We start from the raw sequence: 62,123 nt of genomic DNA on the forward strand, positions 1-62,123 counted from the left end.
ATTTTTTTTAAATGTAGATTTTTAAATAAATTTACTGCAATGTGTCACACTCTTCAGATAAGCGGTAGAAAATGAGTGAGTGAGTGAGTGAGTGAGTGTCACACACTTGATCATCTCCTATTTCACCAACAAACATGGCCGCTTTGTACTTACAGGAACAGCAACCACCTGCACTCCCTTGTTCCCAATCACCATCCTTCTGATTGTATTCACCTGTGTTTAATTAGTATGTTTTGTTATCAGTGTCTAAAGGCACTTTTGTTTCAGTTTATTATATGTTCAGTCTTCTTGTGTCCTTGGCGTTCACCTTCCTTTCTGCTCTTGTTTCCTAGTTTTGGACTAAGTGTGTTTTTACTTCACCCTGTTTTGCCTGTTTGGTACCAGTTAGTTCCCTGATTGACCTGGGCCTTTCTTGATCATGATTTTTGCCTAATATCTGTTGGATTGGTCGATTTGTGTGTTATGTTGCTAACTGTTTCATAATTTTATGAACTGTTTCATTTTAATATGCTTTGATTAAAGTGTGTGCATGTGAAACAGGCCTAATTAGGACAAAGCAGATAATACAGATAAATGAATGAATTCAATTTATTTTGGTAAATTTTCAATTTAAACATCAGTGAATTAAAAAAAAACTGAACAAATTAAAATAAATTTGATCTTAGGAATTGTATAATCGGTCTGAACAGCTATTGCTTTTAAGGATTTCTCACAAAAAGAAATACATTACTATACATATTTTATATAGTTCACATAGTTTTTATTATTACTTTCTTAAGTTCAGCTCAGATGTAGACTGGTGTAAACTAAATAAGCAGCATTTTCAGAATTTTACTCATTCGAGTGTGATTATTTATAAATGTCCGACAATGCAGAATGTATAGAAATTCATTTATCATAGCGTGCACATGGTGCAGTTAATTCTTCAAATTATGGAATTAATTTTGTGATTGTCACTTCACTTCAACTGTGTAATTAAACTGATATTTCAATTGTGTAATTAAATACAGAGAAATCTATGTTTGTGCTTATCACATACACCATAGATTTGTACAAAGGTGGCTTGAAAAATATGGAAGTAATAAATTGAATAAATCCTCATCTGGATAACCATGGATGTTTTAAAAATACTCTCCTGTTTCCTAACAGAAATCTTCCATATTTTCAATGTGAATATTACAATTTTATACATCCTATCCTATAGAATATTACAGAGCTCACCAGACATTTGGACTGCAAAATCACAAATATAAAGGATTTGTCATTTGTTACCTGTTAAACCACCAGGAATCTTGTTTTACAAACACAACCAAAGCCAAGAGAAAACTGTAATATTTCCCACTGTTTATTCAGCAATGTATTTGCTTATACTGTACATGCTTAGAAAAGGTGAACTTTTTGCTTATAATTTAAATCCTGTCTGTAATCGTATACCAATGTTAAAAGAACACTTTCTGGAGCTAGAAAGCTGTCAATTTGTATTAAGGCCTATGACTGGCATAACAGTACGGTCAGGTCCACGTCACAAAGCCTAATTAGTTCACCATCGTTCAATGCTGATGTCACTGCAAATAAGCCACTCTCCGTTTCCTGTGTATTCCTTAACATTTCAAATGGTAGAATTAAAAAAGAAGGCTGTGGCATGCTGCATGAAGACAAATTATATACCAGGATTGCCAGACTGTCAGGAATAAAAGTGCTAGTCTGTGTAACAACTTCATCCCGCAGTTTTAGCAGATTGGCCTAACAGATTGTCAGACTCTCCTAACATTTAGCCCCATGGAGTACCAGGATCACCTGAAATCTTGTATCACAATATTAGGAGATGGTGTGACCTTCTGTTGTACTTCAACAAGGTACCATTTCAGACATACTGGCATAATATGACTGGTTTAATATTTACAATTATTCATCTGTCCTTTCAGACATTTTTAACATTTCCCTGAGCCTAAGTGTAGGAAATGTGTGCTTCAAGGCAACCATCATTATCATCACCACCACCACCACCATCATCATCATCATCATCATCATCAACATCCATGTACAGTACATCATAGTTATCTGTGACCTGCCTGGATGACTACCAGAAACAAAAGACTTCCAGACTTTTCATCTGGGAGACCTCAATCCACTGCTCAGTCCACTGCTGGTTACCCTGCTGACTCAAGACTGCAGAATACAGTAGTAATCGCATCAAATTTGCTATTGATTTAACAGTTGTGGCCCCCAATGATGATCCAGCATACAGAGTAGAGATAAAACATCTTGCAGAATAATGTAGAGACAATAATCCTTCAAAGTTGATGAGACAAAAGAGATGATTGCTGACTTTGGGAGAACTCAAGAAGACCACTCACCACTACACATAGAAAGCAAAAGTCTCCAGATTTATAGATCTACTCGGGACAGATGACCTTCTGATGGACTCTTAACACTACATAGCTTGTTTTTTATGTTATAGAAATCTATCTATCTATCTATCTATATATATATATATATATAAATATATCAATATATATATATATAAATCTATATATATATATATATATATATATATATATATTATATGCTAAGTATATATGTGTATAATTACATGAAGACAGGGTTGCTAGTGGTGTGTTTAATAACTCCAAATTGGGCAAATATTGGAACAAGGTTGTGGGTATTGTGCAGATATTGTTTTTATATATTTGTTTTTTATAAAATGGTTTGTAGACATGTGTTATAAGAATCAAAGTTAGTTTTCTTAGTTTAGGTTAGTTTTATGTGTTTTTGTGAGACCAGGTAACCCTGCATACAGAAAGCATTTCAGTGTCCCACAAGCATCATATTCCCATTTCCCAGTTCCACAAATGTTGAATTAACGTTAGATTAAAAGTTTTGACATTTTTGATGTTTTTGAGACCCAAGCACATTCTATGTGTAATGTATGTAACTCATACTGCAGAACAGATTAGAGAATAAAGTGAAATATGGTACTTTTGAAATGGTCAGTCAGTGTTTTCAATGGCTGTGCCGATAGAGAAGAAAACAGAAAACAATTTTTTTAGAATCAAACAGAACTAACAATGCAACTCTAGGTATATGAATGTGTAATAAGTACACAACACCAAATTGATTACATTTTTGTCAGCATTACAGGCAGTTATTTATGCTTGTGCATCCCGGGGTAAGCTGCACGAAGGAGATAGAGCCACAAAGCATTGATGTACTAAGGCAGAGATGGAGTGCACTCTTATTGAATAAGGCCGAAGGATAATGGATGTTGCCTTGTGAATATTAAAATGCAGCCTGCTTTAGTCAGAGATGTAGAAATGAACAAATTACATTCTATTCAATAACTTATGCACACACACCAAATGATATATGATCGACTCCATTCTTGTTATAAAACCTGGCAAACAATCTGCTTGAAAACATTGCCTTACTTGGCTGGTTGGTGCATGTGTGTATGTTTGGGAGGGAGGGGGAATATTGATGGGGTTAATGATTCCTTAGCTTTATGGTTTCAAGATATTTTGATTGAAAGCATTTTCTTTAAGGAAAATTCACTGTTGTAGGGCTTATAGGGTTTTCAAATGCAAATCTAAGTCTCCACGATTAGGGCAAACCTTAGAACCCCTAAGGGCACTAGATAGAACACTTTTTTATAAGAATCTGGGCAGCTGATGTGAGAATGCAGCATAAAAAGCCCAGGCAGACTCAAACAGTATGTGGAAATTTATTGAATTTTGGCAGTAATAACTGACTTCTGAAATTTCCTCAATCCCACAAGGCCAAGAGGGATTACTGTTGAAACTGCGGTTACAATTAAGTCTAGCATCCTTAACAGGAGCTGGTACCACAAATCGTGACCTGCCAGATTTTGATTGCACTATAATATCTGCAACACATTGGGGTGATGGGGTGGCTAACATTCTTAGCCAATGGACTGTAAGAACCACAAAACCATGGTGTGTGTTTTTTTTTTTTTTTAAGATAACAGTGAGGCTGTAATGTGAGTGAGGAGGGTCAGTATGTTCTGGATGGTCTTCCCCTTGGTGGGGTCACACATAAGCCAGTCATCCATGGACAGCAGTATCCTAATGCCTCCAGTGTTCCATAGCAGAATTGATGTTTGTACCACTGTGACAGTCATTAGGATCTGCTGCTTTCATGTAGTGACTTCCTAATGAGCAAAGTTTTCTGCTTCAAAGCATCCCACTGGTAGCCCCGGTCTTTCATTGGTAGACTCTGTATAACCCTATTATCTCTGGGGCACACATTTATAAACTGTCTATACACTCAATAATGGGTCTGGAATGTGCACTTTCCAACCTTCCATGCAGAAAGTGGGATTTATAAAGAAATATTTGATGGGAAAATGGGAGTATATATAGTATGTCTTTGACGCAATATATCACAGTTTACAGACAGCAGGAATAAGTGACATCCTGTGGATACCTAGGGAATTACTCACTACAGGTGATACTCATATCATGTAGCTCCATGATAACTGCATACAGCCTACATGATCATACGAAGAATCCTAAACAATATTTTTCATGAACTGATTTTTTGGGTAGGCTGGTCTATTAGCCCGTTTCTGTGTACTGATACCGAATGTATTGTGCCACATAACTATTTGCAGCCTACAATTTGTGTGATCAACTCCCCAATTAAAACAGTAACCATTTAGCTATAACTATGTTCTGAGTTTTGATTAAACCACTGTTGTAAAAACAGTACCTGACCATTTACTGTACATGTCTTGGTAGTTTGGGGATATCCATCCAGAGTCATCCTTAAGCACCATTATGCCAGCTATATTGTTTGCTATTATTAAATAGACAGTAGTAAGTTGAACAGGCCAACATCAATCCCAAACACAGTCAGAGCTACTGACTGCACACATGTTGCTATACGGACGTCTGGTACAAATATAATGCTGATTCTGTTAATCGGAGGCAATTTCATTTTAGAAATGTACAAGAAATTTTAATTTTTATCTTCTAACCCACATATTGCACAGGAAAGATGCTACACTGATACTCGTGCTCATTCAGTTGTGGAGCACACCACTGGCCTGCTTAGAGGGCGATGATGTTGTCTGGCTGGATCAGGAGGCAGACTGTTACACCAACCAGAAAAAATCTGTCCAATGGCAGAGCAGCATGGGCTCTCTGTCCTCATCGCCCCTAAACCGAGGAAACAATTTGCGTCTTTACACCGAACAAGTAGAATCTTCACTGTGTGGGATCATCATGCACCAGTTGTCCCACTGCCAGGTTGAGAGAAGGTTGAGAGAACCGTCTACTATAATGTGCCTGGGCTCTGCATTGTGTGAATTAGCTAATATGATGATGCATACAAATTAGCTATAGAACCACAACATGATTAGCACACATCGAGAACCATAGCAAACTGAAACATTTCATAAACATTCAAAGACTTGAATTGTTGTTGCTTTTGTTTATCAATGAAACAGAAATAAAAAATGGCAGAGTAGTCAGGAGATGATTACTGATAGTGTTGTTTTTATTGATAATTCTTCCTCTATGATCAATAACAGTTATTTTTATTTACAACTATAAAACTATAAGTATAAACTATAAGTATAAATTTTACTTTCAAAAAGAAAAAAGAAAAATTAGGTTAAAATGCAGGACATATCGTCGATTGGAAAGAAAATTATTTATCAGTTTGTTCCAAGAGCGATTTTTTTACTTTGCTTTTACACGCGTGTGTTGTAGTCTTTCAAAAGTGCGTCATCAGCTGTCTGCTTTATTTAATCGGAGAAGCACAGGCACGCGCAGCGTGCACGCGCAGTCAGAGCTGGAGGCGTTTATCTATAACGTTAATCGGCGGAAAGACGTAAAGACGGCAACCAAAAGCAGTGAAAATTCACTATTCCTATTACCAAAGTTGATAGCACAAACAAAATATTAATGCAAACAATCCATTCAATACTAAATAAAAATAACAAATTTTGATTTGGTCTTTGTCTTGTGAATTTTTTTTAATTAATGACTGCATTCAAGAAGTATTTTAAGGAAAAAAAATACATTTTACAATAACAGGTTGTGCACACCCTGTTTAATAGGGAGTGGGAGTGTTTAGAATCAACTACTCACATTCAAAGTTACTAATTAGTACCTACCTGCCATCAGTTAAAGTGACTGATTAACTCCCAAATAACCTATAGCTATTCCTACTGTATATGGAAAAGGACTGGAAAAGCCATGGGCTGCTAAGAGCTTAAAAAGCAGGTTTGGGATATCATTGAAAAATATCCATTAGGAGAGGGTTACAAAAAAATCAGTGTACAAAAAAAAATTTCCAAGACACTGAATATATCATGGAACACTGTAAAGTCAATTATTAACAAGTGGAGAAAATACACTGACATTACTAAGAACAAAACATCCCCTTCAAAACTGATGAAAAAAACAGGTGAAAACTGGTAAGGGGCCTACAGCAACTTTCAAATGAATTGCAGTCATTTCTGGCAAGTACTGCAATCTCCTACATTTTTCATATGTCTGGCCTACAGGGAAAGTAGGTGAGACAAAAGCCTTTTTTAACCAAAAAACATCCAAGCCTGGCTAAAGATAAAAAAGAATAATAATAAAAGAAAAATAAATCTCCCAAAACCATTTACAATAATGTGTTATGGTCTGATGAAACCAAAAGATTGCCCAAAAATTGCACATTGCCCAAAGAATACCATCCCAATGAAGCATGGCATGAAGCATGGAGGAGTCAGTCATGCTTTGGGGCTCCTTTTCTTCAGCTGGAACTGGGGCTTTAATAAGGGTGGAGGGAATAACGGATATCTACAATTGCCAGTCAATTTTGCCACAAAACCTTAAGGCTTCTGCTAAAACACCTAAGATGAAGAGGTATGTTACCTTTCAGCATGACAACAACCCAAAGCACACCTCCAAATCAACAAGCTTCGCCAAAACAAGATCAAGGTTTTGGAATCTCCCAGCCAAATTAAAAAAACAAAAAACATACTTATCAAAAAAACAGTTAGGTGACCTTTAGAGGGATGTGCACAGTATATGCCCAGCGATTTTGACTTGAAAGTTATTGTACATTGCTTTTGCAAGGAAGTCAAGTCAAGATATGCCCTATATATAACTGAGTGACAAAGATTAAATGTGAAAAATCTAAAGGTGTTCCAAGTAAGTAAAAAAAAAAAAAAAAAGTTTTGGGTGTGCAAACTTATGCAAGCAGGTTATTGTATTTTTTTTCTTTGTGTCTCTAAAATGATTTATATTGTTTTTCAATTTAATATATTAATATATTTTTCTATTTTTCTATTAATATATATTTTCAATTTCCTGTAGATTTCCTTTCAGAGCCCTAATGTAGATGTATGTATGTATGTATGTATGTATGTATGTATGTATGTATGTACAGTATGTATGTATAGTGTATATATATGTATGTATGTATGTATGTATGTATGTATGTATGTATGTGTGTGTATATGTGTGTTTGAATTTTATTTGTCACAGGCTCCCTGTGACCCGAGAAGTCAGATAAGCTGTAGAAAATGAATGAATGAATGAATGAATGAACATGCACAAACATATACAGTACAATGTCTAGGGAAACGCTTTTCGACCCGTTTCATCCTTTCTTCCTTTAAATGCCGGGTAGCATAGTCAGAGCTGGTGAAAAGGTTTCTTTCTTTCTTTCTTTCTTTCTTTCTTTCTTTCTTTCTTTCTTTCTTTCTTTCTTTCTTTCTTTCTTTCTTTCTTTCTTTCAGCATTAGCTTGTCATTTAGTGGTTACCTTAAATGTCAATTATACAAAATATCTTTCAGGCACCACTTTTAAGATGATCGCTATGGTATAACCATGGTTTGTTTCTGCCAAAAAACCATGGCAATAGTAACAGTAATCATGTAATAGTAATTATAGTAATCATGGCAAAACCAAGGTTATGTTACACTATTAGACCATCTTGATCCCATTACCTGTGTCCAATAACCACTGGGCAGCCATAGTTACTGTGTACTAAATAATAAAAACAATTTAATCGATTTATTATGGTAAAAACATATCTAATTGATTTATTCGAACAACAGACTACAGAGTTCAGGACAGAATGTAAAACGACACTATGTTTCTCTATTATTCCTGCATATGAGACAGGACGAGAGGAAGAGTTAAGAGATAGAAGAATGAAGATAAAAATAAAAAAAAAAATGTCAGTTTTGCTGTGTACTTGAATGTGAGACTTCTTGTGCAGTTTGCTCTCTGTAATGCATGTCTGTTTTTTTTTTACCAGTCATTTTTAAGTAATTACAGAGTTGCTGTTGTGTTGAAGTGCTTGACTGATTAACTTCACAGCAAACTGCATTTAAAATATGCCACATTTTTGCCAAATCTAAACAAACTTGACACTTCTTTAACCAACTAGATACACACGGAGTAGGGGACATTTCTTTACTGTGCACAAATGATCACTGTGGCCTTCATGCACTCTGAGATGATGGGTTCCTCAAGATACGCTGTACATGTTTGAGCTGAGATCCACATGAGGATGCATCTGAATAGCAAATAACACAATATTACTTAGCCTTTCTGATAGATATAAATGAAAACGTGGTCTGAACAGTCTACTGTAGAGAGACATTTCGGAGCAGTTTTAAGATTTACTTGCTATGAAGGAACTTCTGTACATGACATGTCTCTGGGGGTGGGACACATGAATGCACTTGAATGCTGTTTATAACTCTAAAAGGACAGGATACAAAGCTCTTTTTGTTTCAATAGTCTCCTCTAAGACACAACAGTGTATTGTATTTGTTGTTTTTATTGACCTATGTTTAAAAATAAGATTACTGGATGGGAGAAGTGATTTAAACTCGATTATGAATATTCATCAACACATCCCGTTAAACATTATGAATAACTTAAGGATCAGTTAGCGGAAATTACGTCAGTCTATGACGTGAAAAAGTGCGCGCGGAATTTCTTTACTCTTAACAGCAACAGCTAGCTGAGCTTAGCGGGTATTTTAATAAACTCACTTAGCCTGTTGTTGGGTAAAATGTCTCAGTCAGTCGAAGCGGATTTACCACCGAACTTGTCATGCCTGAAAGTAAGTTTAAAGCGCGCTATTTCTCTCGCTGAACCCTTCAGTCTTTAAGGTAGCTAGGAAAGCTAAGCTGCTAGCTGCTGTGTGAAGTCAGTGTTAGCGTCTAATGTAATGTAAATAACAGCTCAAATCAACAACACCTCTGTGTCCCTTGTTGTTATAAACACTGCTATGCGGTTATGTTCACGTCTATAAAAGAGAACAGCTGAACAGTAAGTGTGTAACGGAGGACAATAAGATTCTGTGCACAGTTTTCGCCGTTCAGTGGCTTTTACGGTAAACCCCTGTTTAGCACGAGCACTAGTGTTAAGGGCAGTTTTATAAAACTCCACCTAACCACCTATATGCACTTAAATAAACACGATTGTGTTCAAAACGTTTAAAAAGGTTTAAAAGGCCTATGTCTGAACAGTCTGTGGTACATAGGACAGGGCTAAGTGACTAAAATACTTTGATATGGACTATAATACTTCTGTGGTGTGTTTGGTGCCAATAAATAAACCAAGTATTACCGTGCATGTTTATATAAAGAGTAGTGAAAGTCTGTTTCCACATCACAGACTTGTACAGTGAGTACCAGGGGAACGTTGTGGGGATAAGATGGGATGAGATGAGCCGGGATGGGATGGGATGAGATGAGATGAGATGACTTATTCACATACGAGGAGAAGAAAACATTTAGAAGCAGTTACACAAAACTCACAAGACCACAGATGTATAATAGCATCAAAATAATGTGTTTTTGTTGATGTAGGATTGAACCCAAATGCACCGGGGTTTGAAAGAATCAAGTGAGTCATGATTATAGAGATTTGCCAGAGGTTTTTGTAAAATGTTTATTAATGTAATATAAAAAGAATTAATTCGTGCTTTTATCAGACATGTTTAACTGTCTTTAGTTAAGGGCCGTATCTTTTTCTTAGCTCTATGTACTGTAGGTGAGGGTTCTTTTGGTTTGTTTTGTTTTTAGAATGAATCCATTTCACATGTCGAAAAGTGTCGTCTGTTTACAGACCCACATGATAACAAGCCTGAAATCCTTTTCCCATTGACTGTTACTGATCGACACAGAGAGAGGGATTAGAGGCTTGTCAAATACTTATATGTCTAATCTCACTGTTCTTGTTCTCGAGATGACAGGATACGTTTTGTGAATCATGGGCACGGTAGCTGATTACTAGCAACTGAAGTAAAAAAAAAAGAAAGAAAAGAAAAAAACGCAGAATCCAAATTTTTTTTAAAAAGTTAAATTAAACAGTCGCACTCTGATTTGGAAAACATCAAACGTGCCCAGTTTGATAACCACTTCTGATTCTTCCACACCTATGATTTAATGTCATCTAGAGTATGTATATCAATCTGAAAATCAAAGTCTGTTCAGAAAACTGGAATAAATCAATGTATGATAACGCTAATATAGAAGTGTGATTTATTGTTTTTCTGTAAGTGGAAAAGATTGTATGTATGGGATACTGAACATGGATTACACCATACTGCACTGTCTGTTATTGCTTTTATTTGTTCTTTACCTTTCAGAAACCTTTCAGAACAGATAGTCATTGTTGTTTACTACTTGACACCTCTTGATTTATCTTTTTTGTTGTTGTTTTTTGCATCAGGATATCGACACTTTGCTGCGATGCCCTATTTGCTTTGACTACTTGAATATATCCATGATGACGCAGTGTTCTCATAACTGTAAGTATGTACCTCAGCTGTTGGTCACATGTGTATGCTGTTTTGGGGTATTATCTTTAAATGAATCATTAAACAAATAGTATGGAGTGGAAGAAAAATTAGGATTTAACCCACATTGTTCTACTTGATGTTTGCCAGTCAATTTCCACATGGCTGTAAACCAAAACAATCTCTCAAATTTGCATATTACAAAGATAATTCATAAATTAATTAATGTAGTTAATGACTGAAAAATGTCAATGTTGTTGTGACGAAGGTATAAAATAGATTCTTTTTGACTTTTTTGTTTGTTTGTTTTCTTACAGTTTGCTCCTTGTGTATACGGAAATTTCTTTCCTACAAGCTGCTGTGTCCTGTTTGCAACACGGTGGGTATTACACATCTCTAAGCACTTATACTTTGGCTGTGAATCATTTTATAGGTTATTCTATTGTTCTATTTTTATACTATTGGATATAAGTCTTCTATCTGTTTCTCTACATTGCTGGAGCCAAATCCGTGCCCTGACTAATTAGAATATTTCGACATGATTGTCACAATATTAACTGGATGTCAACTTTATATTTCAGCCACTGACAGAACAAGAGCTGAGGAACAACAGACTGCTGGATGACCTTGTTCAGAGCTTCCAAGCTGCGAGGTAACATTTATGCTTTGATGTGATATGTAGGAAAGACAGATTTATGCCTTCTCATTACAGGTTACAAGCTGCCGTTCAGCCACAGAGAAGACAAACCTGGTTCTTATAAGGGTCATGATTTCAGAATCTATTCGTATCAGCAAAAATGTGTTCTCCATGTTGCACATGTTTATCTGGAGATTAATCACCGGTGATCTCCATTAAAACCACCACTAAAAATCAATGACACTAAAGGCTCCATGTCTTTTTAGAGATCTACATAATTACAGAGTAGACAGTTTTAGTCGCAATAAAGCTACATGTTTAACTTATTATTTCAAAAGACTTGCTTGCTTTTTTTTAACTTAGCGTTATATCTGAAGTGCAAAATTAAAAAGAGAGAGAGATTTGGCAGTGGTTATTGGGAAATGTTTAAGAAAAGGAATTTTTGTGCTTGTATCAGACAGTTATTTGGCACTTAATTACGCTTATATCTTTTTCATAGGGCCTTTTTACACCTGGTCACTTCATGTGTTTTCTCTGATCCGATAGTTATCTGATTTGTTAAAACTGTTCCATTTACATTAGGCCACATAAATGCGTCTTTGCGAATCGGATATCAATCCGATCTTTCTACTCCCGCCCAAAATGCAAATATATTTTACCTCATTTCCAGGGTAATTGAAATGGAACACGCTTTGGTGTATGCGGTTGCTACAAAAAACAGCATTTACTGTTTGCTGCATTTTCGCTGGCGGTAGCAGTGCATTTTAAGATCCAACGAGACACCTGGGTGAAAGATCGGAGCCTGCGCTGGTGGGAAAACATATTTGTTTCTGGCGCAATGCACTAATCGCGAGTCACCTGCGAGTGCCATACTTCCGTTTGAGAGGAGTATAGCGCTGACGTATGTGGCTTGAACAACCACATGCATTTACACCTGTCCAGTTTCATCTGAAATGCGTCCCAGACCACCTCCTGAAGTGGTTTGAGCCATCGGATTTATATCCATCTCGAAAATGTTTCGGAGGGCATTTACACATTGTGTTTTTACAATCTGATAGCTATCCTCCGGTCACAGAAAACGCATGAAGTTACCAGGTGTAAAAAGCCCCTTAGGTAAACATAGGTGAGGTTCTTTTTTATAGGATATACCAGAAATGAGCATCTTCTACTTCACTCGCCAAAATACAAGTGGGCTTTTTTTTCCCCCTCTGGCTTTTGGCTTTTAAGCAAAAACGCTCTGTGACCAATAAAAGTTTGGTTCAACTTCACAACATTTTGAAGCCTAAATCCAAAGGCCAGAAGTAAAACTCTACTATTGTGCTATAAATGAAAGTCACCACAGTCTCATGACATGAAACTCACTCCTGCTAAGCTTCAGGCGACTCTTTTAATCTTTATTCAAACACATGCTTCCTGATAAACATCCGCTGTGTTCATTTTGTAGAGGAATCTGGACGAATGAGAAGTCTGAGTAGTTACGTGTGTGAGTGGAAGCACAGAGATCTAGAGGTGAAAGCCTGCTAGAGTTTAGTGCAAAAGAAAAGCAGAGCAGGAGTTATAACATAGTGTCATTTCCCCTTATTACATGCTATTTATTTGTAAAACTGTTTAATGGTACAATATGACCATATTATAGCATTTTCACACACGACATGCTTCCGAATAGCTTTTAGACACGAGTGTGACTTGCATCACACAGCCACTGATTTTAACTCGTGTGTCAGTCTGCGGTGAAGCCAGCCTTCTTAAAAACAAGTTTGAGGGCCTGATTTGGCTCGTGAGTCTGGTGTTTCACGTCATCTAGTGCAATAAAACCATTTTTGGTGGTGTGGGTACATTGCTGCCCCATGGCTCCATGATCCACAGTTTGATCCTGAGCTTTGTTTACTGTCAGTGTGCATTCACCTCACATCCACATGGGTGTCCTCACCCCTGTTTTCTAACCTAAGCTTTCTTTTATTATTTTTATGTGAAGCATAATGGATTTACTTGCTTTTCCAGGTAAATCTATGCAGAATCTCCGAATCCAGCACAAGTTTTTTTTTTTTGTACTGGTCTGTGAGCTTGTGGTCAGGTCCAGGCATTATGTCAGATTTAATACTAGGGCGTGTGGCTCACTTTAGACTTGAACAGAATGTTCTCAGGCTGTGGTTGGGTCGTCTTTAGAACAAACCGTGTACGTAAGCCCAGAGCAGGGGGCTGTAGTTTAGAGATGTGGATTAGTTAATAGGAATATGTCTGATTGTGGAGTTTGGGGGATTCTTTGCCTAATCTTTGAAATGTGGTCTATCACTACTTAACTAGCCAATTGTTGCTTAGGTGCCTTGTGTATTTTATATATCTCAAATCTATATGTGCTATTTAGACATGTACACTGAAGCCATAAGTATGTGCTTTACGAATGAACGACAGACAGACAAATTCTTTTTACAACAGCTTAGTCAGCAACAAGATACAAAACATGCACACACAAGAAAAAACCTTAAATACAGACAATTTAAAAAAAAGAATGGAAACTTAACATATAGAGGACAACAATCTCCTCATCAATACAACATTTGTCAGACTGTATAATTATAATCACACCCCCAGTGTCACCCGTATGAGGATGAGGTTCCCCTTTGAGTCTGGTTCCTCACAAGGTTTCTTCCTTTACCATCTACGGGAGTTTTTCCTCCCCACAGTCACCTCAGTCACCTCAGACTTGCTCATTGGGGATAAATACAAACACATTTAAATATATCTCATATTAATCTTGAATGTTTGTATCATATTAATCTTTATATTATTCTTTATAATAACCTTTTGTTCTATGTTTATCTTCTGTAAAGCACTTTGAGACAATTGTAAACAGCGCTATACAAATAAATTTGAGTTGAATTGAATATAGCTCTGGAGCTCACAGCACCAGGAGGTTTATACTGTAGTCTATTTGTGTTATTCTTTTAAAACACTATTTCATTACAAAATACTGTAGGCTATTGCATATTAGGATATTATAACAAGTTATGGAATGAAAGTCTTGATGTTAGGCTTTAAAATAATGTACAGGGGTTGGATACCTCGGCCACTGGATAGCATTGCTAAAGGAAACAGAATACCAGTATAATTACACTGACGCCTGTGAACTCACTGAACGACCAAAAAGTATGCAAATACATCTCCATGCATATATTTACATTTAAATGTCCTGTCTGCTGGGAATGCTACGTACGAAAATTGTGTAGTTAGAATACAGTGATTGTGGTTTTTGTTTTTATCATATTAAATGAAATAAAACTGCAGGGTTTCTGAGGGTCTTTCTTGTTTTTCTTCAAATCCTGAAACACTGACAGTGTGTGATTGCTCTCCTACTCTGTGTCTACTCACCACTCACGTTTTATTTTGTTTGTTACTATCCTCTCTTTTCGTTTATGTGGTTTTGTGTGATTATTAAAAGCACATGGAGTGTGATTAGCACAGACCTGGCCACCAAACATTCAGATGTCAGTATCGCTACAGGTTTTGATGGTTTATTTAGAAAGCACTGTTTAACACTTCCTTTGAGTTTTGGTGATAGCAAGTATTGTTGTTGATGCTTTTGAAATGACATCCAGTTGCTTGTGGCAGATTTGGCAACCTGCTACTGATGAAACACAGTCATATGTGGTCAGTAGAGACACAGTCTAGAGACACAAAGTCGTCCGTTATCTGCTTCGCTGGCCACTTCTGATCGGATCAGGGCCAAAGTTTCCATCAAAAACAAGTGTGAAGACTCATGAGTGCTACAAGCAAACGTGTTTTTGTATCACTTTATACACCTTATTTTTCAAGACCTGCAAAAATATGGTGATCTCAGACATCACCTCTGTTAGACTGATGAAGAGAAATCTGTTGAGGTGATGGAGAACATGAGGCAACAGTGACTGATGAGGAATCAATATCTGTTCTTCATATAAATCGGGTTTCTAATGAAACACTGACTTCTGCAAACATTGTGCTTTGAGTCTGGAACACTAGCAAACATAAGTCTTCCCAACGCTGTCTGGTGTGTGAAGGGATAATTTACTGCATGCCGGTATAAGAGATGGCCATCAGGCTGGGGAGAGAAGTACCTTAGATATCGGTGTTGCTCTCAGTCGCTTAATTTCCTGTTGTCGCCTTTCGAAGAGAAAGGCAAAGTTCATCAAGCAATATTTATAATCCCTTACAAGCAATATGTATAATCCTCTTTTGATCTGTGTGTGTGTGGGTGGGTGTGTGTGTATTCAGACACTTGATTTAGCTGATACTGTGAAATGTTATGAAGGTTGAACTTGTATATTCACTTACCAACCACTTTATATGGAGTCTCTATTCACCTGTGCTTTCACAACGTTTTCTAGTCAGCCAGTCATATTGCAGCACCGCAGGGAACAGAATCCTGCAGATACAGGTCGAGAGCTTCAGTTAATGTTTCAGACAGCAGAATGAATTTCCAGGCTTATTTTAGACAGCCTGTGCCTGCAATAGTCCAATATTTAGCCTGTTGATGCAATGTTTTTCTGCGCACCACGCTTGTAAAAAGCGGTTATTTGAAGTAGGCTTCCTGTCTTCTCCAGCCGGTCTGATCATTCTCCTCTGATGTCACTAATCAACAAGGATCAAACTTCGTTATTAAATAGACGCAGAAGGATTCAATAATTCCCAAGTCGGATAAAATGGTCGATTTCCACAGCCGCCTTCTACTTCTCACTGTAGCTCACACGGGTATAAATTACTGTTGTTTGAAATCTTCTATGAGATCTATTTAAGCAGTATAAAATGGTAATGCCACTGTATAATCTATAACACGTGTTGGTTGTTGCAACCCGGAGCTATAGCGCTATCAGTCACTTTACAAGTGGAAATGATTACAGCTATCTCACGCCAGCTCGTGTGGGTTACACAGAATTATCATCTTTTGTCGTACTTAATCTGTGCTATCGTGACACATTCAGTTTAGCAGGCGATTATTTGGTGATCTTTTAAACAATTATTTACCAAATGTTATTTAGCCAAGGTAAATAAGCTAATCCTTTTCAGTCATTCAGCTTGTGGTTTTAGCTGTAGCTGTAATAAATTGGCACAGATGCTCGTTATAACCAGTTCTCAGTCTGACCGCTTTCTTGAATAGCTTTTTCTTTACAAAATCTCTACCAGCTCTATGAGTCTTAAAGGCTCTCTTGCATGATCAGGTCTCCTCAGCTCCTGCCACAGCATTAGGATTCAGCTCTCAGGGCTTTTTCGCCTCAACAACTTTCAAGCAGTTCTTTCTAAACTTTTATTTTTTTAGTTTTAGATTACTTGTTGAGTGTGCAAGGGATATGGTAGGCTAGTGTTCAAGGTGTTGGAGCTTAAATCCCAGGCCCACCAAGCTACCACTACTGGGCCCCTGAGCAATTGCTCAGTTGTATATTTAAAAAAAAAAAGAGAGAGATAAAATGTAAGTTGCTCTGGATAAGTGTGTACCGAGTCCCATAAAAGTAAAAATTTAAGGTTAAGGTTATGTAAAGAGCAGTATATAATAAGAACTGTATTATTACATTACTACACATGCACATTTTCTCTTTTTCTTTTATCATCAGTTTTGCATTTATTATTAGCTTGCTAAAGTGCTAAGTATTCAGGCAGCCATTGACAACATTATCGATTGAGGAAAAGAGCCACTGTAGAAAACCCAGTTCTTCCTCCATCCACTACAAACTTTCTCACAAACAGATCTGCGTTATAATGTGGAGAGTCTTTGGTTATACAAATAACAGATACTGAATAGATGAATTTAATATTCTGTGCAAATACTGTTATTGCATATGGCAGGAACACATGCAGTCTCTAGTAAATCTGTGGAAAAGGCAGTCCTCGGCGTCTTGCAGTCCTCGGCGTCTTGCAGTCCTCGGCGTCTTGCAGTCCTCGGCGTCTTGCAGTCCTCGGTGTCTAGCAGTCCTCGGTGTCTAGCAGTCCTCGGTGTCTAGCACCTTGTCAAAAGCTCCAGTCATAATCTCATACAGATTGCTTTGGACAATAAAATCTAATTAAGGTGGAGTAGATTCAGTAATTTATTTTTACTAATTTATTTTACTGACGTTGTGAAAAAATGATCTGATTTTTTTTTCCTTAAACCTATGGTGTTCTCATCAGTGTAACAAAACAAACAAAAAAAAAAACAGGATTATGTCATTTTTGTGTCCTTGAGTTTTAGTAGCTTCTGGATGATTCAAATGTAAATCTGGATTTCTTTTCGTAAAGGCGTAAATTGCAAGCAGAATGGAAAATAAATATCCCCCAAACCTATTTTGTGGCCAGGTTAACATTTCATACTGACAGACTGACATTCCTCTTAGGATTTTTAAAAAATATTTCCCCAAATTCCTCTGATAATGTCAAGTGGCTCAGGCTGGATTGAGAAATACAGTCAGATTTATATTCACTTGGTTCACAGAGCTTGACACTTAGGATAAGATTTTATCTTTCTTTACTTTCACATCTAGACTCATCCAGAACTTTTCCAGCTTTTCACACAATTTAAAATATATTTATATTTTGTATTTTGTTATATAAGGGATATAAAATGCATTTATTTCTCCAGAGGCATATAGGAAGTTTAGAGATCTCTGCATTATTTATTCTCATTGTGGCCCTAGGGGAAGAAATGTTAGGTGCAAGTCCACTTATTGGCAAAGCTGCCGGTTATTGCATTCATTTTACTATATAAACAAATAAGATATAGTCTTTATAGTCTTAAACTAAAAACCCAAATCCAAATAGTACCCTGTCATGCAGTGGATGTGCAAACATTCATTCATGCCTGTAGGTGTTGCCTATTTACATTTCTGCCCATTAGTGAGCTGAATCAGGCCCGAAGGGACACAGGAGCTGCAATTAGGTGCCTGGCCTAAGTATTGACTTTTTCTCTGATGTGCCACTGCTCTTGACCCGTCTGCTCTCTCCTCTTTCTCCCACAGCTTGTGGCTGTTCAATGAGCTCCCACACAGCAGTGTGAACAAAGTGAAAAGCTGTTTTTGGCTTAACGGTTTACTTAGTTTATTAATGACTGTTTGCAGGTAATTGTAGGGTTAATATGTACTCACTGTGACCAGTCCCTCAGACACCACTGGAACAGCAAGGCCAATTCATTTATCTGTGCTGTTGACCAAAGACTTTTAGGTTTAAGATGGATATGAGGCAAACGTTTAGTATTCAGCTTTGTTACTTACATGTAGATGTTGTTAAATAGCACACAGTGCAAGTCTCGAGGAACATAAAAGTAAATTGAAATTTATTTGGTGGATCCAGATATTTCTTGCAGTAACTGCCACAGTAGATATTTTTGGGACGTCACCGAATAGTTGGTTTCTTCTTTTGTCATGCTTGTCCGGGCTTGTTCTGGTTCAGTTGATTGTTTTGACGAGGGGAAAAAAACTCCATTGCGTTAATATCTGGTGATATAAGGTGCGAGGTCTCACTTAGCCAGTCTAAACACTTCCATGGCACTTGTGCCTTCGAACTTTGCTAAAACATGCATTTAAAGATGTCCAGTAGTTAATTTCACACGTGTTCACTAACTCTTTCTGCTCTGTTGTTTTAAATCATGTGCCTTGCCTGGCATTACAATTTTTCATGATTTATGCCTATCTTGGCAGAAACAAATCAGCCATCTCCGGAGTATAGTATCGTTTTTGCTTGAATACTTGATGCTAATAATTAAATGAATATTAGCATTGTACTAAGGTTATTATTTGCATCCGCAGCGTATAACAAAGGCAGAAGGTTAAAGCTGCATCAGCCGTTCATTTTAGAACTGAGGTTTCCTATGCTAGCTAAAGGTTTCTATACTCTAGAGACTATTGCTGATTTTTATTTATTTTTCCCCAGAAGCTCTAGAATAGGATCGATTCTGAACCGACTGAATAAATCTGTTCATTTTAATTATGTTATGGAGTCAAAAAAAACAAAAACATGCCTGCGATTAAAAATTGTAAAGCTTTAATTAAAAAACCCTTACATTATTAATTACTAAGCAGCCAAAGTAAATTATGTATGCAAGCACGACAAACACTGCTGATGAAATGTCACCAAAATAAAGTACACTTTATACATGTAACCTGGGACATCAAGAAATGACACTAGGATTGTTTGGAAACAGTAGAATCAAATGTACTCGTGTGTGCATGTCAGTATTAAGAGATTTATTAGACACACAATACAGCCTGTAGTGATAGTATTAGTTCCCACCTTCTTTTTCATTCGATTGCCATAATTTACTGCATAACATAAGATTGTCAGGCTTTAATTCTAGGCCCTTTTGTTCACTAATTAAGGACAGAGATGACGACTTTTTTTTAAGCTTCCATGCACGAGAAGGTAAAAATCAAGGTCATGGATTTCCAAAGCTGAGCTAGTTTCTAAAAGGAAAATACTACACAACTAACTAACTAAGTACACAACATTTGCTCAGTGAATGAAGCTGTTCTGGTGGGAAGCTGCTCACACGGCTTCTGGTGGTGAGCCACACTGTTATAATGTTCACTTTAATGATAGTCATCATGTGTCAGTTATAATCCGTGCTGTGCAGATGGAGCAAAATCTCAAATTCTTATGATTGCTTTTGGTTTTCATCCTTTTCGCAGTCTGGTGAAGCTGGGGAAAAAAGCAAAAAGAGTCTCATATCCTAATATGGTGGTGTCAGGATCTTTGCTCAATCACACGTTTTACATCTTAGTGATGTAAAGTGACAGGAGGCTGTCAGAATGGGGCTTTTGTGTCTATGTAATAAAATATGGACAAAATAACGTCGATCAGTGCATATCGTTCTATCGTCCTACCATATGTAGACTATATCAGAGTTTGATTTGCTAGTCTAGCCCATATCTGTGATTAGGGTTACCTGTTCTTGGCCATCTTGTGCTTGTTTTGTAAAATAATTGTCAGAAAAGTACACTGCAATATTGTCAATCAAAATGAACTTAAGTACTTAAATTCAGTATCCTCCAGAACAACACTAACACAATCCACGATGTGCTCTTCTGTCCACGTAGGAATGCAGATGCTTGCTTTCTTTCTTTTTGCAGGTGCTTAGGAATGAGCGATTATAAGAGAGTGATTCGGGGAAAGCAGAGCACTGCACCACTCAGTGTATCTACTTTTATACGACTAAAATGCTTTCACAAATAGTTTGTCTGCCTTTGCTTTCTGCACGTAAAGAGTACCGTCGCTTAGTGCTTTTGTGCTCATTAGTGTCAGTTCTTTACAATCATGTACCCATTCGACAACACAGCAAGTTTATAAATACATAGAGGTACTTTGTGTGCAGGGTTTCCTTTCATTGTTTTCTCCACATGTGAGGTGTCGTCGTGATTGTGTTTGATTTTCCCCGAATCACTAACATGCTGTGTACCTCTCTGTTGTGTTTCCAGGCAACAGCTGTGTCAGACAAATTTCGAATCACCGCCGATCTCCCCCAAGACCCCCACGATGGCCGTCGGAGGAAAAGCAGCTAGGCAGAAAGCCCTAAAGAAAGAGGGCGCTACTCTCACTCACTTTTTCCAGAAACGAGGCCCAGTCAGCTCTTCCACAGGAACACAGCCATGCTCGAATGGTTTGCTCCCAGTGAAATCAGAGCCCATGGAAGTGTGTGTGCAGGAAGCTTTCCTGCCAGAGAGTGCAGTGACCGTGACAACAGCAGTGAAAGAAAAGAAGTGGAGTGTGCACGCTTTCCCCTCCACATCGCAGGATATTAAACCTGTGCCCAAAGGTAATGCACGTGAATACGCATAATGGTTTGCATGACCTATTCCACTTAAATAAAATGTAGTCAGAATGAAACTAGAATGAAATGCAGCGTGATGAGGAAAATGATATTAAGCCACTTTTAAAATATGGTGTTTTTAACACTGTGAGAACACCAGCACTTCAACAACATGTGTTTAATGTGATCTATTACAAAGAGAATTTCATGTGAAATGTAACGGAAATATTCTCTTTCACTGTATCGTTTTAATCATTTGTATTGTTTTAGTGCCACTGCGTTTTACATTTAGCGGTTGGACCTGTCATCATCCTCAGTTGAGGATGTAATTCCCACACACACTTTGGTTATGTAGTGTATATACTAAGCAGACAGATTCTATTCCTCTCTCAGATATAAAAGACAGTTCCTTCGACAGCGTCCAGCAATTTATGAGTGGAGGCGCTGCACATATGCTAGTTCAGAATAGCCAACATATTCCCATATTCATGGCATCTTTCACCAAGCAGTTATCATGTGGATGCGCAGTGAGCACATAGCCGGCGTGGTGCTTCATCTGGAGCTGCCACCGTTAGTGTAACCAAAGCAAGTCTTCATCAATGTGGCATAAAAATCCCTGTTGTCACAGGTATCATACAGAAGAGTACATTTACATTTCCAGCATTTGGCAGAAGCCCTTATCCTCAGCAGCTTGCATTTAAAGGTGGGGTCTCTATGGTTTGAAAGCCAATGTTGACATTTGAAATCACCAAAACAAACACGCCCCTAACCCAAATGGGTACCACCCCTGTTTTGATAGCTCCACCCACACATACACCAGACAAGTATAACCCAAGTATAACCCAGACAAGTATTATGGCAGAACCTGATGGGGCAGCTGACCAAGGGTATATTTTTTATCAATAAATGAACTCAATGAGTAATACTATGGTAATACAAATGTGTTTTTGTAGTACTGTGTGTTGTACCGTGAAAGGTTTAGCTCCGTTTCACGTAGAAGACGTTCAGTTCTCTCCAGCGCTGGAAAGCTGATCCTATATTAACACGGGTCCTACTTCTTGCCTTATCGTAAGCCTTTCTTCGCTTTCTTTCTTTGTTTTTATCCTCCATGTCAATGCTAAAACCGCTTTCTGCTAATGTCACACATGCACACTGAACATCTCTGCCCATATTGACAAGACCCGCCCTTTCTGGTCATTGGCTACACGTTTTGTTTTGGTTTTGTTTGGCGGCCCAACGCAGTTTTTTGAAGCATTTCTCAAACAACGGAGACCCCACCTTTAATCTCATTTTATACAACTGAACAATTGAGGGTTAAGGGCTTTGCTCAGGGACTCAGCAGTGGCAGTTTGGTGGACCTGGGACCTTCTGATCAGTAGTCTAACACCTTAAACACTAAGCTACCACATTTCCATTTACTGATGTAGGTTGTGTCTCATTTTCTGACGCAAGCTGACAGGACAGAGCATGTGTGTATTCATTTGATAAGCGAATAGAAGAATGATGGCACTGAGCCACACAGACTGCTCTGTTAAGAGAAACATCTCCTTAATTATTTCAGAACACCACGTCTGCTGCCACATTGTTGACTTGTTTATAGACTGTTTTCTCTGCATTTGATTTCTATTTTGTAGTACTGTCAGCACCATACGTTGCTACAAAACTGTAATAGAGTAACACGTCTCCTTGGCAGAGACGACGTAAATAATGTGGTACAGAATGTCTATTTATACTTCAAATGCAAACCCTTCTGTGACTTCTAAAACTGCTTATTACTCTTTTAAAGGTTTTGGCACCACCCTGGAATATTGCTAGGTGTTTTGTGTAATTTTTATGAAAGAATCTATACTGTTGTTGTCCTTCAGAAACCTCTGCAATCCCTTTCTTTTTGTTGGCCACATGCAGCTCTAGCAGCTCATTATGCAAATGTACGCTTCTCCATTTAATTACCCTGTGCCGCGATGCTAAGCTCTAGAAAGGGAACATTTCTCCGTGGCCTTAAATGCTAGCATAGTGCTGAGTTTTGAATTTGAATGATGTCTTTACCTGATGCCACCTTTTGAAAGAAGTTTACTTCTTCATTTACATTCTGGAAAGTGCTTTTCATAGCCAGAGGACGCCAAGCGAGCAGCGGCCACTTCACCTCCGTTACAGCCGCTCAGAGACTTTTATTGAATGAAATGATTGCTCTGGGTAGACACCATCATCTTCAGACAATCTCATGTAAATTTAACAACTCACATGTACCTCAACAAAATGATGGAAATCAGAAGTGACACATATTAGACTAAAACACAGGTCATTAAGCAGCTTATTGGGCCCAGGCACAAATTTTACACTCCATCTGGTGTCTGATTTCTGAGGTATCTGTTCCACCTGTTCCTTGAATGTGTGAATTGTGCACGCTGACTCATTTCGCTTCATTAATTCTCATTTTCCACTCCTCTTATCATTTGTCCTGCATCTTTGCGTCCGCTCAGCTGTTAAACGTTTTTGCTTATGAGTTGGTCTTTGAGTCTTGGTAGTACAATAGTGTTGATTCCTGCGTCTTCTATTCCATTTTCTAATTATTTCTGGTTGCTACCAAAACACAGACTCGCACGATTTATAAGCTGTTGTAATACAAAAACGAGTTGTACAAGTATATTACTAAAACTGTGTTCCTGCTTTCATTTTGTGTTACAGTGGAATGTCCGGTGTGTAGTGTGGAAGTGTCTCAGCAACACATTAATAAACATCTGGATACATGTCTGACCAGAGGGGAGAAGAAGGATAGCCTCAGAAGGTTTGGAAATGAAGTTATTTTCTTACTGTAAACTGAACGTATAGAAATCTGCACGTGACTGCTGTAGCAGCAATGACATTTACTTACTTTATTGCACTAAAGGAGTTTGATGCCTTTTAGTCTTCCTGTACGGTGGAAGTCAGAGCGGTCTGTAAAAGTGCAGAGTTCCTGTGTTGATGGATTTATGTGTCAGTTCCTTTCTGCCTCACCCATGAAGCAGATTTGTAAAATACAGGAGTCGTATTCCATTCCTGGTTTGTAAAATCTATGACCTATTTTAAAATAAGGTTGGTGGTTGTGAATACGCTCGTAGCAGAAGACACAAACCGTTCAGTGGCAGCATCCTAAAAGTTTCTACTAGGCCTCCGTAATGCTTTTTGTAGTGTTGTGTAAGACTAGTTTACTTGTGATTTACAAAATATATTATTATCTTCCCCTCAGGTCTGACCAGCTAGGCATGTCCTGTTCTGCATGTGTAGAGCCCAAGTGAGTGTCCACAGTTGTCTTGAAGTAACACAGTCAGAAAAGGGTTGTCCAGGCTTATCTGCAAAGGCCCGGTGTGTGTCAGGTTTCGTTCCATCCAAGCAGAAGATCCATCCCAGTCTTCTGAAAGCCAACATTTGTGTGGCTCCTGCTTGATTAGAATGCAAACCTGCACGTACACCGGCCCTTTGCAGATAAGATCAGACTGCCCTGAATTAGAAGGTGCTTTTTCCACAATCTCTCTAACATCTGGCCAGGTGATGTAAAAAAGTACCGCTGCTCATTTGTATGTCTGAAGATGTGATAAGCACACAGCTGCTTTGCCATCCACTGATTATTCAGTGCTGTAATGAGCAACATAAACAGTGGACATCTTCTTCATGGAGATTTTCAACACTAGCACACAAAAGCGTTCTCATGTGATGGTGATTGTAACTCTGCCTCGATGAGAGAGATGTCATGCAACCGTGCTCAGATCATAAAGAGCGTGATTACTCTATAAAAAGGAAGGACAGCGCATTGTCTTTTTGTTCAAGACCGTTGATTATGAAAACAGATTGATTTATGAATCAAATCTATTTTTCAACTCAATGTGCTTCTGTCTTCAGTGAACACGGCAACATTTGTAGATGGCGCATCTTTATCTTTTCCATGAATTTCTTCTACCATCAGCATTGTGGCCAATTTCCAACTTTGAAACGTTTATTTATTTCTTTGCCTTACGCAGAAATTTTGCCCTCCGAATCATAAAAGATGATTGTTACAACTCCAAGATTCTGTTTATGTTAACGTGTTTCTACACAGCCCAATGATCCTCCACCCTGGCAGCTGAGGTTGGCCTGATGGGCTTTGTGGCAGAATTTTATGGAAGTACTGATGAATGTGGTTGTGCTTCAGCATTCTGATGGCCTTAAGCACATCCCACCACTCCACATGCACACAGCTCGAGAGATTGATAGCAGATGAATGGAAACATGATGCATGGTTTTTCTATGTTAATGCCTGGTGTTTTTTTGGGCCTTCTGCCTAAACACGTTTTGATGAGTGACTTATGGTCATTTACGCGTACGGTCAAGTCGCGTCTTATTCAGAAAGCTTGCTTTAGACTTCAATGTTGGTTTAGTGTGATGTGAAATGTTATGTTAACATGTAGAAACTGTTACTGTATCGTTATTCTTAAGAGTTTTGTTGAAATCCTTGCACTTGCTGTCTTTTGAAATTGACAATCTTTTGGAACTTTATGTACATTGTCAGTTCTCAGAAGCGCAGGCCGATGGCCAAGCTGGTGTACGCTCTAATGACAATGGTGGAGTTAAAGAGAAGGCTGAGAGAGTGCCATCTGTCCACGCAAGGCTCCAGAGAGCAGCTCATTCGACGGCACCAGGAGTTCATACATATCTACAACGCACAGTGTGATGCACTCAACCCCAGATCAAGTACGTCTTTGGCATTCAATCAGAGACACTGCTTCACTTTTGTAAGCCTAGTAAATGGGATCACAAATACTTTGCCAAAAAATGTGACCACCTGCATTGTTGTTCTTGTCTCTTTATTTGCCAAAATAATTTTCTTTTTAATTATTTTTTCTGTATTTATTCAAATATGGCTATTTTCACATATCCAGATCTCTTCAGGCTCCTCAGGAAGTTTACTAGCAGTTCTTTGCACCGATTTAAATATGTGTTCTTGAGTGAGCATGCTGTCAGTAAAGGCTTGTACACAAGCATTGTGTGTTTTTTCAGGTTGTGAAAAGTTAGTCACTTTGTGGTTTGCAGTGAATCTAGTGAAAACCGTTAGCCGTGTTGTGCCCTTGTGCCAAAGATGTTTGGACTTGCCATCTCTCTTTAAGCGGAATAGATGATTTTTTTTTTCCTCTGGTAGATTGTGCTAGAAGCTGACAGAATGATTAAGGGTCAAGGGTTTAGATGGATTAAATTTGATTTCTTGTAGCTTTGTAGTATTCTTGGATCCTGAACTATCTGTCTGCCTGCCTGCCTGCCTGTCTGTCTGTCTGTCTGTCTGTCTGTCTGTCTATTTATTTAGCTAACATGAGGATAGATTTTGCTGAAGACAGATTATAGCTCTTCTGTTAAGTCTAATGAACACTACACAAATTCACTCATCTTTTTTTCTGTGCCTACAATGTGGCTCTAATAGTGTAAAGTGTTTTTAATTTTTTATGGTAAAGTATCAGTAAAGAATATAATGAAAGGGACAAGGTGTGTTTCATCTAGTGTGTGTACACTTCATCGTGTAGTGCAAACATCTCTAGTATAGCAAACAAATGATCAGCAACTGGGAGATTTGAAGTATTGTTGTGTGCATTCAGTATAGTGAGCTCTGGGTCAGGCTGCGGATTGTGCTGTAGGTGAAAAACCGATTCCACTGACTAAGCTAAAAATCCTCAAGGTAATGAAATGAAGTTTCTTGGCCATTTTGAGATGTTAATTTTGGGCTTGAAGAAACATACTATCTTCATTGCATCCCCCCCCCCCACCCCAGTGAAGACGGATAAAATGATTTAAAATCCAGTTTTTTAATTCCATCTAATGGTACATATACTCATGTCCTGTTAATGGTGCCAGATACGACAGAAATATTTTTGGGTATTTATTTACACATTTTCCAGACATTTCTATAGGTTTCCTAACAAACTAGCAGCAAAACAGCAGTGTTGCATTTAAAAGCAAACCTGATGCATTTGTTTAGTGTGAGCAAATATTAAGAAATTACTTTTTTTTTTTAAAGTTACATTTTTGAAAATAATTTCTTTTTAACTTTTTACAATTTAACAATTCAGATTGCAGAAGATAATCTTCCAGAATTTTCAAAATAAGTAAGTAAGTAAATAAATAAATTAAAATAAAATAAAATAAACGTTTACTAAAAGTTCATACGGCAGACACAATCTGAGGAAAGTGTTGTGTGACGTAATTAATCACAATATTAAAACTTTGTCATGCTGCCTAGCCAAACTTCCTGAGAGGTTTCCTTTTTTTGTTGTTGGATACCTTTGCTGAGCATATATGTTTAACCTGTCACAGAGTTTTAGTATTTTAGTAACTTTACCTGCCTATCTGTACATCTGCAGTCGTTTCTAGTCAGGCGATGCCAAATACTTTCACATGACCGTAATCTCACTGTGCTCAGTAACGTGTCAGCATCAGTCATTGTGTTCATGTGATATCCTTTTTCTTTCCGACAGGTGAGGACATTGCTAGAGAGGTTGAAAACAATGAGAAGATGAGGAATCTGCTGGAGAGTAAAAGTAAACCTGTATGTTTATTGTCTTGCTTCTTCTCACATTAAAGTGTGTCCATGTGTGCCAATCTTTTATTACTTCTGTGTTCTACACAAGCTAATGCTTACTTCCCCCTCCGTTGTAGGCCCTAATCATCACTAAAAAACACACAGCCGATGAAATCGAACAGTTGCACTCTGACTACAGTAAGTTACCGTACCCTTACCAACACCTCCCTTCCTCATCAGATAAACCTTGAAACATCTAGTCAAGCTTTCTTTCAGACCTGGCTGTTAAATTATCATTGATAGTTAAAAAAGCTCCTCAATACGAGGCAAACAGTAAGCTTTAATTGCGTATCGTGAATCTTTCCAGAAATGAGCCTGACACATCTGGCGTATTCCTAACTTAAACATGCACAGACTCTTGAATGAAGCTTTCTCTAAGGTCTTAGATATAAAGGTGTATTAGGGATGTGATTCTCATACAGATGCATCAGCCATGTTTTTATCGCCTTTTATAGTTCTAGAGCTGGGAAAAGTTAGTGATATGTGTTCAGCAATAGGCTTATTCACTCAAGTTCCATCCTTATAGTGAGCACGAAGCAACAGATTTTATTCCCGTCTACCTCTGTTCCTGGCTGTTCATTAGCGTGTTTTACCTGCTGCATTACACACATCAGCAGCGCAGTCTGTTATTACTGTAAGACTGTTATTACAAGGCAGATTAATTCGCGTGGACTAGTGACGTTTCTGAATCAGGAACACGCAGGTACGTGGAAGCAGTGATGAAAATCAGCAAAAGAAGCCACAGAGCAAGGCAATCATACACACTGGCTGCCACTGCAGCACACAGTCATCTCTCAGTTCAGCATACTGAGAAATAAAACAATAAACAGAGTCGAATTATAACTCTGTTGTGCGATTTGAAGAAAACACACCACAGCGCAGAGCAGAAACGTTTGACCTTTCGATTATATTACGTTGGCGTTTAAGTTACAGGACATCAGCACTACATGGCAATGTATTTTATTCTTCTGTGATGGATTCTGAGCAAATCAAACAGGAGTGGGGAAGTGGATATGGGATCGCTGTTAACTGATCACTGTTAAATAACACACAAGTTAGAGTAAGGAATGAACTTTAGTCATATTCATAGAAACATCTAGAGATTTACCAGCTCCAGTTGGACTCTGCTTCATGAAGTATTCGGACATACTAATGCCAACTACATAATGCCATTTATTTTCTTTATTTAGTCGTCAGGACGCATTTCCAGAACACAGAACTTCTGCATCTCTGTTGTCACAATCATTTTATCATCTCACATCAGATTGTCTTTTGTGACCCAAATACACACCATGTTCCTGTAGTTGGGATGTTTCGAGATTCTTTTTTTTCCCCCACGTCTGGTTTTCCTGCAGCTGAGAACGATGGTCCAGGGTCCAATTCAAACAGTCTAAACACTATACATGTGTAAGTGCCCTTGGAAGTGTTTTCTATTATGCTGTTTAGTTATTTATCATCAGGACAGATTTCCACTCTGAACCTTATGTAAGAAATGTATGAGATGTTTTTTTTGCCTGCTGCTATCTTGCTCACCACCTTGAAAAATTCTCCTAATGCAGTGTTTTCCGATGCTGAGCGGCTTGCACGATCCTAATGGATGCAATATTAGTATGTCATATATTGCACATGCATCACACTCAAGAGTTTCAACAGAGTGCAATAATAAATAATATCCTATACATATTTTAAGTGCCTACAGTATGTGTGTGGCTGGCTGGATTAATCCCAGGCCTTCTCGGTGTACTATATAACATGTGGGTGTGTACAGAACCTTGAAATGAGCTTCATGTCAAACTCCACCCTTCATAGTGCGGTAAATATAAAACACAGCTTGTGTTTTTAGGCTGAAGGCTACTCTCTGTGCAGCTTGCCCTAATGAAGTAAATAAATGAACTGAAATCACATCCACACTCATTTCAATGCATGATTTGTTTAATTATTTCTTTATTTATTGCAGTAAAGTCGAAGCCGGTTGGTATACGCCATGTGTAATAGCGCTTGCAGGAGGAGTATTACGTTAGGAAGGATGTTGAAATATTGATGCATAGCATCAGGGGGTCTCTATAAATAGCAGACCTGCCAAGATAACTTCTTGAATAATCAGTGAAAGGCATGATGAGTCACTCAGTGGCCTGGTGAAAGAGCAGATGAATGGGAACATGAGTTCGAGAGTGAATAAAAAGAGAGTGAACACAAACACTGACATTGCTAAAGCTTTTGGTGAGTCATAGTTCATATTGATGGTCAAAAGGAAGGGTTTCTATCGAAACATTTCTGTTATGCATTTTATCTGTCTGTTTGCTTTGTGGTGTTTGTGTGTGTCTGTGTAGTTGGAAATCTGAACAACATGTTCATTAAAGTGTTTGGTTGAATAGGTATTCATGGGTCATGAGCAGGTATAATGCTTTCGTTTTGTGCTGATTGAAGGCTCAGTGTTCAGTATTTGCCCCCTTAGGCTGGATATGGCCTTAATCACCACTAAATTCTTTGTCTGAAATGCATGTTGGGTTTTTACTAAAGCATACTTTCTCTGACCCAGCATCAGAGCCGCTGAACCTTTTGACATGCCTTCAAATGGAAGAAGTCGGCAAAAACTTGAACCCCCTTTGGTTTTCTCGCATGTGTGTCTTGTGTAACAAGTGCTGTCTGTGCTCGTTACTCAGGAGATTAAACTCGGCAGCTGTCAGCAGGGAATGTTCACTGCTGGTTAAAGGTTTGTCTACACACATGCCTAAATTCATACTTGTTTTTGTTTGTACATTATTGTGATTCCATAAAAACCACTAACTGTGGCTGTGGCTGAGACGGCCCCCCACCCCCACCCCGACACCCAAAAAAAACACTCCAGTATTAAAAGTGCAACCCATCCCACATAAGAGTACAGGTCATGTGTGAGGGCTTTTTTATTATTATTATTATTATTCACCAGTTTCTGAAAATATGTTCAAAACACTGCACTATAGGTGATCCTTAAACCTTTGTGTTTGGGAGTGTTTTCATTCTTTCATTGACTTCTTGAAGAATCCCCTAAGATTCTTCATTTATTCCGTTATTAACGTGTTTATTCGCATCTCTGTGCACAGTGTCATTGAAACAAATGTATATACAAATTTTTGCGTTCTGCTTTAGATTACCCTGTGCGTGTGGCATCTGGGGTCTTAGAATAGACTGGAATCAGTGGCGTCAACCATAATGAGCAGATGTGCTGAACTGAAGGTCACACACACAAAGAGAAACTACAGAAAACTGACAGTCATTTCCAATAGATTTTGTGCTGACGTGGAGTTTCCAGGAAATCGTAGAGAATCACGCAGGAAGACACTGTGAGGATTTTCACACTTAAATACGGTGCTTATAAAAACAGGTTTATTTGTGTTCACATCACTGTTTCCCACATGCTTAAGCTTATAGGTCTTTTGTTGAATTGGTTAAGCATTGTAATTAATCTCTATCAGCTACTAGAAGAGTGTATCATGATTGAAATGAGAGCTGAGACGAGAGGCAATGTTCTTTTATTAATTGCAGACGTGTAAATCCCAAGCGCTGCAAATGTTAGCATTCTTTCAGCTCCAGGAATAGAACCGAGATCCTCAGCACCATAATAAGGCTCTGATATATTCAATGTAAGGAACAAAACACAAGCACACAAGTAGTTATAGGAAAGTAAGCACTATAATGTGGTGTGAGTTGAAGTGCAAGAATCTCTGGATCAAAACTGGATAGTTTTCCTGGAACAACACTTCCAAAAGGTTTTATTGCTTTTACACCACTGCAGTTTGCTCACAAGTGCAATTTCTAACTTATTAATAAATGTCACTCCTTGCTTTTTAACCACTTATTGTTAATCGTATGGCATGTCTAGGAAATAAGAGGAACGTGGTTTGTCATGCTACCGAGGAAGCCAAAAGCACAAACTCTTTTAGCTTTAAAACTGTCCTGTGGTGGAAAATGTACAAACCGCCTGATGTTTTACAACATTGTTTTACATAACAAGACAATTTTTTTATTTTTTTTTTAATGTGTGCTCTATACATGTGCCTTTGAGTGAGTTGTTACTAAAAATGCGATAACATTTATAAACCAGCACATAATATACGCCATGGTGTGAACAGTGCATTTCAGCTAGAGCTGTTATCCGTGCTGTTAGAGAATATGAATGCACACCACCTGACCAGTCAGAGTCAAGAATTCAACATCTCAGCTCAGTTAAGAGCTGAAACTTCACTTTGTCAATATTAAAAGCAATCTCAGTATATTACAGTCTAACAATTCCTGTATGATTAATAAAAACTTGTAATAAGGCAATGCCTAAGCTTTGCACAGGAAAAGTGGGAAGCCATGTACATCAGGAGCTGAGATGTGGCCTTTCCTCAGTGTAGGCAATGTGACATTTGCGCACAACTCTAAAAAATTTCCAGCTTTAGCCAGGCAGAATATCCTTCTGTATATGACAGCTCCTTTCATGACATTTTGGCTTGATGAGGAGAAAGCTGAGATGCACTGATAAGCAGTAACTCTGAGTAATAACCGAAGACAATATGGAAAAACTTGTGATAACAAATAACCTCATATTATGGTTTTCATTATATTTTAATATTTGTTTAATGACGACCGTTGTGGAAAACAACACTGCAGTAGTGCATTTCATTCTTCTTCTGACATTCGTTGTCTTATTTAACAAATCAGATCAGAGGTACTGCTTTCTAGTGTATCCTGCATTATGTCATGTATAGTATTGCAAGAATTGCACCACATCTAAAAATGTAAATGAACCTCGGAATTTCATTTTTGTTTTTATTTGCATTTTCATATTCAAGTTCATAACCTTTACAGCCATATTCCATGGAAGGCATTTTCGACTAATTGCCCGGACATGCATGGATACTTTTTAAGTAATCTAACTTAGCTTCAGTTCTTGTGAATATGATCATAGTTTAGATCATTTTATCAGTTTCAACTTTTGCTTTTTCTCACACTTTGCCAGTAATTCCATATGCAGAGCATTACTCGGTCACATGTACAAGATCACTTACATCATGATTGCCAGTCAAGATCTGTTACCATTTTCAACCTTCAACTCAAGTTGCTTTATCTGTATGATCTTTGGACCATAACACACGTGGACTTTATTTTCCCACTGATTTGTGCGTTTTTTTATGTGCTCGATTATTGTTAACTTATGTTTAGAACCTTTAGAGCAGTATCCAGTAGTTCTGTTCTGGCATTATGTAAAACCTCTTCATTTTTTTATTCTTGTTGAAATGGATCAAACAGACACCCATATTTACCTCGCTAATCTCCATCACCGTCTTTCTCAGGGAAACAGCACAACGGGGAGTTTTCCCGATTAATTGCTCAGGTCAGAGGTCATTTGGAAAATTCCAGGAGAACAAAAATGAAGCAGGAAGAAGAAAAATCAGTGGAGGCATCGTGTTGCAGTGGTAAGGACCACATTTGTTCTGTCAAACAGGCCTTCTATCTCCAAAACAAGTGAACTGTAGTGAAGGAGTGCATAAGAAGTAAAAGTGGATTATGGCTAATACCATTCTGTTCCATTGGCCTACTAGGTTGTTTCTTGTCAAATAAATAAATCAAATATGATTTAAAGTGAACAAATTCAAAACGGTGCCATTATACTAATGGTTAAATGGTTAGAGGGGATTGGCTTTCGATTCTTTATGAAATTGTACATGCATGTACTTTATGTATGCGAAGTTAATCTAATCTAGAGAACAGAAACAGAGTAGGTCTGCTTCAGAAACAGAGTAGGTCTCAGAAAAAAAACCTTTTTTTTCTGTAGTTAAGACATTCCAGTTATTATTATTATTATTATTATTATTATTATTATTATTATTATTATTATTATTATTATATATTTTAATATGCTTGACCTTTGTATTCCAGCTGATGACACAGTAGTCCAAAACACACCCCTGTCCCCAGTTTCTTCAACACTGGATTTACCAGCAATTACCAGCAATGAGACGACTCCTGTTATAGACGTTGGGTCAAGGTCACAGAGCCCCACTCTGAGTGAAGTGTCTGTCAGCAGGTGATTTCACATTTCCATGTTTCTTTATGGCACAGAGTGTAGCCTGGCACACTAAAGTGCAGTCGTACAGCGAGATTTATGTTCCACAATACTGCAAGAAAATGTGCTAAATGCTGAATTCCTCTTTTAAAATTCATTTAAAAAAATTACGTGGTTCTTTGCCACATTTGTAACCGTGTCTGAGGTGCAGCAGATATATAGAGTATATGATTTAAATAAAATGAGACTGTCTTTGCTCCCTAGAGAAATCTAGACTACAGGCTATATAGTCGGAGGAACCATTTATTAGTTTTGAAAATTAAATCAAGATGATCTTACTTATGTAATTTATTATTTAGGCTTAAAGCATCTTTACATCTTTAATTCATATAATTGTTCCTTATAGCAGGAGCTCACGGGTGAGATCAGCACACAGGTCACCTCTATCCAAGCCTTTAACAGAGACTCTCAAGCTTTGTGTCTGCTTATTTATTTTATTTCATTAGGTTTGCTTCTGTCGTCTTGGTCTTCGGCCAGGAGCAATATCTGCAATGTTTAAACCCATGTCTAGATGATTGATGATTTGTTTTTGTACATCTGCCTGTATTTTCTATTCTGAAGCCCTTAAAGGAAAAATCCACCATGAACTACTTACCTATCAGTATTTAAAATGAACATATGATATATAGGGTGTGTTGTGAAGTGAACTCTATCGCGGTCACATTGAACACTTTCTCCTTCTTTTCCTTGCAGAAGGTTGATGCTCTTTGCCAGAATATCTCATGGGCATAGCTCTCTTCAGGGTTTTTTTAATAGCATCTCTATAGGTCATTTTAGTTCTCACTTAGATTAAGATCCGGGAATAGGTGTGCTTTGAGCGATTATATTGGAGGATGATATTCCTCTTTTCTGATGGGAGACGTTATTTGAAGCTAGTCATCATCCCTTCGCTCTTGACTAAAGCACCTATCACATCTGAAGAGAAGCAGTGCCCCAGTGTTTGTTGCCACCACCATGCTTCACAGTACTGTAGGTATGCTGAGCTCCGGATGATTTGTGGTGTTTTTAGAATTCAGGATTTATGGCCAAACCCTCTCATCAGCCCCCCCCCCCCCCCCGGTGTGATTCAGTGTTTGGTTAAGCTACTATGAGCCTTCTATGTAATTTAATCCTATGGATTAAATCCTGTAGTCCTATGGATCTCATACCACCTGACTAGCACACCACAGTTTGAAGGAGGTTGTGAGATTTTGTCTGAACAGGGAATAAAGCAGCACAGAATACAGAGGCTTGATTAAGGTTATTTGGTGTGGACCTGGAGAGGACCTGGCTAAATCGTTGGGATTTAAGTTGGCATATGTTGCTGGTAGTCAAATTCAAGCTGACAAGGACCGGCTTCTGTCTGTATATTTACAGGATATTTAACAGAGGTTAAGTCACTAGTTTCTTCCGACTGTAAACCTGACCATAGGACTTTGGGCTATTTATTTATTTTGCCTGTGTGTTTATTGTTGGATTTATTTATTTAACCAAGAGTCAGGTTGGTGGCAAAATTTGTTGGCAAGCATCATGACCCTGTGTCCCTTTATAACATCATGATTAAGGAACATACAGTCAGTACCCCCATTTTTTATACCCTATCATTTCTTTTAAGATATGCAGAGCTGCACAGAAGTCTTAAAATATCCCTTAATGTCTTTTAATCAGGAGAGTGTGTGTAATCTGTAGCTTGCATATAACTGATTTGATCACCGCAGTTGGTATGCACTTTCACGACAGATACAAGTATCTACAAGCTTCCTCAGATAGCTAATTGACAAGTTGTCTCAGTAAGAGATGATGTATTGTTACAGTTTAGAAACATTTTTGCTAAACGTAGACTGAGCTGCTATTGTGCTGTGAACTCTGTATTCATGGCCTGGTCTTTTTCAGTTTTCTGGTCTTTTTTTTAGCCTGCAGTGCTTTAGCTTCTATTTTTTCTGCCTGCAGTGAATTTTAACAGCTTTTGAGTTGCATGGTGGAGAACTCGTTCAGGTATGAGAGCAATCTGATTAATTATGTTCCCTAGAATTCTGTGCTCTGTCAGTTGTCTTGCTGATAAGATTTATTTTATTTATTTATTTCTAATCTGAAGCCGGCGGAGAGAGGTGCACCACATGTTTCCTCAGCTGTAAGTCACTTTCTCTCACACTTTTTTAGACTAGCGTACAGTCTGCTGAGTAGCAATTCATTTCTCATTGAAAATGTCCGCAGTGTCCTGAAATCAACATATCGGTATCAGGATTTGTGGCATCGTTGGGTTTTAATCTGTGCTCCTCAGACGATACAGCGAATGCGTACCTGTTGTGCCACCCTGCGAGCCCAAGGCTTTTCCCCTCTATTAAAACATGTGTTCAAGCGACACACTGACTGATTTGATCCAACACGGATTATCAGGATCTACAAAAGCTTGTGGAGTACGTCTGCTCATATGCATGCTGTCATTAATGCAAAGGTGGATGTGACTAATATGAAGGTATTAAGAGATTCCTGTTAAGGTTTTTGAGAGTCTGTTTTTCACTTCTGTAATTGCTGATAATATAATAAAGCAAATTGCATTAACTCATTTTTTTTTCAATAATGATCACAGACTGCTGGACTTCAGTGTTTATAAAACTACAGTCTTTACCATAGTAAGTAATTAGAATAGAACAGGAGTCTTTATATTCTCTCATATATATAACCCCAATCCTCTGATCAACAACCCAGAGCCTTAATTGCCTGAGCCACCATTGCCCTATAATTAGTCTCTTGGCTGTGTACTTTAAGTACACAGAAAAAAGTAATCATTTGCTATCATTGGGGCATCCCAAAATAATGAAGTTATTTGTTTTATGGAAAGCTTTAAATGTACAGTAATGCTTACCAAATGTCCACACAAACTAGACATTATATTCTATTAGAGAGTGTCTATTAAGGTATGTTGATAGTGCCGTTAAATACCTTGTATTAAATGGATTAGCACGTTTGCCCTTTCATTTTTCTTCCCTGACAAAGTAAATGGCTTATAATAGTCCCGGTTTCATTGCTCATACCATTTTTTTTTTCTTTTTTTTGTAAATGTCTCAATTATCTCCCTGCTGATATTAATGCATTTCTCAATATGTGACTCCTCTTCCCAGGGATTCCCATTTTTACTATTAGAGTCCTTGACATATAGGTGATATTACAGATTGTGCTATATTTGTAGGTCATATGGCAGCACTGACATTGTTATGATGAATTGTTGATTGCTGTAACGGTTGTTTCCGATGCTGTACTCAGCACAGGCAGGGATGTGTGTCCTTCAGCACTGTTGATGAAAGTAAACCTGAGGTGCAGTTCCTCTTGCTGTGGAAATTATTGATCTGTTTATCTGCATAATTGCTTTGGGGAATTTTTTACGTAATCGATCAAAGATGTGAAGCTGAGATGGATTGTGCCTGTTTTAGGATGATGTGTAACCTTCATGCATTTTTTTTTACACACACATACAGTATATAGATAAGTTGGGCAGCAGTTTGTGAGGTGGTCTGGAAGCAATTGTTGGAAGACATTATTTTGGCAAAAACGTTTTTCTACAAGTTTTGACAATAATATGCAGGGACGAAATATATTTTACCAAATCTATAGACATTTACATACAGCATTTCTGCGGATGCTTTCATCCAGAGCAGTTTCCATTGTATCTGGTTTAAACAGCTGAACAACTGAGTGATAAGGGCCTTGCTCAAGGGCCACAGTGACAGTGCTGGAATTTTAACTGATGACCTTGTTATCAGCAGTCTGATTAGGAGGCGGTTTATCTGAGCCTCTCTATTTAAAGCTGTCTGTAACCTTGCCAGCCAAGTGTACTTTTCTGACTCTGGATTTACCTGTTATAATGATACAAGGTAAAGTTAATTAGTTCATTAATTTTGTAACCTGATGCTGGCTACACATGACAATTAAACCTTTCATTAAAAAAATCTAGTCAGCAGAACTGAATGAATTAATCAGTGGTTATTTCCCCACAGATCTTGTTCATGGTGTGAGCTAGATATTAGACAGAGAATGATGCTGAAAATCAAAGCGAGGGCTCATTTGCCATCATTCTATCAGGGTAGACAGTACTGTTGTTTTTCCATGAGGGTGGGTAGTACATGTAGAGGTAGACCAGGCCACTGCTGCCGTATAATTAGTCTCTGGAATGATGTGTGGTGGAAGTACACAGAAATTATTGATCATTTGTGTTGTTCATAAGTATTCCTGAGGTGTTGGTGGATCCCAGGTAGTACTGTTGTTTTTCCAGGAGAACAGGTTGTAAATGTCAGAATCAGCTTTATTTGCCTAGTGTGCGCAGACACACAAAGGAATTTGTTGTGGTTTTTAAGGTGTTCTTGGTACATACACACATACATACATATATACATACATACATACATACTTGCATACATATCTGGCATAAGAACAGTAAACCTTTAAATACTAAACAGTTTTTGTGCCTAGATGTTCTAGTGAGCAGAGATGGGAGTGAAGGGAGAAGTGCAAACAGGTTGTGGCCGGGGTGAGAGGGGTCTGTAATGATAAATGCAGAGGTGGACCGGGCATGTTTCAGTGGAATTAAAATAGAATCTGCAGTTTTCTTATTTTCCACTGTTGTTAATTACTCTCAGCTCTGATTCACTTTGGGTAAAATATGCAGAAGAGAAAGATAACTTAAGCGAAGTTATTAAATCTAGTTTTGAAGGGTTTGTGAAGGCCACGTTTGGGTCTGCAGAGTCCAAGTAATCAGTAAAGTCAGGTAATTACTTGTTTGCTTTGTCTACTTCAAGACATCGATTAGAGCTAACGTAACCTTCGCCCTCATGCCAGCTAGAATTGTGTTGAGCCTAATCATAATGTTTAATTCTGCTCTTTGCTTATATGCAGTATTTATTAGTTGTTTTTTCACCACTAATCACATTAAAAGCAGACTTCATGCTCATCTTTAAGTTCCCTAGTATCTCCAATTAAACGTGTGTTCCAGCTGTACATCTAAAGAATATCATTAAGGTTGGATTTTCATTTCAGTAGATAAATGGAATTGTAGTTCTGATCAGTTTGGCATTATTCAACACCATTCACATTTGAGTTCTGTGAGATGTTTGGATACTTAATTTGGGTTTTAGATTTGTGTAGTTTTACTGCTGCACTGTTTGCCAGAATAGAATGATGATAAGTAGAATGAATAAAAACCTTTTGTGTGCCACACACTTGGCACCTTTCTTTCAATATTACTGAAAATGTTTTTTAAAGACATTTCTTTTTTCTTTTTCTTTTTTTTTTTTTTTACAGAACGCACAGAGCCAGTGAGAATGCTACAGAAAAAAAAGAAAATATGATCTCTTCATCTCGGTGCTGATCTGAAGTGTTTTTGCCAGGGCTGTGGATGAATTGAAAACATGCTGTATGTCACCAGAAGTGCAATATGAGGAGCAAAGTCTTGGGAAATCTGTGCTTTCAAAGACTGTTGCTTGGAGCCTGAGGCAGGAGATTATGCTGTAGTTTAGTCAGTAACAATCGAATGAAAAGGTTGTTCACAGAAGAATGTATTCCAGTCTCCTCCCCATCCATCTATCCGTCCATACACACACACTATATATATCTATACACACATACACTTGTATTCCTACTGTGCACAGTCATAGCATAGAGTCGTTTCCCATTGCCACCATTAGCATCTTCTTTAGATGTGAGCTCACTGATGCTTATGTATTCTTTGAATATGTTTCTGTTTTAGCATTTCCTTTTTTTTCGTTTTTTTTTTAATGTCATGTGTTTGGATTGTAACCTTTAGCAGTCATACCCACACATTCATAAGACATTGCTCGGTTATGTATTTGACAGTTTTCCTGCTCTGCATTTTATTCTCATTTCCCAATGTTGCACCTATCCACCTTTCCATCAGAACATTACTGGCATCTCAAATACCACAGTCTTTATTTTGTTACAACAGTCCTTCCTACACCATCTAACTAGGTACGTTAATCATGTTAAAGTGCATTCATAAAATAATACCAAACCAACTGAAAGTTTATTTAATGCTGTGTTTTTGTGGTCTAATTGCATTTAAATGATTTACATCCTATGATTTGTTTATGACCACAAATCAAGCATCGGAGTTACATAAGCATGAAGTTTATCTATTTATCTGTACCCTGCACTTAATTGTTAGCCACTGAAATGAATCACTTTGGATTTAAGCAGGATTAATGCTACTGGATTTGTCCAATTACAGTGTTTGCTGAAAAGTATTCTTCTTTTTTTTTATAACCGGCTTAGCTTTTTATTAATGCTTAAGTGTACAGTTTTTCCACTTGTACAGGATACTTTAAATATAATGTTTGGTCTGGTTTAAGTTGTAGGACATAATTAATACATATTTGCTCAGATTGTGCTGCTTTGTATTTATTGTAGTGGCAGTGAGCATACGTGTTGAAATTGTGCTTCCATTTTTGTGACGTATGATTGTATGCCATCACGGTTTGCACAGCCACCGTCGGTGAATGCACTGTCCATTAATAAATAATCAACATGAGGTCTAGTTTATCCTTTGTTTTGAACCAATTTGTCTGTCTTTAGGGTTGTAAGGTTTTATGTGTTTTTTCTGAAGAAGCAAGTAATAAAATTAAATGAAACAGTGACTATATCATAATGCTAATTTTAATGATTTTTTTTTTTATAAAGATCTTATTAGTTACTTTTTTTTTTTTTTTCGGGAAGCATTGGACGTTTGAGTTTCTTTCTGAACTTATTCAGTATTCCCAAGAAACCCCATTGTGGATTCTGTTGAACTTGTAATGCTCATTGAGAGGAGTACGATCCCATTATCCGGAATCCTAATAAGACGCTACTGTCACTTTCCATCCATTGTACTTTGTACAAAAATCTTTCCTGTCTGTATCTGACCTACATTTAACTGAGAGACTCGTGATACACTTTAACCTGTATATACTGTGTTCTTCTGACTGTCATTATTTTCTGAGGCCACTTCACAAGTTACTGCCAGGCTGCTCCCTGACGTGAAGCACATCCTTTTAACGTGGATGATGGTTAAGCGTCTACTCTTTGAAGCTAAGTTTGACAGTGTTTTGTCTTTCTTCTGTCAGTTTCCTTTTATGTGTCCATCTGGTGTTGCACTGGCTAGAAATTACAGGGGCTATGGAGCACTGAGTTATAGCAGTATTTAAGGTGAGGTGTCTTGCAACTCAAGTCTTTGGGCACTCCTCTGCCTTTAGATAAACATTTGACCTGTGTTAAAATGCTTGTGTAGAGTTCCTGCCATGACGTTCAAGTGTACCTTGTTGTAAATTTGCAGTTTGAACCCTCAGTCCCTCCATTCATGACTCCGATTTCAGGTTCTTGTAAGGAGATTGGAATTGGAAAAGAGAAGGGACACACTGCAGTCCCTTCTGTCTGCTCGAATAATTGGGACGTTTTTAATTTAAGCTCCATGGAACAACTGGAGATGAGCTGGGAGCTCATCCAACTGTGAGAAGATCTAGCACGGTGTCCGTGTCACTCTGCTGAATTATCCATAATTGAAAAGGCCACATTGACGTAATCTCCCACAATTTAATGGATATGCTGCTCCTTATAGAAACATGTCAAACCAGTGATGACTATTAACACCTGCATCTGCTCACAGCCTTATCTGATATCTACGTGGAGTTCCTGCTTTTGTGGGAAAATATTCACAGAACTTTTTTCCACATTTTATGTTACAGCCTTGTTCCAAAATGGATTAAATTCATTGTTTTCCCCCAAATTCTACAAACACCACACCACAGTGACAGACGTTAGTTTGAAATCTTTGTATTAAAAGTAAAAAAAAAAAATCACACGTACAAAACGTATTCACAGCGTTTGCTCAATACTGTGTTGAACCACACATTGCTGCATCCTGACTAGTCTCCCAGATTATTTCTATTCACTGTGGACTGAGTACACCTATTATTCCATGCAATTATCTAATCAGCCAATCATGTGGCAGCACTGCCGTGAATACACTCATGCAGATACAGGTAATAATGCCAGCAACCATCAGAATGAAGTGACAAAATGTGATCTCTGTGAGTGTTAGTGCCAGATGGTCTGCTTTGAGTATTTCTATAACTACTGATCTCCAGGGATTTTCAGGCACAACAGTCTCTAGAGTTGAATGGTGCAATAAAGGAAGAAAAAACTCCCATGAGCAGCTGTTCTGCTGTTGGAAATGCCTTATTGATGAGAGATCATCAGATAATTGTTCATGCTCATAGAAAATGCTACAGTAACTCATATAAGACAAATGTGATGAACCTAAATTTCTCTAAGGCACATAAATAATATGGCCCCAACCTGCCTTGTGTCAGCAACCTGATTTCTGACAGCATGATAATAGGTGTCCAGTAGGGTCCAGTGTACTTCAGATCACCTTCCCAGTCACCAGACCTGAGTCCAGTAGAACACCTTTTGGGATGTGGTAGAACAGGAGATTCACAGCATGAAAGTGCACCTGAAAAATCTGCAGGAATTGTGTGATGCGAGCATGTCAGTGTGGACCAGAACATCTTGTGGAATTCATCCCATGAAGACTTAAAGCTGCTTTAAGGTTTGACCATGCCTCTAATCCTCTGTTCTGTTTAAAGAATGCTCATCTAATGCCACTTAATGCATCACTTACCGCAGACTCTGTACCACTACATTTGAAGATGTCTGCAGTCACACACCGATTCTTAAGAAATCTGATTTAGATCCCTCTGATCTGAAGAACTGTCGACTAATCTCAAACCCACCTGTTGTTGCTAAACTGTTGGAAAGAGTGCAATGCCTCCCAAGTGCATGCAAAAAATAATCTTTTTGAACATTTCTAGTGTGGGCTTCATCCCCTAATCGGCACAGAGACCGATCTAGGAGTCATTAACACGTCCCTCCTTGCTGCATCTGATGCTAAGGCTTTTCTTCTCTTTGATCTTAACTCTACATTTGATCATTTTCCTTCAGCTTATAATACACTGTAGCTCAGTGTAGAGGGCTGCATTGGGATTGGGCTCCGGCGGGACCCAACGCAAATCTCATGGGAGCGGGCAGTTTCACCTTTGCCCCGGGCGGGAGTGGGTGGTCAGAAAATTTAGCGGGAGATCCGCGTGACCCGGTGGGATTTGGCGTGTAGCCTAATAATAAGAATGGAGTCAACACATGACATTGAGAAGAAGATTAGTATTAGCATTAGTATTAATTTATCTTATTTAAATGCAATCATGTTTAATTCTGTTATTCTGGACATTAGCCTGAACTTATAATTAGTCTGATCTTCTTTATACAATAAAAATTTTCACAATCCGCCGGAGTGGGCAGGACTGGACACAAACATTGCGGGTGCGGGCGGGAGTGGAACACGCAGCTTGCGGGCGCGGGCAGTCCTGGGGTGCGGGTTTATTAAAAACAGTCACGTGCAGGGCTCTATCTCAGTGCTTAAGACAGAGGACTACTTATCAGAAGGTTGTGAGTTTGAATCCTCCACTGCTGGGTCTTTGAGAAAGGATCTTATCCAATCTGTGAATTGGGTAAATGTAATTCCCTCTGGAAAAGTTGCATCTGCCAAAATACAGTAAATGTAACTTACAGACAACACTTTATTGCTATTAGACAGCAAATATCCAACTGTTCAGGTCATTCTGGTCACTGGGGATGTTTTCTCATTGAGGATGTCTTCATCATTTACATTTAACTGCTCCTCGGTTACATAATTCACCAACATTATGCTGATGATGTTTGGATCTGTTCCAACTCCCCTTTACTTTACTGCCTTTATCCTCAGTATTATGATCTAACATGAGTTCCAGTTTCCTTGCACTCAATACTGACAAAGCAGAAGTTCTTTTCATTTTTCAATACAGATGTAAATAAGCTGTCTTGTTAGTGTTCATCCTGACCTTTGCTATGGCATTATTGGACTCCATCTTAAACCATCTCAAACTGCCCATACTCGTATATTTTTGATATTTTCAGATTGTCCATCCATCCATTAGCACCATGTCTCATTTTTTTAGATTTATATGGATGTATTCTTTTACCCATCTGATAAAATTTTGGAATTGATCCCAACAGGGTCCTTTTTTAAACAATCCTTATTGAACAGTGCTGCAACTTTGAGAATTCAGAGACTCGGGTTTCTCTTAACTCCTCCAGATGTTGCTACTTCCAGTGGAACTTCACTTTCTGGCCTTTGCTAAATTAAAAGTAAAAAGCTCTTCATCTCCTCATGCATAATTCAGTTTGCTTTTTTAAACCGTTGTCTTTTGAATAATGAAACATTTGTACATTGTTTTTTTTATTTTTTTATTGTGCTTTGATTTTTAGAACAAAACTTTAAAGAAATTAGCATAGTTAAACATGAGATCCAGGTCAGCTTCATTAACATTATGGATGGTAGAATGTGATCAGTAAGACACGTACTCACTGCAGAGCAAGTTTGATGAAGGCTTATGAAAGTATCATGCAAACCCCTACAGTATGTAGTGAGAATACATTAGGACATGGAAAGACGTTTGGCATCGGTTTACCTGTGTATTAGAAGATGGTGGAAGTTTATCTGTATCCTGAATTCCTTAAAATATGCAATAAGCTATGAGAGCCGTGAGTTGTAGTGAATTATGTTGAAGAGTTATCTTTGGTACGGTGGGAAGCGGCATGACTAAAGCCCATGGGCATTCCATGGCCAGAGCAATTCTCTATGCCTTTCAGAATGAATCACACCGTCATCTCATTGTAGGAAGATGGAAAACAGCAGTGTTTAGCATAATTGCTGCATTTTAGTAGTTTTAAACTACTTTGTTGTCTTTATAAGTAAAGTACAACTATTTTAGTTTAAAAATGAAACTTATTTAATTTTTCCTCTCACTACACATTCTACACCACACTACACACACACAAATACACACACACCGTGCACACACACAAATCACATGGTCTAGACCTGCACTGTGGCTGTCTTCATTTGATTGTACAATAGGTTCTTCACTCTGTCCATCTAACATGAGAAGGTAATTGCAGGAGTGAATTGCTTAGAGCTGTGCAATCTGTGTGCTGAAACTAGCTGAGTATTATAAATGGAGTCCTTTTTGAGTCGACCTTGCAGACTTGCACCATAGACCTGCCCTATTCTTGATTCAGTTTCTTCTCTCAGACAAGTAAATGTTTGTGTTTATCTGACAGACAGACAAATAATTCCAAGGTATTCAACAGCAAATGCATTTCCCCAGGATCTATTCTTGGGTTTCTCCTTCATGTGTAACCTTTTTGTCATGTAATTTGCTAATTTGCAAAGTTTTTATTGTTATGCTGATGACAACTTAAATGTGATATGATTGCGGTGCTCAGGTCATGAAACATATGTGTTCATTTATATCAAATTTTTAAAACTTTTGATAATTCTCCATACTAGCGTTGTGCTCCTTTTAAAAAGTACTACACATGAATCTAGTGAGTTGTGAAATGTTTCCTAAATATGGGTGAGTATGAAAGGTGAAACTGCTAAAGGTAAACCGATCATAGATGCAGTTTGTCACTGATTTATCTGATCTGTTACAGTAGCTTCATTTTATCCACTATGACCTGGTGAGGCAGTCATTCATAAATATTTTCACTTGTATATATAATTAAAACCACCTGCTGAATATTGTGTAGTTCATCCTTGTGCACCAAAACAGCTCTGATCCCGTAAGGCATGGACACCACAAGGCCTCAGAAGGCCTCTGTTTTGGGCTACATTAGAAGTCCCTTAAGTTGGAGACTTCAAGGATTGAACTATTTTGTCTAGCACATCCCACAGTTGCTCGATTAGATTGGGATCTGGGGAATTTAGAGGCCAAGTCAACAACTTAAACTCTTAGCTGAAATTGCTGAGAAATGGTTTGGAAAGCATGAAAATGTGGCATCGGCCTTTAGGAAATTCTGCTGCCGTGAAGCGGTGAACATGGTCTGCAACAATGTTTAGGTAGGTGGTACAGGTCAAGGTAGCAACCACAGGTTCTCCAGCAGAATGGCATTTGTGGCTCAAGTGGTTAAGGCTCTGGATTGTTGATTGAGGGTTCAAGCTCCAGCACTGTCAAGCTGCCACTGTTGGGCCCTTGAGCAAGGCCTTTAATGCTCTCTGACCCCAACTTAGAAAGTTGGGATATGTGAAGAAAGTCCTTCACTGTGCTGTAATGTAAATGTGGCACAATTAGGCTTCTTCTATTCTATTCTGGAACACTGCTTCTACTGGCTTGCCTTAGTGCATCTTGGTGCCATCTTCACCCCAGATAAGTTCCACATAATGTGCAAAAGAAATCATGATTTATGATGAGTGAACCCTCTTCTATTGCTCCATGGTGCAGTTGTGATGCTCAGGTTCTTATTGTACGTGATTTAGGTGGTGGGCAGGGGTCAGCTTTTGCACTCAGACTGGTTTGCAGATGTGTAAACTGTGATGCAGTGTGTGTGTGTGTGTGTTCTGATGCCTTTCTATCATCGCCAGCAGTTCACCTTGCACTTGCTCTCTTTAAAAAATAGCTGCTCCCAGTCAACTAAGCAAAGTGACAGATTTCATTTTTGATGGAAGTAAAGAATCATTGGGGGAAAAAATTCTAACACACTGTGTATGGGATTTTTTTTCCTTCGTAAGGAGATAAGGAAGATGAGAAAATGTGGCCAAAGAAAGACTAAGAATGCAGTAGAATGTGACTAATAGAAATATTTTACTGTACATTACGGAGGACGAAGTAACTATAGACAAGGAAACAAGTTCTACATTTGGAGTAAGCTTTTAAACTTTATAGGAAGCCAAAGACTTTTTTGATTTTCCTTCCACTGCCTCAATTTTGTGTGCGGTGTCTCTTCATTACACCGGCAGCATTGCCTCTCTACTCACACTCCACCTCCAGCTTTGCAATTTCCTCCCTTTGTTCTGGCCTGAAAGTGGTTTTGTTCTATTTGTATGCTTTTCATTAGTGCACAACACAATATTGTCATCATCGCACATGGAGACCTGGATTTTAGGCAAGCCCTTCTCATTCCCTGCGTGCCACATTTGAAAGTTGTTATATTGTTGAGATCTTGTGTTTATGCAACCTTTGCGTTACAAGTGTTGTATTACTTGTAAGTGCCTCAACACAGCTGCGTATATTTTTCCTCATCTTCATTTTTTTTTTTTTAAGGTGTTACGTGTGAGTTAAATGTGGAAAACAGACGCTTCTCCTGAGCACTTGAGCAGTGATGGATGAAACCACTAAAGGAAAACGGTCACATCTGCAGTCGATCATTGACTAATTTTGTCTGCTGTGGCAGCTCTTTAATCTTCCTCCGTCTCAAATAATGGTTCTTCCTGCTTTCTCTTCGTTACTATACTTTAGAATTTGAAGACCCAGCAAACGCTTGAGACATTTTAATAAGCAGACCGCTTCATTCCAAACCAATTTGAAATGTATTTACTCTCTTACATGTTGTCACTTGAGGTCTGCCTAAGCCTGTGTCTCATGATGGAGGTCTTGTCCTTTTGTACCTTCCTGAGCAGCAGCAGTGATCCTTAGCCCTGGTCCTGATTAGTTGGATCAGCTTAGCTGGATTAGTGTTGGAAACTGATTTCTGGGTGTATCTCAAGGAACAGGGCTGGGGATCGCTGCTCGGATGTTCTGCTATGCCACAATGCCCTGTCTCACTGTTTAATCGCCACGTTGTATTAATGCCTAGTAAACATTTCTCTGGTTTTGTCTTGTAGTTCCATATGTGATGTTTTCAATTGAAGACCATAAGGAAGCTACCTGTGTAAGTTATTCTTCTACTTTTATTTGTCTAAATAAATCATTCAAACACTTGTTAAAAATAAACAGGGGGATAAATTATGATAAACTAATTATGTACAAATCCAAGCAAGTTAATGCTGAAACTTTTTAAATGGATTGTGACAGATGGATGGTACTGATCAGAGATGGGGGACTCGAGTCATATGACTTGACTCGAGTCAGGCTTAAGTCACAAATTTGAGACTTGAGACTTGCTTGACAAATATTAAAAAAAGACTCGACTTGATTTTCATGACTTGAGACTTGACTCGGACTTGAGTTAAATGATTCAAAGATGGGGACTCGACTTGACTCGAGTCAGACTGAAGTCACAAATTTGAGACTTGATACTTGCTTGACAAATATTTAAAAAAGACTTGACTTTGACTTGACATTCATGACTTGAGACTTACTTGTGACTTGCACATGTGAGACTTACTCCTACCTCTGGTACTGATCTCAGACTCTCACTGTCCTTGTACTGTGTGTGCAAGACTTTCCACTATAATACCTTTGGACAGTGTTTAAACATTATTATTCATTGTTTTTTATTAGAATACAATAATAACGGGGAATACAGAACAATCTCCCATTGTTTCACTTTATGACTAAACACATTGTATACAATTTACTATTCATTCACTTGCTTACTTTAGCTACTTTTTGTACCACATACAAAAACAAAGCTACTTATAATGTTATTAATGAGTGTGAGTGAAGTGTACAAAGTACTAAAGGCACTTGACAATAAACTCGAAAACAGTAACTTTAAACTAATGACTCATGCAGAGTCTCAACAAGTCATAACTCACATGATTTCAATTAAATCTTTGGTGAGCTTTAATAAAGACTAAAGGAAACAAGTGCGTATAGGATTTTGTGTAGCTGTAGTAATTCTTCTCTTTTAACAACTAACAACTTATTTTCGAATGCTTTTTTTTTTTAGCTGTAATGATCTCACATCATGCACACATGGACTAAATTGTTGGTACCCTTCCATTAAAGAAAAATGGTCACAACGGTCACTGAAATAACTTGAAACTGACAAGAGTAATAATAAATAAATAAAATTGACTAATGAAAATCAGACATTACTTTTGAATTGTGATTCAACAGAAGCATTTCAAAAAAAAAAAAAACTAATGAAACTGGCCTGGACAAAAATGATGGTACACCTAGAAAGTGTGTCCTGTAATTAGCATCACAAGTGTCTTTAAACTTGTAAACAGTCAGTCTTCCTATTTAAAGGGTAATATGTATTCACTGTGCTGTTTGGTGTCATGGTGTGCATAGACTATTGTGGGTTATTCTTTCTTTAATGGAAAGGTACCAGCAGTTTTGTCCATGTGTGAATGTTTAATATACTGTTCATGTCTGACTTTCCTGTCTGGGACTTAGTGTAACTGCATGTCTGATAGCAGAAGAGTTATATGATGCTTTAGGCTGGATTTTGCTGCATTTGCTTTAGAAGTGGAAAATCAAATCTTTGAATTATGTCACTTTAAACCTGGTTTTGTAGCTACAAAAGTGCAGAAAACATGGGTGAATTATGTGAAAGCTTCTACCTATTAGTTCCTCAGGAGCTCTCAGTTGCACTATTATAAACTGTTGTAGAAATGACATGATTTATATTTACAATTTTTACTGTCCAGTGTCACCCAAATGAGGATGAGTTCCCTTCCAAGCCTGGTTCCTCTCAAGGTTTCTTCCTCATGTCATCTCAGGGAGTTTTTCCTTGCCGCCGCCACTGTCGGGGAAAGGGATAGATATATAGTATTTTAAATCTTAAGTTTATATCTTAAAATTAATTTTGAACTTTAATTGTATGTATTTATCCTTATTTTCTCTTCTTATTGTTAATATATATTTATTTCTTTTTTCTTTCTTCTGTTAACATACTTCTGTAAAGCTGCTTTGAGACAATGGGAATCGTTAAAAGTGCTATAAGTTGAATTTAAGTTTAAAGCTGGCTCATTGTGATATATCCGTGATCTTTTCACAGAATAAGAATAGCTCATTTGTGAAAGTTAATCTGCATTATAGGTCAGCAAGAGAAACTCACATGAATTTGCTAGACCTAGAAACGTCTACAACTTGAAATGGCCATGAAAAAATTCTCTGAGAGCTCCTAATTTAGCTAACTAGGAATCTTAGCTTAAGAGTGATACAGGACTGATCTCAAAGTAACTCTGAGCAAGGAAAATACAACAAATTTTATATTAGAGAGGAGGCACGGCTAAACCCGTTACTAGGTACGACGCATTCTTTTGCAGACTGTAATTGGTTAAAAAAAATAATCATTTTAAAACTCTTTTAAAATATGGTACATTATAAACCTTCACTTCATCTCTATGTTAAGAGATTTGAGATTATATTGTTTAGGAATTACATTCATGGCCAATCATATTTGAGACGCGCCAACATCTGTATGTTACAAATGTAAAGTAAATGTAAACATCTCCGACACTGCACATTTCAGCCGCTATGGCATTTCAGCTCTGTGTCGGATATGTTAGCATACAGTATCTATAAATGCGTTAGCAGCAAAATATATAGAATGATAAATATATTATTTATCATTTCTGCGCTGTGTAATAGATGTTATCTCAAGTATGATTGGACAGCAAAACGATCCCTACACAATCTAATCTGTAGCATCTTATTTCAGTATTATTTCAAATAATATTGTTATTATTTCAAATAATATTCTTATTTCAGATATTTCTCACGATCATAGTTCAATACATTTCTTCTCCCTCTTCACCTTTAAAAAGCTCTTAGAAATGACCTGTAAATACACAGTACAGTGCTACAGTGTATTGAAAAATTAAAGCAACAGTAGTTTGTTAAAATGGCGTCATAGCCAAGGTCGGCTTCTTCATAGAGAGTCAAAGACAATACGGAATGATGAGATCTCTATCATTTTATATATAGCCTAGATACACAATCAGCATGAGTAGCTCGATTTCAGGGAGAGATAAAAAGGAACAGACTACAGCAGGCAGGAAAATGATTAAGAATGGACTAGAATGTGAGTAAGGATGAAAATCTTTGAACCTCTTGAGTTTACAGATGAAGAAGAAACCATAATGCACTTGGAGTGATTGCAGGTGTTCAGTTTTAAAGGATACAAACATTTCATTCATTTTCTTTGCTCTGCCTCAGATTTCCATGAAACTTAAGAGCTCATCTATCAAAATATACACAACAGGTCAAATTCTAACTTTTCCACTTATTTACAAGCAGGTTGTAATAGTTCTCTTAAGAGATCCTACTCTATTCTGTCCTTCACAAGTACTGTTCTTCCTGCTCCTCTCTACATATCAATCACAGTTTGTTTAGCTTATTAAATTTGCCTTCTCTAAAGTTATTAAATTAGGCAAGCGGTTTGTAAGACTCTGTTACAACTAGAGCAAAATGGGACCCCAAATCTAAATCTTGAGCTGCATCTCAGTTCTTTTTGGACTTTGCAGCAGATCTAGCTCACGTGTCCGTCATTTATTTAGTATTACTGGTAATGTTGTAAGACTGTTATCCGGCCAATCTGCCACGAAATTCGTAAGAATTTTAACATGCAGGAGTGATTTTTGGCGGAAATTATAGGAAAGAAAGCAAAAAGAATAATAAACGTTGTTTGTATTTTTTTTTATTTTTTTTTATAAATATGCTAAAGGCTGCTGACGAATTTCCAATTGTGATGCCAAGTGAAACAGTGAAGATCGGAGATACAATTTCATGAAATATTACACTCGCGATAATGACTATCGGGCATCGTTCAGCTTGCTCTCATCTTAGCTAGCTTGTTTACTTAGAAAACTAGTTGTGAATTATGTAAAGAAAACAAATGATGATTTTCACCTAAATGTATTAATATGTAATAGTTAATCAGTCTCTCCAGTGTTTTACAATTTTTAAGATTAACGCAAAATTAAGCAATTTCTGTTATTTTTTGGGGGGGAAACATCAGATTTTCCGCAGATTTGTGCTAAGACACGTTGTGTGACAGAAAGTAATTACATGCGTCTCCACTGGTAGGAGTCTAAACAAGTATTCTGTGTTTGCAGAAAAGTACTTGAATTTGAGACACTGCAAATAAAGCACAACTCTAAGCTCCAAAAAGTCTGTGAAATTCTAAAATATTCATAAAACCTGTTTTAAGTGTGTTAATATAATCACCAGCATATTCAGTTAGACTTCTTGCAGTCTTGCACCTTGGATAACATTCTTTTAAAGGCAGGGTCTCCGATTTTTGAAAGCCAATGTCGACATTTGAAATCACCAAAACAAACACGCCCCAACCCAAACGGGTCACACCCCTGTATTGATAGCTCCGCCCACACATACGTAACCCAGGCAAATAATGGAAAGAAATGTGTCTTTATCATAGCTGAAGGGAAGAACAATACGATTGCAGATAAACAAACAAGCAAAAATGACACACATGCATCATCATGCAAAGGACAGCATATATTAGTTCTGTGAAACAAAGCGAAACCAACGTTACTCACCTATCGAGAAGGGAAAAAGCACCTCGGCGTCTTAAGTAAGGTTGGCCACATATTCACAGATTGGAGTTTCCCGAGTGAATAACTCCTGAGCTAAATGCTGTTACTACACAAAACGCGGTTGTAGCTGCCTCTCTACATTATTACGATAGAAAAGAGGTGTTATTTGTGTAGTAACAGTGTTTAGCTCAGGAGTTATTGATTTGGGAAACTCCAATCTCCAATCTGTGTGGCCAACTTCCAGCTCCTTCAGTTCTCTCCAGAGCTGGAAAGCTGATCCTATATTAACACGGGTCCTACTTCTTGCCTTATCGTAAGCCTTTCTTCACTTTCTGTTTTTATCCTTCTTGTCAATGCTAAAACCGCTTTCTGGTAATGTCACACATGCACACTGAACACTATCTCTGGGGGACACAAATAATAGTCTAATTGTACTTATAAAGATATGTCCTCACAGTGAAAAAATTAGCTTTTATCGTTATTATTGTAGCATGGAGACTGCGTCATAATGGTTATTTTCAGTTTTTCTTCAAAGAAAGTAAAACTATCATAAAAATAATCACAACAATAAAAACAAGGAATTAATAAAAGGTTTAACATTTTATTTCAAATTAATTAAGACACTTAATAACAGAATAGAAATTGATTATACAAAAAAATATAGTGAGGTCAGTTCGGACGTAGCACAGTGCTCATTTAGTAAATGCACAGCTAAAGAATATGCTGATTGTGGCCGTTAATGTTAAGTTAACTTTATGCCAAGTCCCAAATAAAACAATGCATGGGAAACGGCTTTGGCCTGTTAGTTGCAGTACACTATGCAACAAGGTATTGTAAACAAGCTAACGTTAACTAGATAAGTAATATTTTAATCGATTATATAGCAGATTCATGGAAACTTACATCGGTAATCAGCATTTTTGCCACAACTAATTTATGAATGAGTCTGCATCAATTACGTTAAAGAGAATCGCTTTATTTAAAGTGAATAAAATCCCCTACTTAATGGAGTTCAACATTAACTGAGCTGCAGCCACACACCTGACTCGTGTGTGCAGAGTAGGTGAGATGAACTGGGAAAGCAGGCAGTGGGTCAAACCACTGTGAGGAAGGGGAGGGAGACCTCAACTGTTTCTAAATGCATTTTTGCCATGTTTTTTTTCTACTTATACAATTATTTAGGTATACATACATATATTTTTCACATAATTTTTTTTTGGGGGGACAACCCTCGGATGGGTGGGGGGAGATATGTCCCCTCCGTTCCCCCCGGGATTTACGCCCATGCACATATACATTACAGGGCAGTGAAATTCTTCTCGTTATATATATCCCAGTTAGCGTTAGAGCACAGGGACTGCTCTGATACCCCACCCCTGGAGCAGAGAGAGGTACAATAGTGGCAGCTTGGTGGTGCTGGGGCTTGAACCCAGAGCTCTACCTGCTGAGCCACTATTACCCTTAGTCAAGTATAAACAGTTGTTCACTATCTCTGCTACATTTACTATATATTTAGCATATTGCATAACTTATATCTGTCCTTAGTTTGTTCACTTTTTTGTTCTGTATTGCATTTTAATATACAGTATACTTTTACTTAGTAAATCCTATATGCTTTATCAGCCTTCGTGATTTAAAGCAAGTGGCCTATAGTCAAATACAATCTTGCAACCTAAAAATTGTGAGTTGCTCCATGTCATTTTAATCATCTGAATGGGTTTCCCAGAATACTAAGCTAAAAATATCCATCAAAGCTTTTCAAAACTGACTTCGGTCTGTACTCTGAATATGGCCCTAGTAAATTATGCAAAGGAAAAGGAGGTTAAAGCTATTAACATTTAGGACCTTTAAACATTAACTGGTGGTTTTAGTCATCATTGTTATACATGCCCATTATTTATATATATTTTATTCTTCAGCCTGACCACAAATGACATTGTTAATTAATGTTCGTTTTGATTCGTTACTGCATGATTGACTCAGTTTTCTCTAGAATGTGTCATCATGTGACCTCAGGTCAAATTATAGGAGCACAAATGGTCGCTTTGCTTATAATAGAATGATGAGTGATGAGAGGAAGATTCATAATTTAAAAACAGAAACTAGAGCTTGATCTCATTCATGATGTGTAGTTGGGAGTGCGAGAAGAAAGACGTGTCTATAAAGATCTCAGGAGTTCAGTTATAGATTTGTATAAAACGCTAGATTTATTGACCTCCACTGAATTAAAATGGTTTTTAGCTTTGTGTTGTGTTTTGATAATGGATTTGTCTTCACAGTGACTTCACCGTTGTGTTTGTGAATCGTTTGCTGCTCCATCTCAGATTAGTCTAGGGTAATTTAACCATTGCTGTCACTGAACCCCTGCTGTGTTATTTGTTTTCCTTTTGCTCTGGGAGTATAACGTGAATTCCTAGTGCCACATTCTGGGTAAGATTTCACCTGTGTGAGTTTTTCTTCACTGAGAAACCTTATCTGCAACTTTCAGCTTGTGTCATAAACCCTCTGACACAGCTGTTAATTGAAGCGCTGTCAGTCTGGTAAGAGCTGGGAAAGGTGACGGAGGATGAAAACGTGTGTGTGTGTGGAGCTTCATCATTCTTGTATTTGACCCCAGCCATAATCGCAATCACATTAACTCCTAATTATTTTCCACAAGCAGAAATTCAGATTTCATTATGGCCGTACTTTGTGTGTTTGTTTGTAAAATCCATGGACCTACCTACTGTTTTTGGTTTGGAAATTGATGTGAAAGTTGTGGAAACATTCAGGGTTCAGCTGTAAACTTTACAGTGTTTGACCCCTTGCTATGTTGATAGGGGACACAGCTAAAACCCAGTACTGATTGAAATTCACATGGCAGAAGAAGCTCTCTGTCTTGTGTGCCAAAAAAAACCCATGAATGCATGTCTGTGTTCCCTGTGGTGAACAACAAAAAAGAGAGAAGCTGCTAGAAAGTATTAAGCATGGCTCATGCCAAGCAGTGTTTTCATGACAATATAATGATAGTAATAATACATAATATATTAATATAAATAATAATAAACAATAATTATTAGCCTTTGTTTCCATCAACATACACTAGTAATTGTTTCTCTATCTCAGCCTGCCAAAGTTTTTTGGTAACAATATATCACATCAGTATTGGGCATCGTTAATCTGGAGATCTTCCTTTTTCAATCTGATCCCGATGTCCAAACTCTGTCTCAGCTGGCACTGATCCATTGCTGCTATAGATAGATACCACATTACACACAAGGTGGATATGAGGGAATCTGGCAATCACATAACCTGCATGTGTTAAACTGAAGCTAACGTTAGCTAGCTGCTGTCATTGAGCTAGCATGTTAAATAATCACTGCAAATTATCCATCTGCATATTATATTCATAGTACATACATATTTATCTGTATATTATGTTCATAGCACATATATATTCACCTGTATATTATATTCATAATACATACAGTACACATCTGTAAATTACTGTTTATGGCAATAGTCATATATTTTGTTACAACTTTCTGTAAATTTCAGTTATAATTATAGCGATCTGTATATTATGTTCATAGTACACACATCTGTAAATCACTTCCATATTACCATTTTATTTAACTTGTACAAACTGTATATCCTGCACTTGCTACTATTGCACTCTGGTTAGACCTAAACTGCATTTCGTTGCCTTGTACTAGTACATGTGTAATGACAATAAAGTTGAATCTAATCTAAATGCCTTCAATAGTAACAGAATGCAAACACTAATTTTATTGCATTTTCTAAATACACATTTCTCATTAGACTCTTCTTTCATTGTGGTGGTTTACATTATTCTGTTTGTTTCTATCTGATAAATGGCCTGGAATACACAATCCGAGGACTTGCTCCATTTCTGTTTGTCTCTAGATTTTCAGTCTCCTTAATTCTTCCAGCACGGCCATGGAGAAAAATCCTTGGCACGCGATCTCTCTCTGCCCACAGACGCCTCATTTCAGATGTCCCAAATTGATTAGTTCCACTAGATAGGAACGGATTGGAAAAATATTTGACTTGGCTAATTTGTTGAAAATTCTCCACAGATAATTCTCCAGACAGGGTGAAGTATTATTGTTATGATATTCCAAACGGTCACGTTGTCCTCCGTGTCCTGCTTGGTGACTTTGATCAATAGTCAGGCTGCATGCTTCCCCCTGAGGAGCAGCTTTGAGAGAAGCTTTAGCCATTCCTGGAGTGATGAAAGCATACGTGAGGCCCTTTCGCTTTCCTGCAGTAAAGCTACTGTAATAAGTCTGAGTGTGTCCTACAGAGACGTCACCTTCACATTGTGGCTTTTAGTAGCCTTTACCATGCAGCTTGTTGTCCATGTGTAGCTAGCAGGACGATCGCTGCCGTCTCTGTGTGACCAGCATCTCCTTTTCCATGTGTTTTTTTTTTTTCTTTTCTTTTTTTTTTTTTTTAAATTACAGCAGCGTTTTGTTGCTTCATTTGTTTGTGCTCTGCAGTTCAGAATCTTGGTGGTAGGATCTAAAAATGTCAGGTTTTATATTATTTTCTCAATATAATTTTTTTTTAACTCTTCCCCAGAGCATCCCAGGTTACTTCATCATTGATTTTTTAGCAGACACATTTATTTAAATATATATATATCAAAAATTGATGGTTTCATTACATACATTTTTAAATGCTTGGTTAATCTTGTTCTAAAATAAATGTTCTTTAAAATAGATCTCCTCCTGGAACTATGCTTTACACTTCTCTCTCTCCTTCATTAGATTATATTAATACATTGTATATAAATATTTGATTAAAGATACTGCATTCATGATTGTTTGCTTCTAAGAAAACGTGAACAAAATTTGATTGAATAACGATTGTACAGACAGTTTGATTCGTTTGGAATGCAAAACACTGAGACGATGTTTTTGTCTGTATAAAATTAAATAAATTCACCTTTTAATATTCGAAACCAAATTTTCCATTTTTCCATTTTCTTCATGATATCAACCATAAACAAACAAATGTATAAATTTGAATAAGTTGATAAAGAATGAGCTGTTGTGTCTGAGGCATCCTTTTAGTTGTAAAGTGAGCCAATGTTGGCTAACATGCATAATTTCTTGACCTGTTTTTTTCAGTGGTGTAAGCCAATGTCATTTGAAAGATACAGAAAAGTTTTTAGATAAGAAAATAAAATTCTTATGTAGTTGTTGTGTAAGTATAGACTGTATGATGTTTGTCGGTCAGACGTGCTGAACTGCTTTTATGCAGATCATTCCCAGTCATTTCTGTGAATGGTCACAAGTGCATTCGCTGTTTTATTTGTTTGCTTTATAATCAGATTTTGAGTGTCTAAGATTTGGTGTTTTACTGTCAATTTTACCGCCAGACTATAAGAGTTAGAGCTAAGTTCAGGAATCTTTGGTTCACGCTAATTTAAGAGGAAAGAAATGATTGCTTTTACTTTCTTGTTTCCCTTTTTAATGCATGGAAAAATACAGTTATTGATTTGTTACATGAAGCAAAAGTTTAAAGAGTTCTACGCATTATAGAGGTTACAGTAAAAGTTACAGAGATTATCTCCTTCACCTGTAATCAGTTACTCCAGCATGGTAATATTGCTGGCAGTGTCAGTAGTTTTTATTATTATTATATATATATTTCACATTGAGGGGTGTTATCAAATGTCTATAAAAACGACTGAAAAGAAGCACATCCAAATACAAGCAAGCACTGTGGATGATAAAACATCTTCCAAATGAGTTCTCTCAGACAACCATGAAAATTGAAACTGAAAACTTTTTTTTTTTAGTTATTTATCACTTTACATGTTTTGCAGGTTCTTTGTACAAGTAACAAATACAAAAAAATCACAGACGCTCCGTACTCCAACGATCGTTGTTGAGTGCATTTGAAGGTGAAACTCTTAAGAGTTTTTTGTCCTTGTGTGTCTCTGTCTGCTGATTGAACGTGAAGTGTATTTTAAAAACAGACATGAAGGAAAGTCATTGCTCAAGGTTACACAGTGTGTTTAACATCTGAGCTGAAATGCATAAGGTGATGAAATTAGGTTTTAACATATGCCAGACACAATCAAACCTCAGGAAAAAAAGACCAGAAGTAGACATAACTCACAGCTGGCCTTGATCCACCCAGATTATTAGAGACAGGAGCCTCACTTCAAACACTTGAGTGCTGAGGCTGTGGCAGCCCTGGCAAGTCCTTCCATCTAATCTAAAGCAAAGTGTATCAAGTGGAGCTGCATGCATTGCTAGACTCCCCAGAATCCATTAGTAAAGCTGATGTTGGATTGCAGTGGTTAATTCTGCTTCAAATCATATATGGGTGCAGTGTAGCTCCTCACAGTCTGTGCTCTCCCACAGCTTCTGTGTACTGAACTCTCCTGAAATTACCTTCCTGCAGGTTTTCTTCACTTCACTGCCTCCTGCGCGTTTCCAATCCCACTTCCTTTCTAATCACACCTCTTAGACTTGTCTTGCTTGAAATGATTGCAGGAAATGATGAAGGTGAGTTGTTGACCTTGAAGCCGCTTAGTCGTTGTGTTAATTAATTTCGAAAAGTTTTCTTAAGACAGCCATGTGATTTGGCTCAGTGTTTCAGCGTGCACTCGGAGAAGCTCTTGAGCCGAGAGAAAGCTGAAGGGTGAAAAATGATGAACAGGTTGTTGGAAGAATGTAAGACCCTGTATATAATACCATGTCAGAACACATTACTTAACACACACAGTAATCCTCTTATTAAGCTGAAATTGAATTTGAATATCTTGTACGGTTCAGTGCATTATCGTCTGGACTGATGCAGCTTTTGCTTGCTTTTATTTTTTTTTGTTCTTTAGTTACTAGAGAGTTGTGTAATCTTGTTTAATTAGTCTTATATAGAGCGAGAGAGAGAGAGAGAGCACATACACCATCACCAGAAACATTCGCAACACGTGAGATTTTCTCACGATACAATTACATCATAAGAAAGATCGACATTTTTTTGTCATGTTGAGATCACATGGAAATTAAGTCATGATCGTGAGAAAACAAAGGAAGAAAAAATATATTACTGAATGTCCTCTTAGGACTTCTGTACTGAGCAGATGTAACTACAGTACATTTATGCATATAAAGTTACTTCATTTTTTTTGATGGACCTGCTCTATCATAGGGTCAATGTAGATTTAGCTCTCATCCCAGAAACACACCCTAGAGTTTAGAGATGCGCCGGCCCTTCACATGACACCTTGCCCACACATTCATACCCATTGGGACACTTTATAGTCAGGTCTGAGGAAACATGGGGAAGATTATTAACAGACAGTTAACAGGTCAGGACGAAACAGGGGGCCTCGGAGCTGTGAGGCAGCAACATTACCATCTGCCCCATTGTGCTGCTTTTGATAGAGACTTTAAATAGAGATGAAGTAAAATCTGTCAATTGCACTGTGTAGAGCTGATTGATGGGCTTTCACTGAGAAAACCATCCAGATTGATCATAGCAGTGTAATGAAAGGACTCATGGGAGCCACTAACTTATTTCAATATGCAGTTTACAGTACTTCTGGCTTTTCAAGTCTTAAAGTTTAATGTTTCTTTCTTTTTTTAACACTCATTTCTCTTCAATTATGTGTCCTCCTGCTCAGTAGAGCTGGGTATTACTGCTGGGCCAGACAGGTCAACACTCTGATTTTCTTTCCACAGAGTTCCATAGAGTGGTCGAAGCAGTGCCGCAGGCTCCTGAGAGATGACTCCTTTATTGTGAGGGGACCGTTCACTCAAGGCCAGACATACCCAGTGTGACACCTGGACTTAATTTAAAATTAACATTGTATAGTTCTTTTATACCTTTACACACAATTCTCTGTTTTGTTTTGTTTTTATGTGGAATTATGCATAGATTTTGAACAATAAAATCTATTTATTTATTTATTTTTTTAATGTCTGCTCTGTCCCATTGAATCAGTACTCATGATTATTAAATAATTACTTATGATGACTTGGCTGCTGATGCTAATGTACTGTTTATTGAAACAATGTATTAATATGTGCATTTAAACAGGATCTACACTTTGTCATAAAGACAATTGAAATGGCATGATCATATTAGCTTTCCTAAGTGCACCAATCCATTTAGATAAATAATTTGTACATCATAGCCAGCTTACTGAATTCAGGCTTCACACTACGACACTAAATTTAAACATCTGACAGAGGCATTATTCACCCAGACTGGATGCTTGTACTGTTTGGCATATATCCATTTCTATCTTAGCATACAAAGTCCTGGGCCTCTTCTTACTGTTTGCTTAATTATAAGACCATTGTCTATTCCCACTTGACTCACTTATGTTCCCACTTTCCATTTATGTGCAAAAAGGATTAACAGTACTTCTATCAACCCTCCAGGATAAACCAGATTAATTGCATACTTCTTTGTAAAGAACAAAAAGAAGTTGTCATGAGCTAACTAAAGATTCAAAAGTTTGATAAAAAGATAGCTATGGGGATTCATTGTAAATGTTTTTGGGTTTTTTTGCTATCTGTTCTACAGTAATGAGCCTGTGTGTAAGAGAATCGCATTTTTGCTTGTATTTCACATCTGCAAAAGGTTAAAGGCAATCCATTGCTTGGTGCATGCATTTAGGTAAACATCTAAAAACAATAAGCAAGGATACAGAGTTTAAGTTAGAACTTGACGTGTTTGCTTTGGGATCACGGTACAGTGTTCACTGTAGGCCTTGAGGCACTTCTTGACCTGTGCCTCTAATTTTGACGTCTTATTAAAGCCATATGTCTGCCCTTGAAATATAAATGGAAACAAGCAAGAGGAAGCTGGTTAGCTTACTTTAACTTCTACCATTTAAAGAACTTTAGAAGAACATTAACATTTTTGGTAACTTTCTTTTTGGCTGCAAATGTTTTCAAGCTCTTGAGTTGGTGGTTAATTAAAATTCATTGTCCATATAAAACTGGGTCACTTTGTAGGTAATCATTTACTGACTGAAGCACATTTGGTATCCTCTCTACACCACCCGACAATAGAAAAGGACCACTGTAACGCACAACGATGCAGATCTATGTCCAGCAGAGTGCACCACCAGGCGACGAGACGCCAACCATGTAGAGTGTCGAGATTGATGAAGTAGGTCTGGAAGAAGAGGCTCAAACTAGGACGTCAGAACACTGAGAGCTCAGGAGTGGCATGTGTTGAGAGAGACAGATATATTATGTATGCTTGTAATCGTGTGATGGCTAAAGACAATGTACATTTTGTCAACAGGGACTCCGGCAAGACCGGCTATGACAGCATTTCTCATTTGTTCAGAGTCTGTGTGAGTCCTAATTAAAAATGGTAACGTGAAGCAAATCATGAAACACAACACAACAAATTGCAGGCTGGAGCTAATTAGGCAAGTCGTGGCCTAATGGTTAGAGAGTCTGATTCGTAATCCTAAGGTTGTGGGTTCGAGTCTCGGACCAGCCACGACTGAGGTGCCCTTGAGCAAGTTATTATTATTGGTTACCCATTAAAAGCTATTCAGTCACATTTGTCAATACTACTTATTTTCAGACTTTGTTCTATAGAATTATTCAGAGATTTTGTACTTCACTATCCCTGATCTATGTCCTATGATACAGAACAAATGTGCAGCTTGGTGAGGCAGAAAGCTGCTGAAGTTATCTGTAAGTTGATCTGAGCATATGTGGTATAAAACAGCCAAGCTAGAGTTTAGAAAGTGGAAAGGAGTTGGGATGCTTATTCAATTTGGAAATGCTGATGGCTTGACTTTTAAGTTCTGTCACTTTCACATCTCCATTTCCTTTCCTAATTTTCCTTTTACTGTCTTACCCTTCTTTCATCATAGCCACTACTGTCTGCATTTCACCCTATTTATTTCACACCTAGATTGAATCTGTTTTGCTCACCTTTTTGTCTACTACTAAGGAGTATCCTGTACTTATCATTCACAGCAGCTACATGGCACAGCTGAGCTCAGGG

The 62,123-nt window shown here is 37.7% G+C and overlaps 1 protein-coding gene across 5 annotated transcripts; it reads left to right on the forward strand.

The window, feature by feature from the left end:
• Positions 1-8,931: 8,931 nt before the first annotated feature.
• On the forward strand, positions 8,932-60,119 carry rad18 (RAD18 E3 ubiquitin protein ligase). Of its 5 annotated transcripts, XM_027147250.2 has the most exons (14): positions 8,933-9,099; positions 10,716-10,794; positions 11,100-11,161; positions 11,364-11,434; positions 20,833-21,170; positions 23,850-23,949; positions 24,391-24,435; positions 25,687-25,868; positions 27,638-27,708; positions 27,819-27,879; positions 33,060-33,182; positions 33,646-33,793; positions 47,553-47,599; positions 59,825-60,119. In XM_027147250.2, the coding sequence occupies exons 1-13, from the start codon at positions 9,049-9,051 to the stop codon at positions 47,575-47,577; spliced, it is 1,356 nt and encodes a 451-aa protein (XP_027003051.1). In that variant the 5' UTR covers positions 8,933-9,048; the 3' UTR covers positions 47,578-47,599; positions 59,825-60,119. The 5 variants fall into 5 exon arrangements, with proteins under 5 accessions (XP_027003050.1, XP_027003052.1, XP_027003051.1 ...); XM_027147249.2 differs by lacking the exons at positions 47,553-47,599; positions 59,825-60,119 and adding an exon at positions 39,107-40,349 and having other exon boundaries at positions 8,932-9,099; XM_027147253.2 differs by lacking the exon at positions 47,553-47,599.
• Positions 60,120-62,123: the final 2,004 nt, after the last annotated feature.

The sequence above is a fragment of the Tachysurus fulvidraco genome, chromosome 5 (assembly GCF_022655615.1).
Source record: "Tachysurus fulvidraco isolate hzauxx_2018 chromosome 5, HZAU_PFXX_2.0, whole genome shotgun sequence".
Classification (NCBI taxonomy): Eukaryota; Metazoa; Chordata; class Actinopteri; order Siluriformes; family Bagridae; genus Tachysurus; species Tachysurus fulvidraco.

Coding starts and splice junctions, on each gene's coding strand:
- rad18 (XM_027147249.2), top strand. CDS start 9,049: ATGTCTCAGTCAGTCGAAGCGGATTTACCACCGAACTTGTCATGCCTG. Junction 24,436..25,686: donor TCTGCATGTGTAGAGCCCAA/GTGAGTGTCCAC, acceptor GTACATTGTCAG/TTCTCAGAAGCGCAGGCCGA. Junction 33,183..33,645: donor GGAGGCATCGTGTTGCAGTG/GTAAGGACCACA, acceptor TTTGTATTCCAG/CTGATGACACAGTAGTCCAA.